This window comes from Lathyrus oleraceus, chromosome 5 (assembly GCF_024323335.1).
Source record: "Lathyrus oleraceus cultivar Zhongwan6 chromosome 5, CAAS_Psat_ZW6_1.0, whole genome shotgun sequence".
In the NCBI taxonomy this organism is placed as follows: domain Eukaryota; kingdom Viridiplantae; phylum Streptophyta; class Magnoliopsida; order Fabales; family Fabaceae; genus Lathyrus; species Lathyrus oleraceus.
In genome coordinates, this window is record NC_066583.1 from 149,491,689 (window position 1) to 149,563,777 (window position 72,089).

Consider the following 72,089-nt stretch of genomic DNA (forward strand, 5'->3'; position numbering starts at 1 on the left):
ATCATGAAATCGAGGTTTATGTTGATGATATGATTGCCAAATCTCAGACAGAAGAAGAACATTTGGTGAATTTGCAGAAACTGTTTGAGCGTTTGAGGAAATTCAAGCTGAGGCTTAATCCGAACAAGTGTACTTTTGGGGTGAGATCTGGAAAACTACTGGGTTTTGTTGTTAGCGGAAAAAGGATTGAGGTGGATCCGGCCAAAGTGAAAGCGATATAGGAAATGCCTGAGCCAAGAACAGAGAAACAAGTTCGTGGTTTCTTAGGGAGGTTGAACTACATTGCAAGGTTCATCTCTCACCTAACAGCCACGTGTGAGCCAATATTCAAATTATTAAGAAAAGATCAGGCTATCAGGTGGAATGATGATTGTCAAAGGGCATTCGAGAAGATAAAAGAGTATTTGAAGAATCCTCCTATCCTTGTGCCTCCGGTCCCAGGGAGACCGCTGATTATGTATTTGACAATACTGGACAATTCCATGGGTTGTGTTCTCGGTCAACACGACGAGGCAGGGAGACCGCTGATTATGTATTTGATAGCCTTGATTTTGGTTGTTCACATAACTCACTTCTTCCAATGGAGGACAATAACCGGTTAGATGATCTCATTGACATAGTTCACAACATGCTACTTGATGTCTATCTTGAGATACTTGAATTTCCTTCAATTGTGGTGGAAGTTTGGACAGTTGTTGAGTGAGCAACTCCACTTGTTGAGAAAGTAACTTGTTTTGGGCAAGAATAACATCATTGGTATTTAATTCAAGAACTCCCGGTTTCCTTTGTGAAGGACTACGATCATGTTGACTTGGACGATCATTGAGTGCCATCCGGTTAATAATGACTTTCGCCTCTTCTACATTCTTTGACATAAGAGAGCCACCCGCAGTAGCATCCAAAAGTGTTATGTGAGTCGATTGGAGCCCATTTAGAAAAATGTGGATTTGAGTGAGTTCATCAAAACCATGGCCTTTGCATTTTCTCAACATTGACTTGAATCTTTCCCAAGCCTCATTTAGAGACTCGTTGCTCCCTTGAGTGAATACCGCAATAGCCATTTTGGCTTCCATGAATCGGGATTGAGGAAAATATCTTTCCAGAAATTTTTCTTCTAACAAATTCCAATTCGTCATCACTCTTGGTGCTTGGTCAAGATACCACTCTTTTGCCTTTCCCACTAAGGAGTGTGGGAACATTCTCTTGAATAATGCTTCTTCACCCGCTTCCTCTATTCCCGTAGAACCCGCAATCTCATACAATTTGATGAGATGGGTATACGGATCTTCATGGTCCATTCCGGTGAATGGATTTGCATAGAGGAGTTGGAGGATTTGCATAAAGGATACAATGTATCGTTTTCAAAAGATTGTTGCAAAATTATACATAATGATGATAAGAAGAGTATGTTTAATGGCCTGCGTGTGAACAATGTCTATATGCTTGACTTAAATGAAGTATCGTTAACAAGTGACAAATGCCTTGTAACAATGAGTGAAGATTCATGGTTATGGCATAGGCGTTTAGCACATGTTAACTTTGACTTACTAAACAAAGTAGTCTCAAAAGATCTAGTCCTAGGTCTCCCCAAAATTAAGTTCACCAAGGATCACCTTTGTGATGCTTGTCAAAAGGGGAAGCAAACGAGGATCTCATTTAAATCCAAAAATATCGTTTCAACAACGAGACCTCTCGAGCTTCTTCATATGGATTTATTTGGGCCATCTAGGATTAAAAGTCTAGGAGGAAACTATTACGGTTTCGTAATAGTGGACGACTTTTCTCGATTTTGTTGGACTATTTTCTTAGTAAGCAAGAGCGATACGTTCGCCGCCTTTGAAAGATTTGCTAAGCTTTCCCAAAATAAACTAAATATAAACATTGTTGCAATTAGAAGCGATCATGGGGGTGAGTTCGAAAATCACTTATTTGAAGAATATTGCGGTAACCATGGTATTGATCATAACTTCTCCGCTCCACGTACTCCTCAACAAAATGGGGTTGTGGAGCGTAAAAATCGAATTTTGGAAGAATTGGGAAGAACAATGATCAACGAAAGTGGCTTACCGAAATATTTTTGGGCCGACGCCATTAGTACGGCTTGTTATGTTCTGAATAGGGTACTCATTCACCCCATTCTAAACAAAACACCGTATGAACTTTTAAAAGGGCGAAAGCCAAATGTTTCTCACTTACATGTTTTTGGTTGCAAATGTTTTGTATTGAACAATGGAAAGGAAAACTTGGGAAAATTCGATTCCAAGGCTGACGAAGGTATCTTCCTCGGATACTCTCAATCTAGCAAAGTATATAGAATATATAACAAACGATTACTTGCTGTAGAAGAGTCTGTACATGTCACGCTTGATGAATCCAATCCGAGAAACGTTGGAAAGGGTAGTGTTTTTCATGGTGCAGGTACATCTACCAAAGACATACTCAAAGGTGGCGAGCCGGGGATTGATCAACCCGACATAGTCAAATTTGAGGAGGACAAAGATGTACACCATAAGGAAACCGAGGTAGTTCATCCGTCTTCAAACGATGATCTCCCTCAAGCTTGTAAGTCTTCCAAAGACCATCAAATCGACAACATTCTCGGAGATATCTCAAAGGGTGTAACAACTCGATCTAAGCTAAGTAATTTCTGTTATCACTTCGCGTTCGTTTCGCAAATGGAACCTAAAAACCCTAAAGAAGCCCTACTCGATGAACACTGGTTTTTGTCAATGCAGGAGGAACTTAATCAGTTCACCAGAAATGAGGTTTGGGACCTTGTCCCTCCTCCGCGAGATCATCGAGTAATCGGCACCCGATGGGTGTTTAGGAACAAGCTGGACGAAAACAGGGTAATAACCCGTAATAAGGCGCGTTTAGTCGCGCAAGGGTATAACCAAGAGGAAGGCATCGACTATGAGGAAACTTATGCGCCGGTTGCCCGACTCGAGGCTATACGCCTTCTCCTTGCTTTCGCTTGTGCGAAAGACTTTAAGCTATTCCAAATGGATGTTAAAAGTGCGTTCCTTAACGGTCACATAAATGAAGACGTTTATGTCGCACAACCTCCGAGTTTCGAATCCCATGAGTATCCTGATCATGTTTATAAACTGAAAAGGGCTTTGTATGGCCTCAAACAAGCTCCTAGAGCTTGGTATGAGAGACTAAGCAAATTCTTACTCGATCAAGGTTACTCAAGAGGAAAGGTTGACACAACCCTCTTCATTAAACGTCAAGGAAAGCATTTGATATTAGTGCAAATTTATGTAGATGATATTATATTTAGGTCTACTAACATGAATCTTGTGAGAGAATTTTCAGACCTTATGCAGGGCGAATTCGAGATGAGTATGATGGGGGAGCTCACATACTTTCTCGGTTTGCAAATTAAACAACTCAAAGAAGGGACTTTCATGAGCCAAACAAAGTACTGTTTGGACCTTATCAAGAGATTTGACATGGCAAAAGCTAAGGCCATAGACACCCTCATGCCTACTTGTACAAACTTGAACAAAGATGAAGACGGTAAGGAAGTAGATGTAAAACGGTATAGAGGTATGATTGGATCACTCCTTTATCTTACTGCATCTCGTCCCGATATTATGTTTAGCGTATGCATGTGCGCAAGATATCAATCATGTCCCAAGGAATCCCATCTAAAAGTTGTCAAACGAATACTTCGATACCTATCCGGTACTCCGAAGTATGGACTATGGTATTCCAAAGGTAATGATTGTTCATTGGAAGGTTTCTCCGATTCCGACTTTGCCGGTTGTAAATCGGATAGGAAAAGCACCAGTGGCACTTGTCACTTATTTTCAAACTCTTTGATCAGTTGGCATAGCAAGAAACAGGTTTCAGTTGCTTTGTCAACCGCCGAAGCGGAATACGTTGCCGCCGGTAGTTGTTGTGCTCAAATCCTATGGATTAAGCAACAACTATTGGACTTTAACCTCGAACTTGAACGTATTCCCATTTTCTGTGACAATACAAGTGCCATTAACCTTACCAAGAATCCTGTGCTGCATTCTCGCACCAAACATATCGAAATTCGACACCACTTTCTTCGGGATCATGTAGAGAAAGGTGACACTGTATTTGAACATGTTAATACTGAAAATCAACTAGCGGACATTTTCACAAAGTCGCTAGCCACTGAACCTTTCTTTCATATTCGCCGAGAACTTGGTATTCTCGATATTTCGGAACGGGCACCATAATCTGCTGTTTTACCTTATTCCATATAAGACTATAATCTTGTACTTCTAACAAGTCAATGTTGTTGCAAGCACAAGCTTACTGTTCACCAAGTCACTCCGGCATCGAGGTGATATTGTTCCTCTCTCTCTCTCTGCAAAGTCTCATGGTTAAAATAGTTATACCTCATAATGATAGTGTGTATATATATATATATATATATATATATATATATATATATATATATATATATATATATATATATATGCATGATGTATTTCTTTGGTTGTTTATTGTTGTATGGCATGTTAATTATGCATCAAACTTGTCATCGCATGTGCAAAACAGTGAAAAACTGAAATTCTGACTGTATGAGTCGACCACAGCAGGGCTATGGTCGACGCACGCTTAATATTTTCTGTATTTTCTCAAAAATCAAACAGTATGCGTCGACGCATGCAGAGGTATGGTCGACGCATCGCTCAAAAAATTTGTTTTTCTGCAGAAAAATTTGAACCGTTTCATGCATCTACATTCAAAAACCATCATTAAGTGTGCATTTACATTCCATCACCTTTCAAACTACCCACTACCTTGTAACCTGCATCTACCTAGTGTCTATTGTCCCTTGATCCTTCATCTTCCCAAAACCCTAACTTCTCCTCTACAAATAGGGAAAAACCTTTGTCTAGCAAAATCACTCTCAAAAACCCTCACAAACCTTCTCTCTATACCTACACACACTAAGTTTCAAACCTGCTCAAATGGCTTCCACATCACGCAGACCTACCAGCAAGAGATCCCGAGAATCATCCGCCGCATCTCTACCCATCTCCGCTGTGTCGTTAGTTCCACCAGCTCGTGTCGAATCCTTCAACAAAGATATCGGGAAAAGAGGAGTTGTACAACAACATGCTTTCTACAAACTTACCGCCGAACGCATGCACCTCGTAGAAATCATGTCTCTGCTACAGCATCAAGGCATTGTCAAATTCTTGGAGTGCAATGCTAAATACAGCGAAGACTTAGTCCGGGTGTTCTACGCCGGCATTCATGATAAGTTTCGCGGGCACAAGTTTCATTCCAGAATCGGCACGACAAAGGTATCTCTTAAGACAAATGTCTGGAACCAGTATTTTGATATGTCATTGGATGATGCTGAAAATCCTCTAGCTGAGGTAACTGACTCTCACCAAATAGAAGGTTACGAGTTTAAGAGTGCATTGAATGACATGCTGAAACGACCATACCCTGATCAGTTTGTGAACAGTGACGCGTTCCCACGAACTGTCACTGCCGGCAAGCTGAAAGCCGGAGAACGGATTCTTCAGTGGATTGTCTCACGCATCCTGCGACCAAAGAAGGGCGGTCTCTCCAGAGTTGAACAGGCTGAGGTTCATCTCATTTACATTCTGAAAAATAAGAAGAAAATCAACTGGCCCTACTACATTGCCAGTAGGATGTTCAGTCTACGTGATTCCGGACGAGGAACGGCTCTTGCCTACGGATCCTTCATTCAAGAAATCCTTATTGCAGCCGATGTCAATCATCCGTCCTTCTCGTACACTCCCATCTCATCTGACAAAGAGTTCAGCCCAAAAACTCTGTCTATGATGGGATATTTTTGGTGCAATGAGCGAAGAACGTATAAGTTTGTTCGAAGAGGAAATGTTCCTGCGCCTGTTGCAACAGATGATGACAGTGATGAAAGCGAAGAAGAAGAAGATGAAGAGGAAAATGAAGAAGAGGAAGCCAGGCACGCTTTTGATCACAATGGTGGAGATGATAGTCCTCCACCCGTTGACACTCACGACTACTCCGACTCCGCTTGGGCTCAGCAGTCGCATTCAACTGAAGAAGATGTTCCACGCTGGGGTGGCTGGGGTGACTGGCAACACACGGGCTGGTCAACTCAACGTCAATTCTACCGGCCGTATCACCAGGATGATGAAGAATCTCCTCCGTCCCCTCCACAGCAAGCAGACTCTTCAGAACTGTTGGATATGATGCACAATATACAGATCGATCAACAGTCCTTCATGCAAACTCAAGATGAGCGTTATGCTCATATTAACGAGCAACTTCAAGCCCAAAATGAGCGTCTCGACACCTTCTCTACAAGCATGAATGACTGGTATGCAGACTTTTCGGCATCATTTGAACGTCAGGAACGGTCGATCGACGAGAGTCTCAAGCATCTGAACGGTGTTACCGAATACCTATCATCTCTGGCTGACCCCTACAAAAACCCGGGCATTTGTTACCATCCAGGACACCGCCATTAGGACATAGACATTCACATGCACTTTGTAGTTTGATTGTTATTTTGGATGTATTCAGTTCTCTGTTTTACTTGTTTATCTTCATGTGTTGTTCTTAATTAATGACTATTGCTCAGAAATGATATTGGTGTGATATTATTATTTGTTTGTGTTATTTCCTGTGAAATTTCCTTGTTATGTTGTATAATCATTTTGTGTCTCTTTTTGATGTTGTCAAAGGGGGAGAAAAGTGTACAAAGCAGGCATGTCCACAACTAACAGTCTCTTTCTGCAGATAGCCTTAGGTTACAAAAGAAAGGGCGAGTGTGCAAAATGTTTCAATACCGCATGCTGTTTGTCTCGTTGGCTTATACAGGTTGTCATCATCAAAAAGGGGGAGTATGTAAAGGCAAAGAATCAGACAACATATGATCGCAAGTTTCGATGATGACAAATGACCACCATGCACGTCTACAAACAAATGCAACACATTACCTATCATATCCTTTCCTATGCTTATCTAAATCTGTTATAATTCTTAAAAACATATGTGGACAAAGTGTGATCATGACGAAATGCATGAAAATCACAAAACACAAATTTTTGCAGATTTGAAGACTTTGAGTCGACCATAAGGGTCGGCGCATAGCTCACGGGTCAACGCATAACTCAGACAAATTGGAGATTGGTCAGTGCATGCGTGCTTGAGTCGACCATAAGGGTCGGCGCATAGCTCACGAGTCAGCGCATAAAACCCTTGTGTCGACCACAGGTCGGCGCATGGCATAGTGATGCTATCCATGGGCCAGCGCATGAAACCTTTGAGTCGACCATAGGGGTCGGCGCATTTCCCACGGGTCAGCGCACGCCGACCTATGGTCGACCGCTCGTGCGTAAACTCAGTTTTCTGAGTACTTTCCACTGTTTGAAAAACTGTTATTTTTGGTTGGTTTGCTAGTTACTATAAATAGAAGTCAAAACACTTTTATCAACTAACATTTGCATATTTGAATTCAAGTGTTCAAGGAAACAAGAAAGAGTGAAAAAGGTGTCCAAGATTCATCATCTTCATCTTCAACATTTCACAACACATCAACTACACACAACCATTTTTGGTGTGCTTCGTGATCGGTTAAAGGCGATAAGGTTCGAAGCCGAGATTGGAGAATCCGGTTCGGGTTGAAGCTTGTGGCAGGTTCTTTCTTGAATAAAACCGTTAGGGTTTTGTCCTCCAATACCGGTTTGTGTTTGGGGGTTTTTGGATGAATTGCTTCATCAATATTCAGCTGAGCGAAGGTGATTGAGAAGAGGAAGTCTTCATCAGTCTAGTAGCGGATTCGGTGATATTGAAGTGAAGGATTCGGGTTCGATTCGTTGTGTTTGAGATCATCCGGGCCGAGGGTTTGAAGAACGGAAGATTCTTCAACAAAGGGGCTGGAATCGGAGGTATAGCAACAACGATCGAAGGTCTTGATTCATCTTGAATCAAGGAGCAAGGATAGGAAGCATCATTCAACACATTGGGAGTTCTGTTGTTTACTTGCTTTGCAATCCTTGTATAAACGGTTAAATTTCACAGGTGATATCTAATTAAATCATCTCAATTCTAAGTTTAGAATTGAGGGCAGACGTACCCCGAAGCGAGGACGGCGGGGGAACTGCCTCATCAAATCTCTGTCTTCTTTAATTTTCTGCATAATCGTTTTTCAGCTTAAAAATTAAGTGATTTTAGTTTAAGCTATTTTTTCAAACGTTGATATAAGTTGAGTAAGAAATTAAAACTGCTGTTTGAATCCAAAGTACAATAGTATATTGTACTAGATAAATTTGAATTACTTACTCAACACAAATATCACTTGGAGTGTTTATGCACACCAAGTGTTTGAGAAATTGCCTAAACCAAAGTTGTCTTAAGTTTGTAACTAGTTTGATTTGGTATTTTGGATCATTGGAACTAGGATTCCTAGTAAGTGAAACATATCATTGATTGTGCAATTAGTGTAGTGATTTGTATTTCACTTTATCTCTAATCCATTAGCTTAACGCATATCCGGTTTTCCAATAACGGTCCGTTTTAGACTAAAATTTTTCTCGGCCGCTTCCGCACTTAAAACAATTTTTCAAAACCAATTTTTAATTGGTAGCGCCGACTCAAGTTTTTAATTGGGATCTATTCAACCCCCCCCCCCCTTCTAGATCCGTGCCATAGTCTAACAGTATCCTCTCAATATCATTTATCTCTAAATGATATTGTGATCATCACTATATTAATGGTTAAATGATTTCTCTACCTAACTATCAATATAGCAATCTTTAATGTTTGATACAAAAGAAGAGTAGTGTATAAATCTATTTCTACAACTCATTCACTACTTGAAAGTATATTTTAAGTCAAGACTTGAATAATCTTTCTCAACAACTATTCAAATCTAAATATTCAACTTATGGCAAAAATATCATTCAATACATCAATAACCTTTTATCATATATAAGAGTCAAATGAAATACATAAACAAATAGGAATAGCTACTACCTCCAATCTTGACAAAATGGGGCTTAGCTCCTCATCATTATTTTGGACAGCAAAATGCAATGGCTCAATAAACTCTGTTTTTCTCTTACAATATGTGTCTCTATGAATCCATGTTTCTATGTTTTCCATTCTGTTTTCTTAAAGAGTTTAACCTTTCCTAAAATGTTCATTTTCATCTAAAACTGAAAAGCACTCTAAAATAGATACAAAACTGTCACAATACAGCTGGCTTGAAAACAGAACACTTGGCCCAAACAAACTGCTTGCTGGTTTCGCAAGGTTCGTGGTGCCATCCATGGTCGCGGCGCGAACTGAAGCCAATTCAGCTTCCTTGCCTTGCAAGCTTCATGTAATAATTCTCCCAAGTGTTGGTCTTCCAAATTATGCCTCCAAATTGCCATTGAAACTTCTTCCAAATTATGCTTATGCACTCCGATGCTCTCTTGTCCAAAAACTCTACAAAACTAACAAATATGTGAAATATCTACTCAAAATATAATCACTTAAACTTAATTGCATTTATACAAAATTGTGAGGATAAAAGTGTGTAATTAGATCAAAAAATGGTAAAAGGGACCAATAAAATTATATGGAAAGTAGTACTAATTGGTCCCTAACAATTACTCAGAAAGAATGTGTCCAGAAGGTTCTGATTCTGATCAATGCAGATGCAACATTAAGAAGTCAGAAACTCCGATAAAAGAATACTGAATCCAGACTCTGAATCTAAAGAAGTCTAGAGCATTGAGAAGCTTTGATATGGTTAGACATGTTTATCCTCTGAAGGCAAACTCTGATCTATCAAGACTCTGACGTAGAACCAGCTCAGAATGCATAACCGAAAAGAAATCTGTATTTGGAAAGAAACTATTTCAAGAAGGAAATAATGAGGCTCTCAAAATTGTTTTAGAAAGAAACAATGATAGTAATGACATTAATCACTCTTCAATGACCAAGATCCTGTCATCACTCCAATGGTCCTTCTCAATGACTATATAAAGGAAAGAATACCTGACAAGAAGACACACCTGAGACACACAAGAAAACGAAAACTCTCAATTTCATTCTTATCTTTCACGAGTTGTTGCTCTTACGTGAAAAGCTATTGTTCTTACAATTCTGTAATTCTTTCTTGTTTGTTAGAAGCACTTTACATTACAATTTATACTCTTGCTTGAACTACTTCCTCAAGTGACTCTGTATAGTCTGAATACTTGAGAGGGCTGAGAGATTATTCTCTTAGACGTTTGGTTGTGTAAGCTTTCAAGATTAGTGGATTAAGTCCTTTTTGAAGGCGAACTCACCTTGACCGGGTGGACTGAAGTAGCTTTGAATTTCAAGCGAACTAGTATAAAATTCTGTTTCATCTCCTGTTTATTCTATGTGTGTCTGATTTTTGAAAAAGTTTTTATTTCTAAAACAATTCAAACCCCCTTTATTGTTTTTCTCAACCTTCACTCGTGATTCTCCTCATGTTACTCCATATTCTTCTTCCTGTAGGAGACAAGATTCATCACTTCCTCCATCTTCCCACATGCGCCAGGTTTCCCCTATTCAGGCGCATGAGGTACCATATTCACCAGCGTCACCTCCTACTCTAGATGCTTTTGAGTCTGTGCCATCTCTTACTACTGATGTTGTTGATCTAGTGTCACCTCCGGAGGATGATGCTGCTATGAATGTTGAGCCAAAGGCATTTGGAAGAGGCCTGTAGATTTGTCATTACTGCCTCTGTATCCAGACCATATTGCTAGGCATATCTGGGAAGGAGAGGTAGCATTAGTTTGATTCATTCTCTTTTATTTACGTTAATTTTAATTGACAAATTTCTAACATTTATTTTTATTTTTTTCAGGAGCGTGGTCCATAGAAGTTTATTAACTACTGGCTGAAGATTAATGGCTTGCCTCATCCGAATGAGGATTGGTTTTAGGGGTTTTTGTCCTTATCTGGCCTAAAGAACTTGTACATGATCGGTTATACTACGGTCAACCACGAGATACTTAATGCATTCGTGGAAAGATCACACTCGGAGTCCTCGTCATTTCATCTCCCGCTTGGTGATATGTATATCACACTCGATGATGACTTGTATTTTCTACATCTTATAATCAGGGGGAAGATTACCAAAGACAAGGAACTCGAGATAATGGTAGACTATTTGGGGGCTGACCCAAGGAAGGAGAAAGAGGAGTTAGATAGGACTAGAGGGCTCATTCTAGATTTGAATACCTGAAAAAGGTATATACAAATGAGCTATAAAGAGCACATCAAGCCACAAGTGATGACGAGTAAGTGGGGCTCCGCATAACGCATGTTATGAGAGCATACCTGCTATATTTGGTTGGCACTGTGATTTTTATGGACAATAGTGCCACTTATATATATGTCGTATACCTACGGTACTTCTAGGATTTCGAGTGGATCCATTAGTACAATTACGGGGCCGCTTGTTTGGTCTACCTGTACTTGAAGTTGAGAGAGGGTTATATGTGGAAGACGAAGAAGGTCATAGGCAGCGTCACACTACTGACGATAATAATTATTGGTATTTAATGTTTCTTTGTCATTTTTATTTCATCTTTGCAAAGCCATTACTGATAATTCGTGTGATAAAAACTTTTTACTTTAGACTTGGATCCTCTAGCACTTCCCGCACATCTTCGGTTGGGCGAGTGTTGAGACTTACACTGGGGATATTCCACATGATACTAATTTTTCCCCGCTCAAAGGGAACAAGACGACTGAGCCTTTCAGAGTGTATCTTGACCATTTGGTTTTCGAGGACATATACTTCAACAACTATGTCGATCACTGTGAGACGCGGCCATTTGACGAGATAGTGTTATACTCTGGATGTTTGGCCCGCAGATCGCGTCTCACAGCTTCTCATCTTCCCGAGCGTGTCATGAGGTAGTTTGGATAAACTCATACCATTCCCACACACCCTATTGTCTCTGCTACTCCTGCTTTGGCATGTAGACAGATAAATAACATGTTTGATGATTATGAGAGTTATCTGGTACCGGAGGAGGCACGAAGTATCACAGCCGTGAACGACTAGAGCTACGTCAAAGGGTATATAAGATGGTTCTTCAGGGTGTCACATCCGTACATGGTGCATGCTTCTCCAGGAGACCCACCTAGGCCAGCTCATCAAGAGATGCTAGAGAAGGAGCAAGTACAGTTAGATCATGTTGAGGATGTTTTTCCTAAATGCAGTTGCATTATGGAGATTACACAAGCAAGCATTGACAAAGGTATCTTCCCTGATAGGTCTGATGTGAGGTAGGTCCTAGATTCCATCATGACGGAGGCACAAGGGGTATTGACGTACCAGAGACAACGTCCGAGGACGGGAGAATTGATGGCCGAGGAGGAAGAGTTGGAAAAGGAGGCAAATGTGATGTAGTCAGACATATACAATAATGCATTAGTATATAGTACTAGCAGTAGTACTATGAATTGTATTTTATTTTGACATCATGCTACTTTATCGTTGTTCTCAACTTTTTTGTGGCATTTATTGGTCTTTTATTTATATATGACATTTTTGAACCATCTGGACTTATGTACGTCATTTTTTGCATATCGCTTGTATGGTTTAAATCTTAATATGAGCAAACATAAACAAAACATAGCATAAAATAATTATGTTCTGATAAGTTACAGAGATGTATCTCCGTAAAATATTCCGGAGATGCATCTACAGGATATTTTAAATTGTAAAATGGCTTCTGAGTGTGATCCATGGTATACATTTTAAATTGTTACGGAGATGCATCTCCAGAATATTTTAACGTTTAATCAGAATTTGGTGCGTCCAGAGATGCATCTCCGGAATCTTTTGTACAATTACGTGTTTTTGCGTGGTGGCTAAGAAACATATATGATGTATTAAGAAATTCCCTTATTTTACTTCCATTATCTTTTTTAATGTTTTTTCTTTTGTTGGACTTCAAACCCATTATTTTTTTACTATCATACTACCCTTTATATTCTTGCACCTTCATTTTCATGTTTATATTAATTTGTGAATATTTATTTTTATTTCTATTTTTCGTCAATAGATATTAGTAAATATTTTATTTAATTAATTAAAAAATAATAAAATCTAGCAAAAAACTTAATACCTCTTTTTAGTTAATTGAACCAATTAATCAAGTTTCAATCTTATTTTTTTCAAAAAAAAATACTTATCAATATCAAGTTAATTTTCAAAACATTTCACCAACCCTTTATCAATTTCACAACCACTTCACTATCAAATCAAAAATCTTTTCAAATTATTTCATACAATGTAAATCAAACATTTGATCGACATCAAGTTCTTTTTTGTTTAATCAAGAATGCTTCGAACGCCTTTTTACAATACAACCGAATGAAAAAGGATTAGTTAGACATAATTATCCATCCTAGTCCCCGAGTATTTGAATGATGGTCGTAATTAGTCCATCGTTCGAATACTCGACTTCCGTTCATTATGCAGAGGATGAAAAAGGATTAATTGGACGCAATAAACCATCATAGTCCCTGAGTATTTGGATGATGACCGTAATTAGCCTACCGTTCAAATACTTGTCTTCCTTTAAGAAGTTGTGACTTAACTCGCCTCGCAAATTTCATAAATAACTTGGTCTAAAAATGATTAGTTGGACGTAATTATCCATCCTAGTCCTTGAGTATTTGGATGAAAATCGCAATTAGTCTACCGTTTGAATACTCGTCATTCACCCAAAAACAAATTCAACCAATCAAATCAACTTTTTCCTCCTTATCGCGACCGAAAACCTTTTCATAAATGAATGATGTTTTGTCCATTTCTACGCGAAGCACGAACTAACACTTCAATCCTCCAATGTGCGAGTAGCAAGCAACGTTGTCCGCTCGAATGCGATTAAAACACGATATGTGAGATCCATATCCTACTTTATCCATTCTAACGTGATGGACTCACAATGTTCCCTACTTTCATGACTGGGTAGCAAGCAATGTTTTTCCGCTCGAATGTGACATAAACATCATTCGCTAAAATCGACCAACACACAAATATTTGTTACCCATAACTATGTAGTTTTGAATTCCCCATCGCACCAGAGGAAGCGTAGGATGGAGATACAATGTCTCATCAAACACTATAATAAAAAAAAATCCAAAAATTTCTTTTTCTTACGAGAACTACGTATCTTTGAATCTCTCATTACACCTAAGAATACGTAGGAACAAGACCCGCAATCTTGTCAAGCATCATAATAAAAAACTTATATTTAATCCTTTTTTCCTTTTAAACTTTTAATAACTAAAAGAAAATAAATAAACAAAAGTTAACACTCATATTCGCAAAACTGACTAAATGATTCTCGTTGAATATAACGGATGTGTGGGATGCTAATACTTTCCTCTCACATAACCGAATTCCGAACTCGAATTTGGCTGCGATGATCATATTTTTATTCTTTAAAAGTTTTATTAACATTTACCCTTTCCTTTTGAAATAAATAAACTTCGATGGCGACTCTGTTGTTATTTCGGAGATTTCGTTACGTTCAGATATTTTTCGCGCCACGACAATATGAGCAGGAACTTTGTCTTGATTCTCGACATTTACTTATTATTAGGAGTGACAAACGGCATGTCCGTTCCGTTTAGTCTCGCTCCTATAAAAATCCAGAAAAAAAATGAGATAAGACAGAACATAACGTTGAGTGTATGGGTCAAACCTTAGCCATATTATTAATAGGAGTTCACCCTAAGAATGACCCCTGATTATTTCAGTTATGTTGAATTCTTTTTCTTTCTTTTTATGAGGCGTTTATATTTTTCTATTGAATAATTTTATGAATGTTGGATTGCTGGTATGCTGCTACGTGATTTTGTTATTTTTAATTTTAAAATTTAATTTGTTATGAATCTGAAATAAATGTTGGGTTGCTGATAAGCTGCTTAGTGTTTTTTTTCTCTTGTAATTTTTAATTAGAACGTAGTGTATTAGATTTTTTTTGTATTAGATTGCGTAATTTTGGTCAATTTTTTTCCTCTTCTAACTATTTTGTCTCCACAAATATACTTTTTTCCAAAATTCGAAATGTAGCCCCCGCAGTAAATACCAACCATTCCCAACCATCACACCTTATTTGTGCCAATTTAGAGTTACTCACGTCGTGCATTTTCTTATTCAAACCAAGCTTTTTATAGGTTGTATGTTCTGAGGCTTATGAACGTAACCCAATTGTTAGCAAGAGCAAAACGAGATTATCTTTTTTGAACAGAAACAAAACGTGATTATCAATTAATATTCTTTCAATTATTGTGTTAAATACACTTTGTCTTGTATAATCTTCTCCATAAATTATGCTTGAAGAATCTTTCGAAACCAACCCGAGCCATTCCATAGATGGTGTCCCTTCAGAACCTGATCCTAAATACTTCGACGACGATGGCCGTCCTAAAAGAACAGGCACAAATTAATTCATTTAGTTGTATGGTTTAATGTTCATTGTTTTTCTCATTGTTTTCCATGATACTCGAATAAGTTTTTGTGTCAATTTCATGAGTTCATTCATTATTATGCCAACTTTGGTGTCAATTTCTTGTCTTCATAGAATGGATTACATATGAAAATTTATTAAAGATGAATACAGAAAGCTCTCATATAATATGAATTTTTTATATATATGAAACAGGAACCATTTGGACAACAAGCTCTCATATAATAACAGCTGTGATAGGATCAGGAGTACTATCTTTAGCATGGGCCGTAGCACAATTAGGTTGGATTGCTGGTCCTGTCACGATGATCCTTTTCAGCCTCGTCACTTTGCATACTTCATCAATGCTGGCTGAATGTTATCGTTATGGCGATCCCATTTTTGGAAAGAGAAGCTATACATTTGTCGATGCAGTGCGCAACATTCTTGGTAACATATATAGACACATACGAAATCTTCATTTGATTTAAATTTGAATGACTTCTTAAGAATCTTATCCATGATAGTTTTTGAATTCTTATCCTCCCTTTTTATAAACGGATGATGTTTTATCCATTTCGACGCGAAGCATGAACTAACACTTCAATTCTCCCATGTGCGAGTAGCAAGCAACATTGTCTGCTCGAATGCGATTAAAACACTATATGTGAGAATCCATATCCTATTTTATCCATTCTAACATGATGGACTCACAATATTCCCTACTTCCATGACATGACTGGATAGCAAGCAATGTTTTTCCGCTCGAATGCGACCTAAACATCATTAGCTAAAATCGACCAATACGCAAACATTTGTTATCCATGACTATATAGTTTTGAATTCCTCGTTGCACCAGAGGATACGTAGGAGGGAAATTCAATGTCTCGTCAAACACTATAATAAAAATAATAAAAAATTCTCCTTTTTTTGTCAGAACTACGTACCTTTGAATCTCTCATTGCGCTTAAATATACGTAGGAGCAAGACTCGCACTCTTGTCAAACACCCCAATAAAAAATTTATTTTTAGTCCATTTTGTTTTCTTTCAAACTTTTAATAACTAAAACAAAACAAATAAACAAAAGTTAACATTCATATTTGCAAAACGGATTAAATGATTCTTGTTGAATATAACAGATGCTTGGGGTGCTAATATTTTTCCCTCACATAACCGATTCCTGAACTCCGATTTGATTGTGATGAACATATTTTTGATCTTTAAAGATTCTATTAACATTTTTCCTTTCCTTTTGAAATAAATAAACTTCAACGACGACTCTGTTGTTATTTCGGACATTTCACCCGGGTATTTTTCGCGCTGCGACAATATGAGCAAGAACTTTGTCTTGATTCTCGACACTTACTTATTGTTATGAGTGGCAAACGGTATGTCCGTTCCATTTAGTCTCGCTCCTATAAAAATCCGGAGAAAAAAAGGGATAGGTTGGAACATAATACATATAGTTGAGTGTACGGGTCAAAGGGTCAAACTTTAGTCATATTATTAATAGGAGTTCACCCTAAGAGTGACCCCTCATTATTTCAGTTATGTTGAATTTTTTTTCTTTCTTTTTATGAAGTGTTTATTTTTTTCTAATGAATAATTTTTTGAATGTTGGGCTGTTATCCGCTATCCCGCTATAATGAATAATCTTAAGAATGTTGGGTTTCTTATCTTATTCATTTGAGTACATTCTTGTGTTGTCATCCGCTATCCCGTTTTTAAGGTCGGCCGCTCCGCTATCCTGAATTACACATTTGAAATTCAATTCATACTACTTGTATTAATAATTATGGTTACATTCCATAACGAAATTATTAATTGAAACGTATTTTGCAGGCGGGTTACAGTACAAAGTTTGTGGAATAATTCAGTACTTATATCTGTATGGCAGTGCAATAGGATACTCAATTGCAGCTCCCATTAGCATGATGTGAGTTAAATCATATCATATATAACAGTTTTCAATCCACGTCTCTGCAATGTTCTTGCAGTTACAATTGAGCTGGAATAACAGAACTATGTCTTACTTGTTTTATTGATAGGATAATCTAACTTGATTATAGTTGATGGATTTTTTTAAATTTAAAATTGGTTTTTTGGGTGACAGGGAAATAACAAGATCTAGGTGTCTCCATAAATCAGGAGGAAAAGATCCATGTCGCATTTCAACGAATCCATACATGATCGGATTTGGAATTTTAGAAATTTTCGTTTCTCAAATTCCAGAGTTTCATGAAACATGGTGGCTCTCAGTAATAGCAGCAGTTATGTCTTTCATATATTCCATAATCGGCGTCTTTCTAGTAACTGCTCAAGTTGCAGGTCACATTCCTATCATTTTAATAAAAAAACTGTAATTTTACAAAGACTAGATAGAAACTTATTTGTTAAACCTTCATACTTTAATAAAAGCATGGTTTTCTATAAAAGAAAATCAATGACTTAGGTTCTTTTGTTTAACTGATTGTTATACAGCAAACGGTACCGTCAAGGGTACTCTCACGGGAGGTGGCGCTGAAATTGTGTCAACAACAAAAAAAGTAATGGGAATTTTCCAAGCTATTGGTAACATAGCATTTGCTTATTCATACTCTCAAATTCTCATTGAAATTCAGGTATGTACAAATGCCTTTCTCTGTATTGTCATCTAAACATTAAGAAAAAACAGCATCATTTGGTGACAAGAGTAATATACACAGGACACCATAAAAAATCCACCATCTGAAGTAAAAACAATGAAGGCGGCGACAGTTTTAAGTGTTTCCGTGACTACATCATTTTATATGCTTTGTGGTTGCATGGGCTATGCTGCATTTGGAGAACAAGCACCAGGGAACTTGCTCACTGGATTTACTTCGTACAATCCATCTTGGGTCATCGATGCAGCAAATGCCACCGTTGTAATTCACCTTGTTGGAGCATACCAAGTATATGTTCAACCAGTCTTTGCCTTCATAGAGAAAGGGGCAGCAAAAAGATGGCCCCAAACAAAAGTGGAATACAAAATTTTTAGTGGTTACAATCTAAATCTATTTAGAATAGTTTGGAGGACAATATTTGTGATTGTAACTACTTTTGTTGCAATGTTGATTCCTTTCTTCAATGATGTTCTGGGATTTCTTGGAGCAGTGGGGTTTTGGCCTTTAACAGTTTTTTATCCAGTGGAGATGTATATTGTGCAGAAGCAGATCCCAAAATGGAGTTCTAAATGGATTTGGTTGGAAATCGTAAGTCTTGTATGCCTTATCGCATCAGTTCTGGCTGCTCTTGGCTCAATCGCCAGTATTGTGAATAACCTAACGACTTACAAGCCATTCAACTCAGAATATTGAACCTCAAGCAACATCTACTGCCTCCTCGGCTTGCAGATTGGAAAAGCTGCTGTATGCAGTGGTAGTGGTGGTTTGTATATAGAGGAATGCAGTGTCAATATTATATTTTTCTTAGAATAAGCAGCTGTAGGCAGTGGGTGTGGTTTGTGCATAATTGTACAGTATTGTATATTAGAGTAATGCAATGCAATACTGTATTTTTCTTTGAATCTTCAAACTTACATGTAACTAAATGAATGTATACTTCTCCCGAACTAACAGTCATAGACTCATAGGTAAACTAGCTGGACATAGCTAAACTTAGTCCTAACACCAGATAAACTAGCAGCTGAGCATAGTGCAATGAAATCTAGTAGTGACGACAAACAATTTTAGGTTCATTTGTTTTTTTGTTTATTAAACTTAAAATTATGATTTCGACAAAAGCTTTTCTCTAATTACTGTTGTTTAAGCCATAATTTTGGGAATCTAAATTAGAAACCGGACATGCTATCACCAAATTCAGAAGCTTGTACAAATAAGGTGCATGGGACTTAAGCTCAATTACACTAGAACTTCCCACATTGTAATGTCAATTCACAAGAGGGGGTAATATACATTTAGCTTTAACTATACCACAAATAATACAATTAAGGAAAAATAAAAAGATCGCTTGTGAGCTTTTCACTTGACATAAATAATGAATTAAATTGACAAATGCCTGCAAAAAGATATTTTACCACAAAATATACAACATTCTTAAGCATCCGTATAAATCCAACACCCCCACCCAAGTGTAACCTTTGGGTATCCTTGCGCCAAACAAGGAAATCAATTTTTCACCATTGATGCAACATCAAAACAATTAGGTAATGATGGAGGTAGCTGAAATAGGGCTGTTGTCCCCCCAAATGGAATCGGTTGTGCATAGTGCAAAGTGCAAAATACCTTGAAGTTGTAAAGTTGTTCAGAGATTAAAAAAGCTCCTCTGAGTTGAACTTATTCCATGCCTCCTGTTATTAATTATCAAGCTTTAAGGCAAGAATGAAGGCAGTGTAGTATTCTGAACATATTAAAATAATTCATAGTGTCCCATGCAAGCCAGTCAACCTTTTTAATTCAATTTTAAAAAAATCTGACACCACTGATTCGAATTCTACTTCAAAAAATGGAGTCCTATTTGTTGATAAAGTAATTCATAGTGTCCACTCACATTACTTAGTGAACAAGCAACATGTTAGTTAGTGGTTTAAAATTTTGTTATGCATAGAGTTAAGTTTTGGAAGTTGGTTACTTAAAAATTGGGATTGATTGGCTTGTAAGTAATCTCAATATATATGAGTGACTATTTGACTTTGTGACATTAATCATATATACTCTCTCCTTCTTCCTCCAAAACTTTCAATTCCAACTTTATTTTGTTCAATTTGTATTTCTTCTTTTCAATTCAAAGTGTGAGAAACAATCTTGAACATTGAAACCTTGTGTGTATGCAATACTCAAGTGAAGAGTGTAGTTGAAGGTTGTTGAATCAATTGAGTGAAGATTGATCTTGTTCAAGCAAGATTTTGTTCCAACATCTAGTATCTAGAGCATTGGCTGCGATTCTTATGAAATATCGAGCAATATTTTCTCATTCGAGTGGGCATTTTCCAACAAATCTTCCCATTTTGAATGACAAGAACTATGACAATTGGTGTAAGCAGATGAAGGTTGTCTTCTGCTATCAAGATGTGTAGGATCTTGTGAAGAACGGAGTGACACCAATTGATGATAATGTCAAGGATGAATAAAAGACTACACATAAAGAATTGAAGAAGGATTATAAAGCTCTCTTTATAATCCACCAATGTGTTGATCCGGACAATTTTGAAAAAGTTGGTGATGAGAAGGTGAAAGAAGTGGAGTTACAAACTTACAAAAGAATGTATGAGTTACTTCAGATGAAAGAAAATGAACGTGTAGTTGATTTTTTCGCTAGGGTAACAAGACTGGTGAATCTTATCAAGATGTGTGGAGAAGTGATGACATCGAGGTCGATAGTTGCAAAGATCTTTAGATCTTTGCTTCCAAAATTCGATCATGTTGTAGTAGTCATAAAATAATCAAAGAACCTGTCAAGCATGACAAAATAAGAGCTACAAGGGACACTTGAATCTCATGAGCAAAGGATGATTGAAAGATATGCAAGCAAGACAAAGAATGATGTGGCTTTGCAGACACAATCAACAAAAGATAGAAAAAGTAAGGGAAGATGAAATGATAACAAAGATAGAGTAGGCTACAACAATTCAAATGGAAGAAGTCACCAACAAGAAGGAGGCTCATTGAATCAAGGGCAATCCACAAATCAAAGCAAACACATAGGTGGTGTTGTAGACAAAGGAAGAGGAGGTGGAAGAAAGTCTGATAAAATTCATGTCCAGTGTTACAATTTCCAGAAGTATGGTCACTACGAAAATGAGTGTCCTGCAAGCAAGAAGAACGACCAAGAAAGTGATGCAAGGCTTGCAAAACAAGATGAAAAATATGTCTTGTTGATGGTGACAACTAAGGAGGAAGAAAAGCATAAAGATCAATGGTACTTGAATTCAGGGTGCTCATCGCACATGACAAGAAGGAAAGACTGGTTTGCCAACATCAGTTCTTCCTTGAAGAACAAAGTGAAGTTTACAAATGACAACACTTTAATTACCGAAGGCATTAGTGATGTTCTGATCATGAGAAGGGATGCAAACAATTAGTGATTTCATATGTGTTGTACATTCCAGGCATGAAAAGCAATTTGTTCAGCATAGGCCAATTGATTGAGAAGAACTATAAAGTGATGATAGAAGACAAGATGATGAGAGTACATGACTCAAGTGGTAGATTGATCTTGAAGACACTTATGTCTCATAATAGAACCTTCAAGATTTAACTTGATGTGATGGAACACAGATGCCTAGCAACTATAGCCAGCAGAGATGAATGGTTATGGCACTACAGACTTGGTCACCTCAACTTCAAAGACATCAGCCACCTGAAGAAGAGGAACATGGTTTCAGGTTTACCAGAAATACAAATTCCAAATGAAGTATGTGAGGAATATGTTCAGGCCAAGCAACATAAGAAAAACTTCAGCAAAGATGCAAGAAGCAACTCTAAAGCCACTTTTGAAGTCATATATTCAGATGTGTGTGGATCTATCCAAGTAAACTCAATTGGAGTTAACAGGTATTTTGTTACATTCATAGAAGACTATAGTAGAAAATTGTGGACATACTTGATCAAGAAGAAGAGTGATGTGATTGAGGTGTTTATTAAATTCAATGCCATGGTGGATAGGCAAACTGGTCACAAGATCAAGACTTTAAGGTCTGATGGTGGTGGAGAATGAGAATATGTGTCAAATGATTTTGATGCACTATGTGAACGAAAAGGGATAGTTCATGAGGTAGTGCCACCATATACTCCTCAACAAAATGGAAATGTTGAAAGGAAGAACAAGACTATCATGAATATGGTGAGGAGTATGTTGAAGGGCAAGCATCTATCAAATGAGTTATGGGGTGAGGTTATGTCCACTACAACATACATCTTGAATAGATGTCCAACCAAGAGGCTAGAAGGAATCACACTAGAAAAATGTTGGTCTGATGTCAAGCCTAAGCCACTTGAAGGTGTTTGGGTCTATATGTGTCTGATCAATTGAGAAGAAAGCTTGATGATAAGTCAAGCCAGATGGTCCTGGGATTGGAATGATAATGTCAAGAATGATTCAATGAGAATCTTCTGTGATTAACCAAATAGTGAAGCTGACAAGGAAATTCAATCAGAAGGCAGCAGGGTTCAAACAGGCACAAACATACCTTAAAGGACAAGAAACATGCCACCAAGGTTGCAAGACTGTGACATCATATAAGATGATATGGTCAATAATGACGGTGAGCTGGTACATCATATTTACTATGCAGACACTGAGCCTGTAATCTAACTGAAGCATTGAAGGACTCAAAGTGGATGAATGTCATGATGGAGAAGCTGAAATCCATAGAGGTTTACAAAACTTGGTCACTAGTTGAATTGCCACAAGGAAAAAAGACAATTGATGTGAAGTGGATGTACAAAGTGAAGCTGAATCCAAAGGAGAAGTGATCAGACACAAAGCAATACGTGTGGCCAAAGGATTTCTTCAAAGAGAAGGAACTGACTTTGATGAAATCTTTGCACCAATTTCCAGGATTGAAACAATTAAGTTGGTTGTTGGTTTAGCAAATATGAACAACTGGTCAATCTGTCAAACGGATGTGAAATGTGCATTTGGAATGCCCTTTAAATGAAGAGGTTTATGTGTCACAACCAATTGGTTTTGAAAAGGAAGGCCGAGAAGACAAGGCGTACAAACTGGATAAAGCATTGTATGGCTCAAACAAGCTTCAAGAGCTTGAAATAAGAAGATACATGATTTTCTAAGAGAAAGGGAGTTTGTGAAGTGTACAACTGAGCATGGTGTTGTATGTTAGAAGAAGCAAATGTAACTTGTTAATACTTTGTCTCTATGTAGATGATCTGTGAATAACAGGCAGTTGCAAAAAGGAGATTGTAGATTTCAAAGGTGACTTAAGCAAGGAGTTTGAGATGTCTAATCTGGGCAACATTTCATACTTTATTGGAATTGAACTCTACAAGAGTTGTTGAGGTTTGATGATGCACCAAAGGAGATATACAACTGAGATACTCAAGAGTTTTAGATGGAGAATTGCAATGTTGCTTCAACACCAACTGAACCAAGACTGCAATTGACAAAGGATCCAAATGAAGATGATGTTATGCAACACATTATAGAAAACTTATTGGATCATTGAGATACCTTTGTCACATAAGACCTGATCTAGCATACAATGTAGGCATGGTGAGTAGATTCATGCAGAGGCCAAAGTTGTCACATCTAGCAGCCACCAAGAGGATACTAAGATATCTCAAAAGAACACTAGATTATGGAAAATATTATGTCCTGCCACAGATGAAGGAAGGGAATGCATACTTGTGGGATATACTTATTCAAGTTGGTGTGGTGATGCCGAGGATAGAAAATCTACAGTTGGTTATGTGTTCATGTTAGATGGTGCACCAGTTGCTTGAAGCTCAAGAAAAGAACCAGTTGTAGCATTATCATCATGTGAAGCAGAATACATAATTGTTTCTCTTTGTGCCAGACAAGCAGCATGGATGGTAAACTTAACTGATGAGATTGAAGACAAGAATCATGGAGCAATGACTATGAGAATTGATAACATGTATGCTTTCAACTTGACTAAGAACCCGATAGCACGTGGAAGGAGCAAACACGTTGAAATGAGATTTCACTATCTTAGAGAACAAATAACAAGTGGGAAGCTATATTTGGAGCACTGCTGAAGTGAGAATCAGATAGCTGATATCATGACCAAAGTTGTGTAAGTGGATTGTTCAAAAGGTTGAGAAGCAAGATGAATGTGGAGAGTCTAGACACATGAATTAGGTGGTGTGTTGAAAATGTAATGCATAGTGTCCACTCATGTTACTTAGTGAGCAAGCAACATGTTAGTTAGTGGTTTAAAATTCTGTTATGCATAGAGTTAAGTTTTGGAAGTTGGTTAGATAAAAATTGGGATTGATCGGCTTGTATGCAGTCTCAATATATATGAGACTATTTGACTTTGTCACAATAATCAATATATACTCTCCCCTTCTTCCTCCAAAACTTTCAATTCCAACCTTATTCTTTTCAATCTTTATTTCTTCTTTTCAATTCAAAGTGTGAGGAACAATCTTGAACATTTAAACCTTGTGTATGTATTAAGAGTGTATTTGAAGGTTATTGAATCAATCGAGTGAAGATTGATCTTATTCACGCAAGATTTTGTTCCAACACTATTGTCATGTAGAAAGCAATATATAAAAAGGGCTCACATACCTTTAGTAGATCAAAAACCTTCTCTGCAATATACTTCTGTTGAAGAGTGGCACCCTTCTGCTGCACTTTATCAGGATGAATGCACAGTGTAGCTTTCCGATAAGCCTTTTTAACAGTAGCGGCTGTAATAAGATCAGTCAAAGAAACTGCTTGCCAACCACATTCAGGCCATAAGACCTGATCATTATTCATGAAGGAGATGGGTTAAAGAGGTGATTAAATGAGGTAAACCAGAGAATATTAAAAATTCCAGCATGCCTTATATTAAAATTTGGCCTGGGCAATTTTTTCATAGAAAATATAATAAGAGACAGCACAAGGAAACAAACCCTGGGCATTATAATTTATATCAAGTACTTGGTACATACATATTGTAGGGTGGAGAGTAAAGCACGCAAGTTCCCCTCTTTTCCCACAGCCCAGCGTCTAACTTCAAAATCCAGTGTTTCCGCAAACCTCTGAAATCAATGAGTAGATCAAATTAGATAGTAGAAATGAAACACTTGACATTAAAAACCGTGCAAATTAACAGAGAGCTTAGAAGTAACATTCAACTAATCACATCTATCCAACATAAAGATATCCCTTTATTAAACATATAATAGCAACAGAGGGAATAATATGCTCCTTTTTAAGAAAAAACCTAAGGTCTACAAGCTCGGGGTTAATGCTAATGCAACTTATAAATAAGAGACGCAAAACACAATTCAATAGGAAATCAGGAAGTTGGACAATTACCTAACGTATGTGCATGTCATGGGAAAACGAATGAAAGAGATAGTGATGGGTTGTTATATGAATATGTGAGTGACAATGAATTTATGAATAGAATAGTGAAAGAATGCTGTAATTGAATTATTGCGGATGAACAATTACATAGAAATAGTAATGAAGAAAATAACAAACTGATAGAGAATATCTATCCGCCCCTAAGCACACAGTGCTTCCCTCACCAAGATGGTGATCCTTAACCCTAATAGAATAATTAGATCCCTACTTCCCTCCCTTCCTTTCCTATTTTATAGACACAAACTTAGTTGATTATTCTCTTCCCTATTTTATCGTAACAAACTCCTATAATTATTATAATCAACTCCCATAATTATAGTAACAAACTCCTATAATTATTGCCTCTATTCTTTTACTCCTTGACCCCTTCTTCTAGTATAGACCCTAGGTCCATAGTTAAGGCCCACCTCGTCATCCATATCTCTATCAACACCTCCCTCCTTAAAATCAGCCTTGTCCTCAAGGCTAAATTCAGGAAATTGTCCCCTCAGATAAGCATCATCTTCCCAAGTCACATCATCCAAAGACTTATTCTTCCATTGAATGAGACTCTGTGGAACAGTCACACCTGCCTGTACTGTCAGCCTTGTACCCAACACCTTGTTAGGATAGATGTCATCAGTACCAACAACCTCCAGTTCTTTAGGAAGTTCTCCTTGCTTCTTCCTGTAACTTCTTTCTCCGTTTTCGTCTTCCTCATTCAATTCATTCTCTACATCTTTAGCAATTCGCATTATCTGCATCCGTGTCACAGGATTCAGAGTGCGAACACGCCTTCTAATTTGAGGTTTCAATCCACTCATGAAATAACCTAAATATTGCTCCTCCGGCAATCTCCCCACTTGTGATGACAGTAACTCAAACGCCTCAACATATTCTTCCACGTTGCCAGTTTGACGCAAGGTGGATAACTCCTCAAATGGATTTTCTAATCGACGACCACCGTAACGCGCGATCAACGATTTCTTCAATTTCTCCCAGGACAGATCGTCCTCTGTTTCCATGAGTAAGTTGAACCAATGGATTGTTGCACCCTCCATGCTCAGTCGAGCCAATTTCACCCGCCTCGCATCCGATGTATTCTGAACATCGAAGTAAATTTCAGCTCGTGTGATCCACGCCACCGGATCACCCCCTTCGAACAAAGGAAGTTTCACCTTCTTACCAGCAAGACGTGATTCGCTCTTTGACAAATCACCCACAGATGGCTCTGCTTCCAGTATTCTCTTACCAGTCTGTTTGCTTAATTAAGTTAATAGCACACTCTGTTGTTGCATCTGCAGAGGCAGCCCCTGCAGAGTCGTTGTTACATTCTCCATCTATTTCTCCAAAGCTTCAACCCGGTCTCCCATCTTAGGTTGCCTTGGCATCTACAATCTCTGTTGGTAGGGTTTTTCGATCCGGTAGGTCGGACCAATTGATGGATTCTTATATGAATATGTGAGTGACAATGAATTTATGAATAGAATAGTGAAAAAATGTTGTAATTGAATTATTGCGGATGAACAATTACATAGAAATAGCAATGAAGAAAATAACAAACTGATAGAGAATATCTATTCGCCCCTAAGCACACAGTGCTTCCCTCACCAAGATGGTGATCCTTAACCCTAATAGAATAATTAGATCCCTACTTCCCTCCCTTCCTTTCCTATTTTATAGACACAAACTTAGTTGATTATTCTCTTCCCTATTTTATCGTAACAAACTCCTATAATTATTATAATCAACTCCCATAATTATAGTAACAAACTCCTATAATTATTGTCTCTATTCTTTTACTCCTTGACCCCTTCTTCTAGTATAGACCCTAGGTCCATAGTTAAGGCCCACTTCGTCATCCATATCTCTATCTATACATTTTGTACACACAATGGGCACAGAGCAGGTGTATGACCAGAAACCACACAGTCACAAATAAAAAGGAAAGCAGCAAAATATACTACTTACATGTCTCTCAGCCTGCTCTCTTTGAGTCTGTAGGTCCCGTTGATTCTTCTCAGCCAATGCTATTGTCTAGTATAAAATGACAATGGTTACAAGTAAGATAGACAAACAATTTGAAAAGATTACTAAATAATGCACACACTTCCGGTTAGCATCTTACAGAAAAGAGCTGGAAAATTGAAAGAAAGAAATAAGAAGAAAGAACATTTTTTCTGAGTTATTGAATGGATAGATTCGGAGAGAAGTCCCTTCTCCAAGGTTTCTCCTTTCACTTTCACAATATCAAATGTACATAACTATTTTCACTATCCTTTTCAAACTCCCCTTTATTTTCTCTATCCTTTTCTAACTCCCCTTTATTTTTTTACCCTAACACTTCCATGTGAACTCAATGTCAATTTAGTTCAAAAATTGTAAATTGTTTGCCTTCGTGTACAATTAACAACAATTAAGAAGACAAACTAATGTACAAAATTCAGAAAAACATACCGCGCGCTCCTGAGCCCTTTGAAGGCGTTCCAACCTGGCTTTTCGTCTTTCTTCACTTTCCCCTTCAACTTCCTGAAATCCTCCAGCTGATGAAGAAGCTTCAAACCATAAAAGAAAAGCGATAGAAAGAGCCCAGTAAGCATTGAGACAAGAAAATTCAAACAACTTTCACATCAATAACAATATATTGCCACACAATCCTACCGTCGAAAATTGAGGAAAGATCATGGACAATATTATTTGATGTCGATGCCTTCTTTATGTTTGACGACGTGCTTGTAGATTTTCGACTTACATCTGGCTGAAACTGGGCATCAAAATTTGAATCCTGAAAGTAAAGAGATCCAAAAAATATTTAAGAATGCAAAAAGTATGACTCTATGGGGCATGCCAGCCGACCATTTTTCATTTAAAAGATGAAATAATTTTAGAACATGTGAATTTTATACATTCCCTTTTTATTTAAGATTCGTTTAAAATAAAAATGGAAGGAATAAAATAACAACTGGCTAAATATATGTTCCTGCATTCAGCATATAAATGACGGGGGAAGAGACCAAGCATCAAAGCCAAGAACTAGCTACTTAAGTATAAATAATGTTTAACAAGACTTGGTACTCACAGAAGAGCTAGATCTAGGAGGTCTTGGAGCACTGTTGGCCCGTCCGCTCATGCTGAAGAACGATTCAAGATCGTTTTCCTTTTTTTGCTGGTACATTCTTGCAGCAGCTGCAGCTCTTTCTCGGGCCTCTGCGGCCGCCCTTTCTACAGCAGCACGTTCTACTTTAACTCGCGTTTCAGCTTCAGTCCTTCCAGCTGCAGCTCTTTCTCGTGCTTCTCTCCCCTTTGCCCCTGCAGCAACCTTTTCTGCCCTTTCCTTTGCTTCAGCAGCAGCCCTTTCACGGGCTTCAGCTTGTACTCTCTGAACTGCGGCCCTTTCAGCACGCACTCTAGCTTCTGCATTAGCTTTCTCAACAGCAGCCTTCTCAGCTCTATGACGAGCTTCAACAGCTGCTCTTTCACGTGCTTCTCTAGTAGCTCTTTCCACAGCGTGTCTTTCTTTTTCTCTTTCTCTCTCAAGTCGCCGTTGTTCTCTTTCTTTCTCCTCCATTTCCCTCTCAATTCTTCTTTGATTCATTTCCTCCATCTCCTTTTGCTTCTGCACATGGTCTAACCTGCCTCTCCCCTCTGGCACAGCTCTGTCACCTTTCTCCGAATGTATGGATTCTTTGCTTCGAGCAGGTTTTGTATTCTCTCTTCCCCTAACTTCCTTTGCATGTCTAAATTTAGATTCAGCTCTCTCCATAGCCTCCTTCATAGCTGTAGCAGCTGAGTTCATCCCTAATTTTTCATGTTCATCATCATCACCGTGACTCCTGCCCATGGCAAAATCTTTAACTTCATCAAACTGCGATGCAGAAGATAACTTGGCTGTAGCAGGAGCATATTTAGGATCCTGAGAAAATCGAGTGGAAATTGGGAAAGAAGAAAATTCGTTGTCTTTCCTGACATTGGCAAAAGCTGGTGTACCGGTTTCTGACTTAGGGATATGAACTGGTCGAGGAGGAGGCGGTCTTAAAGGTGGTGGAGCAGCAGTTGGTTGTGTGGAAAGAGGAATCTCTGATACCGTTAGCCATATATCATCTTCTGAGACCAACTTTTCTTCATATTTTGGAGACATGTCTACCCGAGAATCGACCTGTCTAAAACCATCATTAGCATAAAAAGGGGAAGTAGACCTTGGGCCAACTACTGGTTTATTAGAATCAGATGAATATGTAGGCATGTATGGAGTTTGATGAAACTCCTGATCATGTTCAACAGGAATCTTGTTATGTGTCCGTCTATCAGGACTCCTGACAGACAATTTTTCAAATGATTCTTTTTCTCTGGTCCAACTTGAACTTGTGTTTGACCTCGCCATCGGGGAACTGGTACCATTCCTGTAGGTCCTCTCTGATGAAAATGCTGGTACTGAATTTCCAAGTCCATCAAAGGGATCAGTATTATCATATACTCCACCATTAGAATTTGATGAGCTATCAGTTTTTGTGCTTCTAGAACTAGTAAATTTACTAATTTCTTCTAATGGATCCGTAAAGTGGCCTGAGGATGAACCAGTTGGAGCAGAAGCTGATTCAAATATTTTGAAAGTATCTTCTCTTGTATTGGAGGTTGTTTTAGATGCACTGAAAGTAGATTCTGATGATGAACCAGTATCAGGAGTCGGCCTGTTACAAAATGATATGTAAAAAAAGATATTACAATACATCAACAGATCAACTAATAGATGAAAAATAAAGGATTGGATAATCCCTTTTCAATTATTCTCTATTCTCATTCTCTTCATGTTTGTTTTATGAAATGCGATGTTTAGGAACAACAAAGCCAAAAGACTTTCAATTCATGTCTCCTAATAGACAAATCATTGCAGAACAACAATAACTTTCTTTCTCCATAGATCTGTTTTATAAGCTACCAGATGAAATACAGAATCCATTTCTCAAATAAAGAATGCACAGCAAATAAAAAGTATTAAGGACATCCCAAAAGTTGCTTCTACTGAAATAAGAAATCTTGAGCAATAAACAAAACCTTGAGCATAATCATTTCAGGTATAAGGTATTGTCAAAATCTGGAAGTTATAATCATTTCAGGTATAAGGTATTGTGATTGGAATCACTCAGGATATTTTGTATTAAAAATGCTCCTGTTTGGCCCCAGGGTGTCCAACAATGATGAACCAATTCAAAAATGTCAGTGCAAAAATTGAATCACCGAAAAAACACAGCTCATTGGTGCCTCTCTACCCCTACCAAACTCCTCCAAGACTTATTGTAGTTGTCTACTTTAATGAATAAAATCAGCAAGCATAACTACCAGTTATCTTTCAAATGATGTATGCCTCCTTAGATATAAACTGCATAGATTACCATAAAAGCTGATATGATACAAATAACCACATATCGTAATTTTAAAATGCATAAGATATCTCATATTCTTGAAAGATCTACTAAATAACACGCAATCTTCATAGCCAAACATACAATTTTCACAAAAATAAACAAATGCATAATAAGCAAAGAAGCGTCCTCTTTCCCTCCAAACCAATTCTTAATGCTCGGCAAATACATTATAGTTACTTTTGAGATCCAAACACAGATGAATTTCAGAAGGTTAAAAAAAACTTTCAGACGATAACCTACTGATGACATTGCTGGCCTGTGATTCTTTGTTTAACTACAAGGATAACCCGCAGATAGACAGTGAGTGCATGGTCCCAAAATTTCAGGAAGACTATAACCAATGATATGTCTCTACCATACAAGTTTTAAACACAATTATCGGGCTATTATTATTTTATAATGCGTTGATTCGCCAATATAGCCTATCACTAACCAATATGTCACCAAAAGCTTTTAAACTCTTCATTGGAACATTCAGTTATATAATCATGTGCTTAGCTTCTCCATTTCGCACTCATTCCCATAGTTCCAATCAAACAGTTTGACTACACAACATTCACTAGCCCGTTTGCTACTGTTACTTCAATTGCAAGCAAAACAACGAAAACAAATAAACTATCCTCGAAACCGCATTGCACTTCATCGTGTGTAGAGTTAAATAAAAAACAAGGTATGATAAGAAGATACGCACAGTCGCCACACCTTTGACGGGAGGAGGGCTTACTGTTCCCAAATCCAGAGATCAGATCATCAAAATCATCCACGCCTTTCTCATTCTTCACGGCTTTCTTCGAATGACCGAATCCACCGAGAAGATCGTCAAACGCGGTGGTCCTTCCGTCGTGGCGTGAGACACTGTCATCATCGTAAACAGGTTTATCGTAGACAGGTGAGTTGATGGAATGGGAAGCGAAACCGGAGCTGGAGCTGCCGGAGATGGAATTGTCATTGAAGAGATCGGAGAAGAGAGCAGAATCTTGATTGTGAGAGCGAGAGGATCGGGAAGTTGAATCGAAGTTGAGGGAAGAAGTTTTGGTGAAATGTAAAGATCCTTTGGATGACATTGCCGCCGATTGTTGTTTCAACTTAAAATCAGTACCTAATAAACCATTGAAATCGTTCATAGTGAGATCTGGTGAACGGTTGTTTCCTCCTTGTACGGTGGATCGCCGGTGAGACGATACACACAAGGAGGGAGGGAGTGATTTTATTCAATTTCACTTCTTCACCTTATTTTTCGCTTACTTTTATTCCCTTTTACAGTTTTTTTTTGGCCTCTTTGTTCTTCTTCGGTTGATTAGGCCATGATGCTTCCTTTTTTCACTTGTTCATTCTTCCTTTTTCTGTTGATTAGGCCATGATGCTTCCTTTTTTCACTTGTTCATTCTTCCTTTTTCTGTGCTTAGTTAATCTAAGTTCCTCAGTTTCTTCATATTTTTTTCCATTGAAATGTAGGAAGAAAAAGATATTGCGCGTTTTTAAACTTTACTTGCTGGCGTTTTTCTTTATAAATAACTACTTTACCGACATGGATTATAAAAAAATTATTTTTTATCGAGGTTTTAAGGATATATCTTTTCTTAAAAATTATTAGTTTTTTATAAAATTTAATTGATATACATTGACCGAGTAAAAAATTTTTACACGATCAGTTAATAACAATCACTAATTTATTTAAAAAAATTTATTTTTATTTTAAACATTTAAAAAGTAATATATACGGATGATTGTGATATATTGACAATGTAAATTTTTTTATACTGACAATGCATAATAATTAATCTATTTTTTATAATACGTGAATACGTATCGAAAATTTTGAAAATATATAAATAAAAATTTAATTAAATAAAAAATACTGAAAATTTCATTATTAATATCGATAGTTTTGTTTCTATTATGCGAAAATATTAAAAGTTTCATAATTTTCTGTATCTATCATATTGTAGTAACATGCATAATTTTTTTCCATAAATAATGAAAATTTTGGTATAACTGGGGTGTTAATTTTCTTTTAAATTTTTTTGCATTAATTTGTTAAGAAAATAATCAGAAGAAAAATTATCCGATAAAATATATAGAGAAAACTTCAAAATGTACTACATATATAAATACAAAACAAACTACAATAATTTTCTAACTTCGTCTTCCTAGTGTCTATGTGTCCTGCAAATGCATAGAAGCAACTACAAGAGGAAAAAACTGATGCTTTGAGCAATGGACAAGGAGACAAATACGACTGCGTATCTATAAGCAATGGGGTGACTCATATTATGAATTATGATCCATTTATCCACACCCTGCACGCCTAAGATAAATACTCACAACACACGCATAACCTTATCTATTGTGTCATAGAACAATTTGGAATACAGTTTAGGATGTTGACGTACTTGAGTCTTTAAGTGCGTCCAGACCAAAGACCATGACTCTTTGTCCTATCCAAGTAGAGCAGCAATAGCACGAAAACCACAATTTTCAACGTTGTCCACATCGACATTTCTTGAAGATTTTATGAACATTTGACTTACAGTAGACATAGTTTCCCTTTGACTTGTAGTTAGTTTTGTGCATGATCTTTGGTAGTCTGACTACCCTACGACTCCACAGTATACTCCCATTGTGAAGGATGTAACACCATAATCCTCGACTCAACATTTAAATAAAATAGTTTGAATAAAATCAAGGGTTAAATATACGGCCTCCTCTGCAATGTAGGCGAGTTTCGCTTTATCCCCATTTAATATATTTTTTTTGGATCCCCTGTAAAATATTTTTTTGTCCCCTCCCCCTAAGCGTATAAATTGAACACTGAATCTGGGGGATAAACTAAAAAAAATACAGGGGGATAACTTTTGCGCTTATGGGGCAAAAGACACATAATTTTAACATTTCAAGGGGGGTCAAAAAAAATTTATAGGGGATAAACCGAATTTCACTAACATTGCAGGGGTATCATATATTTAACCTTAAAATCAAATATTAGAGTAAACGTAAAACTTCAAAGAAAACTAAAAAGTCCTGCAAATACGCAGCAGAATTAAACAAATTCCAACATAAAGTCTCAACAACAACTCCAACAAAACAAAACCAAATATCACACAATAAAAGGGGGCATCCCATCCCCAATACTACATATCAGAGTGACTCCTCTAAGATCCAATCTAAATGGAGCATAGACATCATCCCTTACTCAGCAGCTACTCTTATACCTGATTGTTTGTACTCCCGATGACCACATACGTCATAACAACAAACATGAGTGAGAATACATCTAACAATTATTATTGGTGCATAACAACAAGATAAGATAGTAATCACGAATATAACAGTATTCTCAATCACAATCAAACAGATCATGATGTAGATGCAATGCAATGTGACCATCTTCATCTCATATGCACGTGTTACCAAAATCACTGGGATCAAAGGTATGTTACTGATATTCCATGTCTCTGGTTCCTCTCTGAACCATGTTCCTCTCTTGACGTGAGACCATCATAGTCTCTCTCTGAACCAGGCTATCACTGGACCGAAGTCCTACCTATCTCCGAAATACATGAATGCATGATCACAAACAACACAACATGCAACATTGATATCATCTCAAAATCATAACAAACACAAGTCACAATCATTCACATAAGGTTCCACTCTCGAACCTATAATTCTCCATACTCGGTCATCACTATAATCTCTCTCTAGATTACTAACTCAAAACGTCATTCAAGGTCATCACAATAATCTTTCTATGGATTACTATACTCAAAATCTATTTTCAAAAACAAATTAATTGTTTATCGAACAAGATAAGTCTATATTATTATCAAATATTTTCAACTCATCAAATTACTCAAAACAACTCAAAAAGTCTCAGAGACTCGTAGTTTCTCAAAAACTCTCAAATACTCAAAATTTCTCAAAACTCTCAAAAACTCACAATTTCTCGAAATTGTCCAAAATTCATGATTTTTTTCAAAATGTCTCAAAAAGGTTTAAAAAATTCACGAGTGATATCAACTAGGAAATGACAAGCAATTTCCTCAATTTACTCAAAAGTGACTCTAAGGTCACCAAAATGACTCTAACGCCACAAGATACTCAAAAAAACACCACCAAAATATTCTTGAACTCAAAAGCTCCAGAAAATGTCTAAAACATGGAAAACGCCATAAATGTCTAAAATATCAAAAAAGTCGAAAATGCCAAAAATCAGGAAACGTCGCAAGAAAATGTCTCAAAAACTCATCAATAGAGTAACCCACTATTATTACTTATGTTAGACCATCAATAGGGTAATAACCCTTAGCACTGAGGCATACCAACACAACTCTAAAACATATCAGAGTTACTCAAAGGCAACTCTAAAACCTATCAAACTATCAATTACACTCTCACAACTCTAAACAACTCAAGGCTTCTTAATTTACAACTCTAAACTCATCAAACAGTCCGAAAATCGTGTTTCTACTAGTCACACATCATATTCAAATAATTATTTAAAATATCAAACAGAGTCGGAATCAAGCAAATAAATATGTTCCGGAAATCTTAGAGAAGCTATTTTAAGAATATGATTTTTATTTCAGGACTTAATACACCAATCGAATCAGTTTAATCAATCAACAAGAACGGGTTCTCGCATCGGGCATAATGTTTTGTCTGACTTCAAAATGACACAAAAACTTGTATACTCGTGAAAAATTATGAAAATTTCAGTTAAAAATATCATTGAACCCTCTTCCTAATGCAACTAACGGAATTCTAAAAGGTCTTACGAAACTCAAGTTATGCTTGAAACATGAAGATCAACACAAGACTGAAATTGACAACGACTATGGTATAAAAACAAGCGTGTTGCTACCGTTATAGCGCTTCTAGGATCGATATCTCTACTTCAAAAGAAAGATTATTGTGTTAGCTTTCCAATGTAATTGGCGCATCTCAAACCGACTTACGAAACTCAAGTTATGTCTTAAATAAGATAGTCAACCCCCTTATATGGTTACCTGTGATTTTCTGTGTTTTTCTCCCTATTGAACATATTTTCGATCTTTCTATACGTCTGATTTAAAAAGATACATTCTTTTACTGTTTGAGATTTTCGCCAAAAAATGGATTTCTTCATAAAACAGTTTAAAAAATAAGTTCTGTAATTTTAGAGAAATTTCAAAAAAAAATGGTCCACTCGGAAAAAGACAATTTGGAAACACAATTCATATCCAGAAATCACCAATCAGGGGAATCCAATGGCCCTAACGGAGTGGTTCTAAACCCTGGGACAAGTTCCAACATAATAGCAAGCAAATCAATAGAAAAACCAAATAATCATGTAATCATATCATATCATAAGGTTATTACCTCCAACAATGAGGTATAGAGCTCTTAGGGGGTTTATCCCAAATCCCCCAATTTGGTCTAGGGGGTTTATCCCAAATCCCCCAATTTGGTCTACGATCAAACATAGAACAACAACAACACAACATAATTCAATATGCAAGAAAACAGCATAGCTCATAATTCATAAAAAATAAAAATTAGGGAAACTCATAACAATCCCTAAGGACGCTGATAGGAGGGTAAGAAACCATATCTATCTTGGAAGCCTGAATCCATCTAACTGTAAACAATCTCCCATCTTACCTCGAATTTGCCGTAAAACTGAACTCCCTGAAAATCCATTTGATTCCTTGCTCCCAAATTCTTCACAATTCCAAAAACCTTATGCCTCTTTCACGTCTTGACAAAATTGAATTCTAACATAATTTTGTCACAACTTTTAGTATTTATATAGACTCATTTTTCAAAAATATGTTTTTTACCCAAATAAATCTATTTCTCTCTCCTTCTACCTTCTACTTTCTATTAATCACAAAATTATTCATTCTTTTATTAATTCTTTAAATAATTATTTAAATTAAATAAATATTTAAAGAGATTAATTGAAATACACTGTTAGGATAAAAGAGTTTTACACCATCACATAGGCGTTGGATATTAAAAGAAGTTTGACTTTTATTTTAAAAATCTAAAAAGTAATACAAACGGGTGATGGTGATGAACCGACTGTGTAAAACTTTTTACACTGACAATGTATAGTAATTAATCGCATATTTAAATTAGATGAATAGTCAATTAAATAATTATAATTCTCTGCTTTCTATTATTTTATTTTACTACAGAAAACTTAAGTAATAAATAAAATAATATTTATGTGCTCTCACAGTTCTTAACCTAGTAATTTACTAAATTACCCCAACTCCAAAAAAAACACAATTCTCGTATAACTACTAAATCACGCATACAATTAAATAAATTACTTAAATAATAGGGGCATTACAGTTTTCCCCCACTTAAAAGAATTTTTGTGTTCGAAAATTACTCATCGTCATGCCGGAGGCCGTTTCTGGCGGCAGAGGCACCTCCATAACCACGATTAAACACATCATCTAAACCATTTTTCTCTTCTGAATCCAAAAATCTCCATAACGAAAACTAATTCTTCCTTAAACACTCAAATCAAAACAAACAATGCAAGAACCCTAGGAGCTAAAGCATGAAATTAAATCACGAATTCTCGGAATCAAAGCCCCCGGGGTTATGCCTTTGATTCCCCTAACCTTATACTACATATCGGTAACTTCTACATGGAGAAACAATGAAGAAGAAGAAGATGAAGACTTACCGAAGAAGACGCAGAGCACCGGAATTAGGTATGCAATCTTCTTCCTCTTGAAATTCCTTCCTCTTATTCGTTCTTCTCTTCTACTTTTCTCAATTCTTCTGAAAATTCTGAGTTGTGAGATTGAACCGTGGTTGAGAGAGAGAGAGAGAGAGAGAGAGTCAAGCTCTACTCTGTTGAAGCTTCAAGGTGAAGCTTCAATGAGTATGTTGAAGGAGCTGTAGGTTAGGGTGAAGAAGAAGGTTCTCAGAGAATGAAACTTGAAAATCCGAGAGTGGTGAAAAATGAATCATGAATCCGTGTGATTGAAGTGTGATTGGGACTTATAGAGTTTTGGTTCTCAAATTCGGTTATAAATGCAAATGCAAATTCAACTAAAATTCACATTGAGTTAGTTAGAAATTAGAAAATCTATTAGAGTGAAATTGGAATGAAATGAAATGTTGTTAATTTTGTTAGTAAATGCAAATGTTAGTTAGTTAGGGAAATCGAAATTCTAATGTTAGTTAGTTAGGGAAATCGAAATTTTGTTAGTAAATGCAAATGTTAAAACGATTTGTTAGTTATAAGGTGAGTTGGTTCTACTAGAAAACATAACAGTGAAATTAGTTGAAATTGGGTTGAAGGGTGAAAAACTTGATGGTTTTGTTTAATTGATATAAGGAGAATCATCTCTCTGTTATGAATTTGCACATTGAAATTGTTATAACTCTGTTATGTGATGTTTGTTAAGCACTGAGTTTTAGAATTTTGTTGCAGGTGGATTATGTTGATTGTTACTTGATCAAAGGCCATGTGGAATATGATTGTTATGCTTGGAATGGATTTGTGATTGTGTATGGAATTCAAACTGTGTATTTAAATGGTTTTAATTTTGAAGTTGACATTGTTTGAAGTTGGAATGTAGGGTTATGTATGGTTATGGAATTTTGAATATATGGCTTATGTATGCAATTTGAATTAATGGTTGAATGCAAAGGATTGAAAATTATTTATGGGATTTTGAATCGTGTAATGAATCAACGTTTATGTATGGAAAATATATTGTTTCTTAAGGCTTCTTGTAGGTTTAAGTGGTGGTCTGCTACAAGGTCCATTTGGTGGTTTGTCCTGGTCATGGACATGGTCATGGACCAAGTTACTTGGTCATGAAGAAATCCAAGGAAAACATGAATTTTGGTGATGAATCAAGGCAAGATGGATGTAAATAGGTCTTAGGGGGTCAAGGTAGGGTTAGTTGACTTTGGTCAATTGGTTGACCAAAAAGTCAAATGTTCACCAAAAATCTACTGTAACAAATTTTGGCCAAATTTGTGATTTTTGCATGTACATTGACATTTTTGTAATGAAATGAACAAAATATGAATAGAAATGACATTTGAATTGAATTTAAATGAAATTGAATGATATTTAATGGTTTGAATTGTATGGATGAAAATGACTATGGACTTAGTGAAATGAATAGAACTCCAATGATATAAGAATCTACCAAAAATGAATTAAAAAATTGATTGAATGATTCAAAGATTAATGGACCATCTATCGTGACCTAGATGACCAATGAATCAAAGACAATATGCAGTGAAATATGAAGTAAGCATGTCTCTAGGCCAATCACAAGGCACCATGGACTAGGACTTAGATACGTCAAACCTCAAGTCAAATAATAACCAAAAACCTCAAACCAAGTGAGTAAAAAATCATCAATGTCATGAGCCAAACTAGGATTTTCAACTCTCTCAAAGCAAACCATAAGATTCACAAACCTCGAGGTCAAAAATTAGGGTTTATCATGGACTGAACTCTAAGGTTCAAGCTCCAAGGCCTCGAGCATCTAGAAACTCGGGTTTTACACTTTTGATCATCATAATGGGCTCTCCACAATGACTGCAGTATCATAATCCCCAGGGTTTGATCCTCAAGCAAACCCTAACTCCTTGTTAAGTATAATCAACCTCAAACCTTTGAATCTATGATGATGATAGTACACTAGATGATATGGGTGTTCATGAATGCAGATGAACCTTAAACTAAAAGGTTAGATGAAAGGGGATGACAATTTTTGGGATAGGATACTTATCACATAGTCATCTTTTAGTCTAATCCACAAGTTGATTGATCCTCTTCATGTTACTTTTGCCCTTAAAAATATGGGTAAGCCTAAGTACTTCTTAGGCATTTAAGCCAAGCATTTGTCCACTGGTCGTATGCTTTGACCAAATATATTTGCGACCTCCTTGCTCGAGCCAAGATGAGCAATGAAAATGGTGTCTACTCCAATGATGAGCAATTGAATTCTAAGCAAGGATGGTTATCCTCTTCTCTCAGATCCTCATCTGTATAGGTCCATGGTTGGGGTCATCCAATATGTGACTCTCACAAAATATGACATTGATTTTAGTGTTAACAAAGCATGTCAATTCATGACCTCTCCTTTGAATTCTCGTTGGTCTGTTGTAAAGAGAATTGTGTGATACCTCAGTGGCACCAAAACACATGGCTTGCTCCTTTCTCCATCTCCAATTAGCATGCAAATTCTTTCCAAGGACTTATAGTGACTCGGATTGGACAAGTGATCCAGACTATCTATCACATGTCTACTTCTTGCTCTTGCATCTTCTGTAGATCCAACCTTGTGTCATGGAGTTCTAAAAAACAACCACTTATATGTATATGATGAACATATGAATATATGTGATAATTGGCCCCTGAGTCAATAATTCAAAAATTGTATAAAGAACAAGATATGACTCCTAAAGTGGAAGGCTCAAATGGTGAACAACCATCATGAGTAATAGAAGCATCATTAACTTTAACTTGCTTAGAACCTAAACCATTATGAGATACCATCACGAGTAATAGAAACATCATTGACTTTAACTTAGAACCTGAACCACTATGAGATACTAAGGCTATTAAGTTTGTTTGTTGGAACAAGAAAACAATGCGGTCATACTTTTTTTTAGTAATTCCATCATTTTGACTTATTAAAACCACCTTAGTGTTATCAATTAGAGCTCAAACATCATAAACGTCACTTAAAGAGGCATTTACTTATGAACTAGGTTTATTGAAATTTGAATGTTCATGCTTGATAGCAAAAATCAATTGTGTGACAATGAATATTGCAATGTGTGGAAAACATGTTATTCTTGTTATTTGAACCTCTACCACAGCCTTAGATCTTCTTGAATCAAAGGAATTGATAAGTCTGGTAGGTTCTTCAATGGAAATATTAGAATTATTATGACTTTCTTCCTGAACAACCAAAAAATATGCCTTATTAATATAAAGAGGGTGTTTCATCATAAGAATTTGAGTCTTTAGAATAGAAAATTGTTCATTCATATATGAGAACTCAATTCTTCCCCTAGAATCTTCATTTCAATGAAATAATCTAAAACACTTCTAGGATTTTGTTTGAGGTTGTTGATTTGAGATTGAAGGGTTGAAATGTGAACCCTGAAAGCTTTAGAAAATTTCTGAAAGAACTCTTCCCATACAGCAATAGCATTACCATGAAAGATTATAGTTTGTGCAATAGGTTCAAAAACATAATTGATAAGACAATAATGAATAAGATGATTGCACATTTTTCAATTAGCTCGATTCAAATCCAAATTGTCAGGAATAGGCAGTCATCAATGAACACAAGCTTGTTCTTCAAACCAGAAGCTCGACGCATTGATCTACTCCATGCATCATAATAGGAATCGTTGGAGCTTGGGAGTAACAATAAGATAGTTGAGACCTATAATAGGGTTAACATAAAAATGGAATTGTTGTCCAATTTCATTAATGAATAGTATTCGAGACTACAATATAAAGGAAAAGATAGTCACACTCTTAGCTTACTGTGAGGATACAGCCATATAACTTTATTCGGAAACTAACAAGTAAATCCTATTTAAAAACACTACTAACAAGATGAAAGATGAACTAATCTAGAGAATCAATTTCTTCTTCATGATGTAATAATATTGAATGTCATGCAATTTTGGCAGTTTTATGTTTTTGGAAATCAGTGCAGAATGCATAGTAGCTAAAGGAACTGTAGGTAAGTATTTTTTTTTTCATGTTAAAATCTCAACTTTATGGAGATATATAATTTGATGCACTAACCATATAAACTAACTCGCTGATCAATTCTGAGTCCAAGATCTTACCAATACTCAACTATTCAAGCAGTGTCCCTTCAGCAACATGCCGCAACTCCTAACAAGTTCGATTTGGATTTGCTGCAGTTGTAAGTTTGAAGCATTCTCTCAATCAACACATTAGTAGCCGTTGGATCGAGATTGGACAGTCCATATTTCAAGCTTGGTATTTAAGAATTCTTAAAATTAAAAACAAAACTACTTGCTTTCAACTCCTCCTGATCTCAATCCAACAATTATTGATGTACTCAGTCTGAATTTGCCATGGATCCAAATCCTAATCCCAACTGGTTGGTTTGTATATCTAGATTTTTTGTAGCTACTGTATCCATTAGATCATATTTTCTCCCCTTTCTTTCCTAGAATAAGCATCATCATCATAAATACATCTTGAAACAAAATTTTATACCAGGACATTGTAAATGTATTCTTGTTGATTAATAATATATATAGAAGAGTCATATCATATGCAATATTTTTCATAATAATGGATATATATTACTTTACAATAATCATGTTAATAGCCAAAATGATAGAGAAGTTGAAGCTGATCCCCATGGACTGCTGAGGCAGAGACTTTGATTGGATGCATCGTTCTCGTCAAAAGGAGACCTTTACTCGTTAGTAAATCAAACTCTGATCCGTTTGACATCACTCTCTGGGACACTAAGATCGAGCCTATCTACAGATTGCAGTGACGCCTGCCAAATCATACAAGTCAGCGTGACTCAACAATATGTCTTTATAATCTTAGCATAAAATGTGCATCTCTCATACCAAGTCAAATGACCGACTATACATATAGTTCTCACAAGTTGTTATCCCTTTCTTTCTATTTTACTTAAACTATGTGCAAAGTTGTTCCTACTAACATATGTTAAACTGATATAAAACTTTCATATTATTTCAATCGTATATTACAAGGAGGGAATAGGTTATATTTATATACACTGAAAATCTATTTCTAATTATAACTAAATCAAAATAATTATAGCCAAATCATGGTAATTAACAATTAATAACTATATTCCTATTATAGTTCCTAAAATCTTGTTGACAGCTAACGCCAACACTCCCCCTCAAGTTGGTGCATAGAGATCTCGAATGCCCAACTTGTCAAGTGCGTTGTAGAAGTCTATGCTACATACAGCTTTTGTGAGTATATCTGCTAATTGATCTTCAGATTTAACAAACGGGAATTGAATTATCTTGGTCTCCAAATTTTGCTTAATGAAGTGTCGATCTATTTCAACATGTTTTGTCCGATCATGTTGAACCGGATTATGAGCAATTTCAATTGCAGACTTGTTGTCACAAAAAAGGTTCATCGCATTGTTCGGAGCAAAGCCAATTTCAATTAACAATCTTCGAAGCCAAAGAAGCTCACAAAGACCTTTAGCCATCCCTCGAAACTCTGCTTCAGCACTTGATAATGCTACAACCTTTTGTTTCTTACTTTTCCATGTAACCAAATTTCCTCCAACAAAGGTAAAATAGTCTGAGGTGGATTTTCTGTTGGTGATATCTCCTGCCCAATCAGCGTCTGTATAACCTTCAACTTGTACATGATTATTCTTTGTGAACATCAAGCCTTTTCCAGGCGAGGACTTCAAGTACCGCATGATTCGAATTACCGCGTCCATGTGATCTTTACTCGGGTTGTGCATAAATTGACTTACTACACTTACCGCATACGCTATATCAGGTCGTGTATGAGATAAGTAAGTAAGTTTGCCAACCAATCTTTGGTACCTTCCTTTGTTTGTTGGCACTTGGTCTGGATATTCTCCAAGTTGGTGGTTCTGGACAATTGGAGTATCTACAGGTTTACAGTCTAGTAGCCCAACTTCTGATAAAAGATCTAGGATATATTTTCGTTGAGATAAAAGGATGCCTTTCTTCGACCTAGCAACTTCAATACCTAGAAAATATTTGAGCCCACCTAGATTTTTCATCTCAAATTCGGTTGCAAGTTGTTTTTGAAATTTTGCTATTTCCTCAGAGTTATCTCCTGTAATAATCATATCATCTATATACACAATCAAAGTTGTGACCTTACCTTGACGATGTTTCAGAAACAACGTATGATCTGCGTTGCTTTGTTGGAAGCCATATTTTTTCATTGCCAGGTTCAATCTCCCAAGCCACGTTCTAGGAGATTGCTTCAAGCCGTACAAACTGCGTTGCAATTTACAAACCACCTTAGTCTCATAATTTGTCATGTATCCCGGAGGGATATCCATATATATTACTTCTTTCAAGTGCCCATGGAGAAATGCATTTTTCACGTCTAACTGATGCAATGGCCAATCCAGATTTACTGCAAGAGATAAAAGAACTCTGACAGTGCTCAACTTGGCAACAGGTGAAAAAGTTTCTTGATAGTCTACGCCATATGTTTTGTAAAGCCTTTAGCCACTAATCTTGCTTTGTACCTTTCAATAGACCCATCAGCTTTGTACTTGATAGAGAAAACCCACTTACACCCTACTGGTTTCTTTCCTTTTGGTAAAGGGACAAGAGTCCATGTCGCATTCTTGTTCAATGCCTCCATTTCTTCATTCATAGCTTGAACCCATCTAGGGTCTTCAATGGCCTCTTCAACGTTGCTAGGTACACTGTATGAAGACAACTCATTTGCAAATTTCTTAAGGGGTTCAGACAAGTCCTTCATAGAGACATAATTAGCAATTGGATACCTTGATCTATGATCCTCTTCTTCAGGAGAGTAACGCTTCGGTGGTTTTCCCCGATTATGCCTGTGAGGTAATTCATAGCTAACAGAGATATCACCATTATTATTATTATTATTATTATTATGAGATATAGGAGAGTTTACCTCAATGATATTCTCAGGAGATGGATCGTTGAGTACTGGAGAGGGGGGGAATTCTGATACTTCAACTTCAGGACTCATATGGTCTGTTTGAGTTTGACAAGAATCACCAAAGACTTCAGTTGAAGGTATATCAATATCTTTGAACCAGACAAATGTCGACCAATTCGACTCTTCTTCTGGTGTCTCCCCCTGAAGAGAAGAATTGGGTGATACAGATGAGTAGAAATGGTCAAATTCCAAGAATGTAACATCCATAGTTACATAAATGCGTCGAGTAATAGGGTCATAGCAACGATACCCTTTCTGGTGTACACCATATCCCAAAAACAGGCAGCGAATGGCACGTGGATCAAGCTTTGTACGCTGGTTTTTATGTAGGTGAACAAACGCAACACACCCAAAGACTCGAGGTGGCAGCATTTGTATTGTAGACAGCGGTACAAATGTGGACAAGGTCTGCAGCGGAGTTTTAAATTCAAGGACCTTCGATGGCATCCGATTGATGAGATATACTGTTGTAGTAACAGCGTCAGTCCAATGGTGGTGAGGCACATGTGCTCCATGTAAAAGAGCACGGGCAATTTCAAGAATATGGCGATTTTTTCGTTCTGCAACACCATTTTGTTATGGGGTTTGTGGACACGTGGTTTCGTGAATAAGTCCGTGTTTTTTGAAATACTCATGGAATTGATGATTTACAAACTCCCCACCATTATCAGAGCGAAGGATCTTAATTTTCTTTGAATATTGAGTTTGAATCATTTTATGGAATTGTTGAAATATGTGTATCACTTCATTTTTTTGTTTCAACAAATAAATCCAAGTCATTCGAGTGCAATCATCAACAAATATCACAAACCACCGATAACCAGAGATAGAAGATTTTGGGGATGGACCCCATACATCAGAATGGATTAAAGCAAACGGAACATTACTTTTATTCATACTTGATGGAAACGTAACTCAATGACTCTTGGCTAAAATACAAGCTTCACATTTGAAGTTCAACAAAGATGTATCTGAAAATAAGCTTGGGAACACATGTTTCAGGTAGCCAAACGAAGGATGGCCTAATCGGCGATGCCAAAGTAAGACTTGCTCCATTTTATTGTTTCTTGGATAATGCATGTGATGCGCTCGGCCTACACTAAAATCCTCCATATAGTAAAGTCCCCCTCTCTTAGTATCACGCCCAATGATCTCCTACGTGAGAATATCCTGAAGGAAACAAAAAAATGGATAAATCAGCACAACACAGTTCAAGTCTTTTGTAACTTGACTCACAGACAACAACTTATGAGATAGAGAGGGAACAAGTAGTGTATTTGAAAGCGAAAGGGCTGGTGATAACATCACAGTTCCAGCCCCTGTTACCGCCGATAAACCACCATTTGCGTTGGCAATACTTGAGCGCAGAGGGGTTGAACGTTCAGAAAAATCAGCAGCATCGAACGCCATATGATCGGTAGCTCCGGAATCAAGTATCCATGCATTAGAGTCATCATCATGATTAGAGCAAATCAGAACATTACCTTCAGTGGTGTGGGAACTTGATTTTGGAATGAGGGAAAGATGGGGTTCGACAGTAGCTACTGCAGCTTTTCCCGGGTTGCTATCAGTCGTATCGCGACGCTTTCGAGTCTGAAAATCTGTCCACCAGTCTGGATATCCATGAAGCTTAAAACAGGTCTCGCTAGTATGTTTGTTACCTCCACAATGAGAGCACTTAGTGCCATTAGATGGTTCTTTATGTTTGGATTGAGAAAGTATCTTACTGCTATGTAATTTGAGACCCTTAGATGCGAGAACTACTCCAGATAATTCATTGGAGTTGTCTGTCATCACTGCCTGACGAAGAGCTTCCCTCCTAACATGTTCATATGCTTGCTCCACTGTTGGAAACGGTTTCATTTGTAAAACATCGCTTCTGATATTATCTAAGCGGTCATCAAGTCCATCCAAAAACACATACACTCGTTCTTCTTGGATAAGTGTATTGTAGTGTTGGATATCAACTTGACATGTCATCGGATTTGGACGACGAAAATCTATCTCACGCCAAAGTCCTTGGAGATCGTTATAATATTTTTCAAGAGAACCACCGGCTTGTTTAAGACGTGTCACCCGTCGCCGAAGGTCATACACCTGGGAGGTGTCACTGCCATCAAAGTACGTGGTCGCAATTGCATCCCACACCAGCTTGGCAGTGGAGAAGCGAATAAAGTTGCTGATTAGAGAAGAGTCCATTGAGTTGATTATCCATCCCTTAACAATCGCGTTGTCAGTCCGCCAACGTCGAAACGTAGGATCTGTTTGAGGGGGTTGCGGGAGATCTCCATTGATATACCCTAGTTTGTCTTTGCCCGAGATATACATCTCGACCACCTGGGACCAAAGGGGATAGTTGTCGCCATCTAACTTGATGCCAATCGGTGCCACCGTATGGTCAGAGCCAATTTGTGACGGGGCTGACGCACGATTCAGAACTTCCGTCATTTTCGTCGTCAATTCAGCAAGAATGGAAGACGAGGTAACCTCATCGGAGTTTGAATCCGAGTCGGCCATGGAAGAAGGATGGAAAGTGTTACCGTAGGTCAGGATTAAGACCCGGCGGCTGATATCATGTTAAACTGATATAAAACTTTCATATTATTTCAATCGTATATTACAAGAAGGGAATAGATTATATTTATATACACAGAAAACCTATTTCTAATTATAACTAAACCAGAATAATTATAGCCAAATCATGGTAATTAACAATTAATAACTATATTTCTATTATAGTTCCTAAAATCTTGTTGACAGCTAACGCCAACAACATATTTTCAATCACTCTTACATTAACTCTGGTATTAAGAAATAGTGTATGCTAAAACGAGATACTTACAGCTTCATCTGGTACAACTGCATATCTCTCAGCTAAGGAGGCAAAGATTTTTCCTATTTAGTGAGAAAAAAACAGTTAGCATAATGCAAAATTGTTAGACAAAATAAAAAGGAAATTGAAATATATGAATCTAAATTACACTATCAAATAGTACTAATATCAGTCACGGCCAGAAAACGTAAATAAGATGGAAAATATTATTGATGAGAACAACAAAGCACCTGATAATTGATCTGTGTTTGAGGATTCTATGTGCTGCCCACAAGATCCATCAACACTCAAAGCCTCGATAATCTTTGGACTATTCCTACAAATCCAAAAACGACTAAAATATAATCTTTGGGCAGTATAACTTTTTCTACTAAAATATATAGTCATGGTTGCCACAAAAATCAATTTCGTTACAAGGGCAAAATAAGGAGCACGGAGTTATCTTCCTGTGTCCATAATTGAACAAATATTATTTGACATAAAAGAATAGGGTAAGATGGTGCAACAAATTTTATGATATTAATCTTTATTGCAATAGCTAACTACATTATGAAAGCTAGTTTTTACTTTCCAAACTCCAACAACAACCAAGCTTTCTCACATTAGGTAGGATCGGCTACAACCATTAAGAGTCTAACTACTCACCTCATGAGCAAAAGTACTACCTAGTACCTCAACCATAAGAACTTTAACTAACAGATTAACAACAGTTGTCCTTACCAAAACGATATCAAATTCTTCCCAATTAAACAAGAGCTAGTTTAAACTCAACAAAGCAATTAATCTATTTCAATTAAAAGGTGTTGTTTGAAGCAGTTAGTTAGAATAACCATAAACCACCAGGAGTGAGCTGGTTCATGAAATTGGGCAGTTTGAAACTCATGGGGTTCAAATCTCTGTGCTGTCTTGACCCAAAATAAAGTTAACGCCACTAAAAATTAACTGTTTCACTTTTGAAACGTATCTTTACAACCAAAATAAAAGGATGTCTCCAAAGTGAATTCAGCAAAAATATGAAGAAAAAGTAACAAATCAATGAAGTAAAAGCCTTTTAGTCCAAAATATTTCTTCAGTTTTATATGCAATTACCAGTCAACGGTATCGCCAATCCCAAGTTGCCCATTTGTGCCTCTTCCCCAAGAATATACATTGTCTTTTTCAGTAACAGCAATTGTGTGTCTCCACCCACATGACATTTGAACTACTTTCTGTCAAGCCAAACAAAAATTTGCACAAATATAAATCAAACACTTGGCAGTTTTGGCTTTTAAAGAGAAATTAACAAATTTCCAAATGAAAAAAATAAAGAGACGAAGAGTATCAGAGTTTCAGCTTTCAGGTACCTGATCATGGGGAAACTTCACTTGCACAGGAGAACAGCGATCAACATTGTCACCAACTCCAACTTGTCCAAACTAAAATCAAAGGAAAAATAAGTGAAGTGGCAATTTTCAATGCGTGTGATTGTTTAGACATAGATTAAAGTCTCAAGTCATCTTTTTAACTAAGTAGTATATATTTTAGCTCTCTGCATACACTATGTGCAGTCTATTATCAGTCACCAAATGTGATTAATCCTCTGTTTTGTCCGTAATTCAACAAATACTTGTAACAACACAAACGTTCACATTATAGTTGGAAAAAAAAATACTGCCAACCTTATTCCAGCCCCATCCATAAAGAATTCCACCAGTTGTGAGTGCCATAGTATGCCTCCAACCACCTGCCACCTGAAAGAATTTAAGCAAAGTTCAGTAACAAAATAAACACAACTACATTTGACCACTTTATCTATCTAACACCAAATACATTACACCAAGTTCGCAGGTTTTAGATAGAACAAAAGAAAATTGAGTCAATTTTTGCTAGTCTTTTACAACCAGCAGAAATCATATCCAATTTAAAAGGTGGAAAAAAATCAAATCAGCGCAGCACTAGCAGTGGCACATAACATATATGGTTGAAAATAACACCTACTGAACAAACAGAGCGAAGGGAAATCCCAATGCATCCAAATAATATCAGAAATTGCAAGTTAGGTGCCAAGTCTGGTTAAAATTAAAGGACCACCTGACAAATTAGCTTATCACTCAAGGCTTGAAGCTTGTGAGGCACAAGATGATCCTCACAATCTCCATGTCCTAGTTGGCCATATTTGCTCCATCCATATGTGTATAGTTCACCAGACGATGAAACAGATATTGTATGCCGCCAGCCACAAGCAACCATGACCATCGTGTCACACTGCAACTTTTAACAAGCAAAACTTAGACAAGGAAAGAGTAAAATAATTTTTTTCCATTCATTTGTATACATGCACATCAACTATTCGTGCATCTTAACATTTTCTAGACAAAATGACAATTGAGAAAAAAGTTAATTTCGCAAATGTTGCTTCTTCTACTAAATCAAACAATACATGTCAAATCTTTAAAGTTCTAATTGACATATCACATTCTAGGCTCTAACCAAAAAAGTCAAAATGATACCGGTCTATGAACATTAACATACATCATTAGAAGAAACTTTCTCTGGAATACTGCGATCATTTCTATCTCCCAGTCCCAAGTTTCCGTATCGGCCCCAACCCCATCCGTACAGCTCTCCATTTTCAGTGATGGCTACACTATGTTCAGCCCCAGCAGCAACCATTTTGATAGGTATTCCCTACAACATAAACATTTACATTAGGTCAGTAGTTAATGAAATAATTTGTTTGATGCATTATATTTTTAAATGTTCTATGCAATGTCACTAGTAGTTTCTTGAGAAGATTGAAATATTGGTTTTCCTTTTAGTTCTTAGCCGCTTCTTTCAAATGTTAAAGTGGAGAACACTTCCATAAAACTGTTAACATTTACAAATGCTTCCTGAAGACTAAGTACTGACAGATCAGTTAGTCATGTTCTCTTATCAGATCTAATTGTATCCAAGCCCTGTTTCTAGAACTTTCAACTGTCTAACTATCTAAGAGTTTCTGTAAAAAAAAAGCATCTAAAAATTTTGATTGTCTCATTCTATCTAGTTGATCTAATTGTTATAAGTGTTTTGTCTCACTCCTGTTGCCTTTCATTTTTTTCCTCAGTCTCTTTCTTAAAATTTCTTTAAAATGAGAAGCAATTAGACATATGGTAAAAGTAACTTGTTGTTGGGTATTGATTGATGGTTGATTACTAGCACATTGAGTTATATTTATTGTAGATAACCTTAACGAATGTCTCTGAAAATAGTACCTGAAATGTTTGAATCTTTCGTGGCACAAGCGAGTCATCCGTAGTGCCTAGTCCAAGCTGACCATTTTGATTCCGCCCCCAACTACAATGAGTAGAGATCAAAAGAAAAAAGAAACACAAAGATCAGATGAAATGAGAATGAACTTACTAATTTCATGATGATGCAGATGACTTGTGTCTAGCACTTACAAACAACCGGCAGAAGACAGGCTTTATCCTCACACAACAATTTCAATATGCATTAAGACTCTTATAAATGGAATATTCAATTATTGATTAGATGCATGCATGTGTGCATGGAAGCAAATATAATCCATCAAGGGTGTATCAGTAATCTAAGTAATGAAAATATGACTAGTGTTTGCCATCGCAAATATCAAAGCAACCTCTTTCAGTTCCAATATCAGATTCTCTTCAACCTTTCGTTCCGTAAGTAGAGAAGAAAAGGAAAGGAAATTAAAAAGATTGGGCCTATAGCATGCAGTACAAAATGGTTCTATGCACTTGCTCTGTCACTTTCTATATATGCACTCAATGAAAAATAAATAAACTTCACCGGTGCAGAAATAGTAAACATTAATTGATAGTAAATAGTTAAAGCCGAGACAGATAAAAACTAAGTCAAGAACTACAAACCTCTGAACCTCGCCTTCCATGGTAACTGCCAAACAGTGGCTATCCCCGCAAACAAGTTGCTTTATCCTTAGTCCTTGCAATGCTCTAATAGGTTGGGGAATGAACAAGTCACTAGAATTACCATGACCCAACCGTCCAAAGTCACCCCTGGAAAAATCAGAACAAGATCTACTTAAAATTTAAGAATATTGATCTTAACACAATTTTTAATGTGAACAATGACATCATTAAAAACTACAATCCCAGAATAGGAACTCATTCAGTGAAACGAGTTTTCATACAATCTAATAAATCTCCATTCTCATTCTTCCATCCAAATTAAATTTCACTTCATTTTGCACAAATTGTGGAATACAAAAGGACGGTTAAAGTGCAATAATCATGTTCACAAAATCAGAAATCAGAGGACCGCTTAGAGAAAGTGTTAACCCTAGCATTAAGAGAATTACGCGCGAGTGCAAATATATATCTTAAAAAAGAAAAATATATAACTTATTTTAAGGACTAAACCCTCTCTCTCTCTCTCTCTCAAAAGATTAACTATATAGTAGTTACTCCGAATTAACAAGGCAAATACCTAACACACACTTCATCTAATAAAGTGATATTTTTAGAGAAATCAAGCATAACAAAAACACTAAGTTAATAAAGCTGAATCTAATACAGCAATATTACATTAAAGAATCAATAAACAATTCTAAATTTGTGAGTAAAGAATCAAATTTCAGTTACAAATATGCTACATAATAGTGACAGAAAAGGATGCATTTTCATTTTGCCATTAAAGTGAAGTTTAAAGAAACACAATAGAAGAGATAGAATATGCATACCATCCCCAACTATATACTTCAACACGTGAGTCTGAATAAGCAATAGTATGATCAGCTCCACAAACAACAGAGACAATTTGTTGAGCATCCAATGCACTGAGTTGAGTGGGCAAAAGTCTATCAACAGTATCACCATGACCTAATTGTCCATCTTCTCCCCTACCCCAGGAGCAAACAACATTTCCAGCTGTAAAAAGGATCAAAACCAATCCATAACCACACAACTCAAAAACTAACAAAATCAATCCATTCCATTCAAAATGACAGAATTTCAGAATCAAAACAAATAAATCAAAAGGACATGTTCGTAATCTAATATAAAAAAAATAAAAATAAAAAGTAAAGCTTACAGAGAAGAGCAACAGAGTGGCTAGCACCGGCGGATATAAGAAGAACACGGCGAGGCGGAGGTGGTGGAGAAGCGGCGGTGGCGGCTTCAACCTCAACCTCCTGCATGATTGTCCTTTTTTAGTAAAGAAATGAACAGTGAACACTTGGAAAACACTTGGGAGAGATAGAGAATTATGATGCAGGAGAAAGGGGGGAGAGAGAGAGAGAGAGAGAGTAATAATGGAAGAGAAGACAAAAGAAGAGTGCTTTGGATGTGGACAGGTGGAAGGAAGAGAATGCTGTGTGTGAGCTTTGCTTAGGTTAGGGACGAGACGAGGAAGAGTTTTGAAATTTGTGTACCAATGAGAAAAGAGAGATAATAATTCAGAAACAATGGCATTGAATGCGGGTGGGGGACCCATGCCAAACATTACCAACCATTTTTTCGCTTCTTCTTCATCTCCTCTAACCAATTCCTCACCACCACTGTACACATCTTTCCTTTTCACTATTCTTTTCTTTGACATGAAGGGAAATCTTTCGCTTTTCCTTTTCAAATGCATGATTGTTTGTCACTCACTATTAGTTATTACTACTCACATGTCGGCATTCAAAATAATGCCTAGATTATTCACATAAATAAATTAGTTGGTTAAATGGGTGCTAATACTTAAAAAAAAATTAGAGCAAGATAAATATAGAAATAAATTTTTAGAAATTGGGTATTGAATTTATTAAAAAGTTATAATTAATCATTTTATTTATTTTTTCAATACAAATTTTTTATTTGTGAGTTTTTTAACATATGCTCTTAGGACACAAGTTAACATTATCCAAAAAATTACTAATCATTTTTCTTCTTTTTTTGGAAATAGATTAGATTAGGTTAGATTTTAGAAGATCCGAGTCTCTCACATGATAAATTTGTAAGATTTGAGTATGAGTTATGGTCTATTATAAAGAATTCTTTATGTCACCTCTCAAATTCTATCCGACATTGCTCGTACTTTTATATTATCCAAACTGTCCCGATTGAAAATTGAATAAAAATTCTAGAAAAAAATTCAGATAGTTATAACAAATTTTTTGGTACAATTCAAAAATTTTTGATAATATATTTTAAATTTATGGAATATTGAATATTTTAAAATTTTCATTTTATTTCATTAATTTTTGGTAATTCTAAATTTAGATGTGGCTATTGAATATTTTAATTATTTTAAATTTCTGATATATTGAATATTTCAAAATTTTTGATTTATTTCATTAATTTTTGAAGATTCGAAATTTACATGTGGCTATCGGAAACTTCAACATAAATAAAATTTTCAATAAGGTTAATTTTTTTTATTGTTTGGACGTTCTGGATTTTGCCAATAATTTTGGATGGTTGTGATTGCACCGATAATTTTGTGTGGTCTTTAGTAGATGCAAAGTTGTATAAATAAGGGGTCATGTGTTTGATAAAAACATCTCAAAAAATATATTTTCCATAATTTTTTATTAAGGCAGAAGTGTACTTTAACGAAGTTTTACCTCCCATAGAGTTTCGGCTTCTGCATGACACCACATCTCTCGTCAATTTGAAATCCAAGTTGAATGAATTATTATTTGATACTGAAATTAGGAAGGTGAGAAAGATCGAGTTTCGTGAATATTAGATTGATACTGATGGGAGGGTGAAATACAACTTTATTGAGTTAAAGGCCGACGAAGATGTGAAGGAAATGTGGAAATCGTTTGGCCGCAGGATAACAAAGGGGTCGATCAAGTTAGATGTTAGACTTTCAAAATTTGTTGACGACATAATAGAGATGTTGAAACGTCCATATTCTTCTAATAGTGTTTAGGTTTTTCTTATTTATTATTATTTTCTTAAGTTATGTTTAAGTTAACATTGATGTTGTGTTTTTATTTCAGTTAATGTTGATGTTTAAATTATGTTTAAATTATGTCATCAAAAATATTATACAATAAAAAATTATGAAATCTAAAATAATATAGAAATAATACATATAATTCATAATAACTAAATAGGCCCCACAGATTATGTCAACTAATTGTCATTTGTTATATAAATCATATATATGGCAAATATTTATGAAAAATTAGTTAGAATTAATCTTTTTAACACCATCAATATAAAAATAATAGCAACTATAATATACTAAATTTATCTTTAATAGTTATATTTTTGAAACATAATCACTAAAAAGTTGTTGGAGTTTAAAAAAGTATAGACATAATTTATAGTTTTTTAATGCAAGAATTAAAATATTTTTAAAATAAAATAAGAGCTATTACTAAGAATAAATTTTTCAAATTTTACTTTTGTCACTTTGTTTTATAAGAAATGGGTTACTAAAGAATTATTAAAGACTAAATTTTATAAATGAAAAAAAAAACATATTTGTTACAAAGACTATTAACTAGACATATTTTTGGATTTATAGTTTTATATTTTATAAATTTATATGACAACAAATATGTGTTTGTAACAGTCTTTTTATCACATATTTATAGTTTATTTTATTAATTTATAATTTATTTTTTATGCGCTATTTCAAATAACATTTTAGTTTATAATTTATAGTTTATCATTTTTCTTCCATTTTTATCGTTTTTATTTTAATTAAAACTCAATTTTACTATTTATAATTTAAGTATCTTAAATAAATATTTTATTATTAATTAAAAAATATTATTTTATGTCATTTTATATCAGCTAGTTGAATTGATAATTTTATCAAACACTACAATTAATTTATCAGTTACTCTCTCAGTTTCATAAAAAGTGTCACATTCACATTTTTTTCTTTATTTCAAAATAATTGTCCTTTTATAATACATTTATTATTATTTTTTCACTACTATATCCATATTTATTAACTTTTATTTTATTCAACTATTATAGTAACTATAATTAACAAGCGTATTCTAATAAATGATATTAGTTTTATCAATAAAATTAATGCATCTAATCATTTTCTTAAGAACCGTGCATTGCTTAAATAAGACACTTCTTATAAGACAGATGGAGTGTCAATCATCAACAATCAACTATATGATAAAAGTTACTAGTCATCAACCATCAGCCATAAGCTATAAGTTATCAGCTAAAAGTTATCAAACATAGTCTAATTAATCAGCAAAATATAGTATTGTTTTTGTTATGCGCGATAACAACACGATGATCGAAAAAGATGGTCTGAATATTCGATTGTGGTGGATCATTGGTTCTAATGCGGTGGATGGAGCTAACTTGCAAGGTTGAAACTCCAATGCTCAAGTTAATGTACGAAGTGAATAGGAAAATTTCAAAATGGAAGTGAAGGTACCTTAAAATGGCGCATTTTGTCCTCGTTTATAGAGGGATTTGTTTGCAACTAATATGTGAAGGTAAGGCCAGAGATACGACTAACCTTATGATAACTTTAATGAACATGATTGTTTCCTCCAAGGGAGTCACAGGTAAAACCTCGGTCTATTATTGGCAAGCTTTGTTTTTCCTTGATATTGGGCCCTACTCTCATTTGGGCCTTGGTGACCTGCCCATAATAGTTGCACATAAGCCTTTGTCCTTTGTTGCAGAAAGGGGGAAGGAATTTATGAGAGCTAGTGTTTCATGCCGAGGAGAGGGATAATGAATGACATATGCCCCTTATTTTGATCAATTGTTTACATAATTGCCCTAAAGAGCTATAATGTCACCTCAATGGTCGTAAAAAAATCTCAATTGTTGGCAATAAAGTGTGATTGTGAGGCTTTGATTTACTTGGGAAAGTTCAATGGATTTCCGAAAAGGTAATAAACCATGGCTAGCCTTATTTTTTCACCTTTTCGGAGAAGATAATGGTTCTAAATTCGTTGATGGCTACCCGTCGTCGGCCCCCTGAACCGATTTTCGATTTTTCCAAAAAAGTTCTAATTTTTGAATTTTCTGATTTTTCTTTTCCATGAAAAATGTCTCTTTTTTGAAGAAAAAAATGTTTCACGGGATCTGAGAAGTTTTTGTAAAATTTGGTCAAGTTCTGGGAAAATAGGGAAAACGCATGGTTCTGCAAACAAAAAAATGGGAAACCAAATGGCTCAAAAAGTGTCGCTTGAATTTTCGGGACAAAATTCCAACTCTAAAATGTAATCACAACAGTATATACACAGGTTCATAACAGTAACATCATAATCAACAACAAGGATTGTAAACTTACAAACAGCAATACTTTAACACTTTAGAGACCGTAGGTGATCGGAAAAATAGCAAGTGTACTATTTTTACCGATGTAGTAATAAGGAGTTTTATTTCCAAGTATCGATCTCAGGGATTGCGTAGGAAATACTTATTTTAATTTGATTCTATCAGAACAAAAAGATAATAGTTTGGTTGTTTTGGAATTTATAATAGTAAACACAAAAATAGTAAAAATAATTGATTAAGATAAAAGATGCTAGGGTGAGTGGTTGATTTAACCAGTTATGAATTTAGTCAAGATTTCCTTATTACATATGAAACATTCAATCACCTAACCTCAGAATATTCTTACTTAAGTCCTTAAGGAAGAAACTATTAAACTACCAATTCTTACTCAAATGTCCATTCAATTAATCATTGGTTTTAATCATACACAATATCAAGGTTTACGGTGATTTACAGAAGTTACTAGTCCTAGATGATGCATTCGTAAACCCAATTGTGTGAAAACCCTAACAATCACAATCCTGTTCTTGCAAGTCATAGATCAATTTGTATTTGTCCGATACAAAAGCATAATAACATCACAAAATTGAATTGAAATAAGTAACATGGTAATCAAGAAATCATTTGTTCAAATTCATAACATGCGATAACATCAGGACCACCCCCCTAGCATCAGGGGGTTTAGCCTCTCATAGTACTTAAAGAACTCATAATGTAAAGATTAGACATTACAAAGAATTAGGAGATTTCGATCTTCAATGGTTGATGCCCTTGAATCTCGGTGTCTTCAAATCCTTCGTATTCGCTATCTTCTCCAATGCAATGTTTTCTTTCGTCTGTCAAAAAGTGCCTTCTTATTTCTCTTCCAAACCTTCTTATATCTTCAGATGAATCTCTTCCAAGAAAAAGGTCCAAACTACCCTTAATGAGCAGAATCGGTTCACACAGCAAAAAGTAGGGTTTCCAAGCTGCGTCCAATCAACACGGCCGTGTGTCACCACACGGGTGGCCGTGTTGTTCTCCATAATTAATTATTTTAAACACAAGCTACAGAGGCAACAACACGGGCCGTGTTCCTCCACACGGGCGCCCGTGTTGATGCACTGTTTTAAACAACACGGTCGTGTGTCACCACACGGGTGCCCGTGTTGATCTCTGTTTTTCTTCTCCCATTTTGCTCTGCCTGATCAACAACACGGGCAGTGTTGTGGCACACGGGTGCCCGTGTTGACCTGCTGTTTCTTCATATTTTTGCCTTTCTGAGTATCCATAGCTTCACCATTATTGCTTTTAAACCTGTGCAATGGCCTGTAACAATGACACTACCAAACGAAGCATAAACGAGATCTTTTTGACATAAACTTGTAATCGAATGCAATGCGATACCAAACCAACAAAACATGATAAATGACTCTGAAGCAACTAAAAACAAACATAAATCTTACCAAAGTGATGAAAATACGTCGGATTAACGGTGGGAATTCAATGGAAATGGTGATCAATCACAACCCCAGACTTGTCTCATTGCTTGTCCTCAAGTGATGTATTGAGTCCAAACAAAGGTCACCCCCGAATTCATTTTCCACAATGCAACCTAGTCTTTCACCATTTGTGTTCTTCCTTTCTAATCGAGTTTCAGGTCTCTCCAATTCAGGCAGTTTACCACATTTCCACATCAGAAACCTCTTCACCTGCAAACTTTTCACACACTTACAATATCTCTCAGGGTTAGGTGTGTACACTCACAACACAGTATGCAATACCAACTCTTAACTTTGAATACATTCTAATGTCACTACCATAGCAGATTCCACACACTTTTTGAGGTCTTTTTGGATAGTAACGGGGCTTGGGTACGGTGGGATAAATAAAAAAAATTGGATAACAAAGGGTTTTGAACTCGGTAGTCATGTTGTGTGATTTTTCTTTCTCTTTCTCGTGCATCACGTATACTCTGGGGGTTAATTTCACTCTTTTGACTCTTTTTCTACTCAAATTTTCCGAGCATTTTATTCGTGTTAGAGTCTTAAGTCTCGGCAAGTGCATTTTTCTCTTTTGTTTTTCTTTTCTTTTTTTTTCTCTTTTTTTCTTTTAAAGAAAATACATACTATTTTTCTTTTTGTATGATCTCTTATTATGCACTTGCCTTCTCTTTCAAGATTTCCACCCCAAACTTAGTTTTATTGCACATCTTGCAATTCACACAATCATACCGAGTTATGAAACAAAAGGAAATGAATGATTAAAAATTAACAGGGGGTTTATGATGAATAACGCTTAAAAGTTAACATGGGGTTTACGATGAATAAAATGGTGTAACACCTCAAAATTTGCCCTCCTCTTCTTGGGACTAGCTTAGCATATTGCATTTCATTTTTTAGGACATTAGGCATTTTCATATTGCATATCCGGTGAGAACAAGCAAGTCATCCTCTAAAAGTCTTTCTCAGAAGATAGAGAGGTTAAGAGGTTCAAGCCTGAGGATCTCATGCATTGATCACTAGCCATCTGAGGGTTTGTGTTTCAATTAGGGTTTCTTGGTCCCTCAAGGAGTTTGAGCATTATCCTATTGGCAAGGGTACATCATCATCATCATGGTTATGTCATCCTCAAGGGGCTCATTGTTCATGCTCAGATTCTTTGGGATTAGGGTTTTGACCTCTGGTCAACCCTAATCAGTTGCATTCTACCAGTCAGGGTTCCTCAAGGAGATGGGGTTTATTTGCTTGGATGAGGATCATATGATTATTATGTGAAGCTTACAAGAGCTAGGGGTTCATTTTGGAGCAAATTCCTCAAGTGGTTAAGGCTCGGGCTGATCAGAGCACTTCTAAGTCATTTGTCAACCAGAAAGTCAACAAAAAGTCAACTGAGGGCTGGGAGGTGGAGAAATGAGTTTCAACATCTCATTCATGTTCAAAAGAGGCTTATTAATCATGTCAAATGTATATCTTGAAGAATTTGAGGTCAGATCAAAAGTTTCCAAAAGTGGAAAGTGACCTGTAATTGAAAGTTTCCAAAAATGGAAAGTTTTTGGTTCAAATTCAACTTGATCTTACATCATCAAAAAAGCTTCAAATGAAATTTTGTCCAACATGAAAGTTGAAGATCTCTCTCTCCCATTTCCAAAAAGTCCAAGATCATGAGCATCTGATGAATGGTTGAGGAGATATGACCAAATCATGGCAAAGTGTGCTTGAAACTTCAAATGGCCATATCTTTTGAACCAAGACTCCAAAATGAGTGGCTCTTTTTGCAAAATTCTTCTCATGACATAAACTTTCCAAAACATTCATCACATTGCATGAAAATTCATCATATGATCATATGCATATTCATGTCCATTTTGGAGGGAAAATCATGAATTCTAAATTGGTGCATCATATGGACTTTTTAACCATTCCAACATGTTCATAGCATGGTTTTAAGTGAAAGTGCATGGCCATTATTACTGTTCACGTAGGCTTGCATGCATGGGGTGAAAAAACCAAATTTTGCATAACACCTTTTTTCTCATTAAAAAATAATTAGTCAAGCCTAAGCATGATTAGGAAATGGATTAACATGTCATATAAATAGTTAATTATAACAAAATTTTCACAATTTCACAATTCTAGATCTAGATCCAAAATTTCCCTCCAAAATTTCTATTCTTCCAAATTCAAAAATTCTTCAAAGAACACAAAAATTCTTCAAAAAGCACTTGATTTTTATTGCATATTTGTGTTCTTGGATCATGATTCAGTATAGATCAAGCCATTGATTGTGAAATTTGGTGAAGATTTGAGCACTTGAAGATCATGAACATGATGATGGAGATTCAAATTTAATCAAGATCTAGTTCATCTCAAGCTTTAATTTCAACTTCAGAGGTCATTACAAGGTTAATAGAAGGGATTTGGATGCTTTTGGACACTTGAATCCACCACTGCCATTGTTGAAGCTTCAAGAAGGTGCAATTTTCGAACCTTTTAATTCTGCAATTTATGTACATATTCTTGTAGATCTTACTTTGCTGGTCGTTTTGATATAAATTTTGTGGAATTTGGATGAAAATTGAGTGAGATATGATGATTTCAAGTTTAGATCTAGAAACTTCTTTGCTTCGATTCAGAAAATCCATGGAGATTTAGGCTTAGATAATATGATATTTGAATTCTATATTGAAAGAGCTTTCCAACGATATATAATTTGTAAAATTCTGGACGTTTCTGGAAATTCCGGAAAATTGCGCATGAATGTTCATCATCTTCATCTTCATCTTCATGAAGAAGATGAAGATCTTCATCATAATCTGGATTTTCGCTAGCCTTGCTGTAACGCGCGCCCAGGCTTGTTAGATCCGCGTACCTCACTTCGATTCCTGCTTCAGGCGTTTTTGGAATTTATTTTTCACTTTTGCCATGCTATGCCATTTTTATTTCACATTTTTTCATTAACTTCATAAAATCATATAAAATTGAAAAATGATCCAATTCACTCCCAATTTTTTGCAAAATGATCCTTGTTTTGTCTAGTTTTTTATGATCATGAATTTGCAAGTTGTGCCTAGATGGAAATTTATTTTCTCTAGGTTTATTGAACACATGTGCATTTGTGACCTTGCCTTACTCTTTCCTTTGTGAAATGCTTGATTTTAATCCAATGAACTTCAAATTTTACATGCTGATTCTAGACACATTAATTGATGTTTTGGTTTTGGTTTGGTATTTTTCTCATTCACCATTTCTGTTTTATGTTTGTGTTAACATGGTGTGACAATTTGTGTCACACATTTGATTGTCCAACTTGTGCAATTTAATTTCCATGCCAAATGAACTTGGATGCTTCTGATTTTTTGTATGATGATCATGTTAGATGTTTTGAATACTCATGAATTTTTCCAGAATTATTTGAATCATTTCTGTTTTGATTTGAAATTTTCATTCATGATGTCCATATATGAGCCTTGAAATTGCCTTTGACTTCTTTTGATCATGAAATGCATTTGATGATTGATTTTGATATGAGCCTTTTTAGGACATGTTAATATATGTTTGAAGTTACATTGTGTTGAATTTCAGATCCTGTTTTGAATTTTTTCTTCACCTTTGACCCTAGGCTTTGACCTAGTGGTTTGTTGCTTACATGTGAGCTTTGAATTTCAGGTTTAAGCATCCCAGTTCCATGATTGATGATGCTTCATCATTTGGATGTTGATATTTGCTTTTGATTGCTAACACTTACTGTTTTGTAGGTTGATGATAACTCATTTGAGTTTGCCTTATGGCTTATGTTTTGTACATTGGGATTGTCTGTTGGTTATTAACTGTTGTCTGTTTGTCTGAATTGTGTACTGATTGGTTTAGCTGTTTCCACAGGTACCTAAGTTGCTTTAAGTTCATTTGAACTTTGATTTGCTTGCTTGTGGTTGGCATACCACTGAGGTATAATTCCTTGATCTTCATGTAGTCTGGAAGACCTGTCACGTTACTTTGGCAGGCACCTGTCTGAAGCCCTCCTTAAGAGGCAATGCTTGTGTTTGTTTAATTTTGTGCCAAGCAGGTAAAGGCCTATTAAGAGGCAATTGGCAGATAAAAGGGATGTGCAATCCATCCCCTGCTATTCAGTTGTGTCATTCACTTTGCTCACACCATGTGTGGATGCATCGTGAATAAAAACCCAAAATCCTGTTGTGTCAGTCATTTGTGGAGAAGAGTTCCTACATTCTGAACTCCCACACTTTCTATTTGATCCAAGCTCTCCCAGGCCAGGGATAAGAGCTGTGAGGTCTTACCCTCACTTCCCAGCTCATCTGCTTCACCCTAACTCTCAATGTTAGGGTTAAGAGCTAAAAACACCCCATTCCAATTGGCTTGTTTCTGCAGCCCAGCCTTGTATGAGCCCAATTGTTTGCATATAGTGTGTGTGCTTGCTTTATTGTGCTTGTATTTGTTTGATTGTGTTGTTTAGGATAGCTTGCTTCCTGTGCAAGTTAGGATAGAAACCTCAACCTAGGACCATTGTGGATTACATGATAACTATTAGGCTCGAGTCAGTCTCCCTTCTAGTTTGTCATTTCCCAGTCCCTAGTTAGGATAAAAGTTCTTTCCCTGTTAAGGGGAACTACGTCGCCCTGATCCTCATACCAGATGAGGTACGTAGGCAGGAGATGAGATGATCTCTCTGGGCGCCCTTTTTCTTTTTCACCCCCTTTGTGTGTGTTGGAGTCTGACATAAGTCCAGCGATTGGCAGTTGGTTTCCTGTGTCTTGTTTGCTTGTTGGAGTCTGACGTAAGTCCAGCGATTGGCAGTTGGTTTCCTGTGTGTGTTTGTTGGTTCGGAGTCTGATGTAAGTCCAGCGATTGGCATTCGGTTTCCAGGTTTGCCTGTCTGTGTGGAGTCTGACGTAAGTCCAGCGATTGGCAGTCGGTTTCCTGTCTTTGTTTTGTTTGGCGTGCGTTAGTCGAGCTACGAGTGCTCTGATTCTTCTCCGATCAGAGAAGATACGTATGCATAGGATGCGACATCCCAGCGAGCACGTTTCCCCTGTCCTGAACTACGTCGACTCTGATGTCTGTGTCTGACAGACTACGTAGGCCCAGGATGCGACATCCTGCCGAGTTACCTTCTTCCGTCTTCTTTCTGTGTTTGTTTCCAGCGTGTGTGCAGTCAGTGAGCAGTCTTTAGCAACCTTTCTTCTATTCTTTTGAGCGTGGATCCCGTCGAGTACGACGGACGTGAGGGGGTGCTAATACCTTCCCCTTGTGTAACCGACTCCCGATCCTTGCATCTCCGGTCGTAAGACCATTTCCTTTCCAGGTTTACTTCGAGCGTTTCCTTTCCCTCTTTTGGGATAAATAACGCACGGTGGCGGCTCTGTTTGTTTTGCTTTTGCCCGCCGGTCTTTCGCGTTGCGACAGCTGGCGACTCTGCTGGGGAAATAGAAGTTGACCTCTTGCTGGTCCATCTTCCCTAAGCGAGTCATTCCTAGCGCTCTCTAGGATAGTTTAGGTTGGTTGTGCTGCTATATTTATTGCATTTATAATTATTATGTTGTATATATATTTGCATAAATGTTTGCATGCATCATGTTATCATCGTGCTGATTCTGTACAGGTTGGGTCCTATGATTTGGGGTGGGTATTCTGAGTGGGGCTAAAACCCAGGCCCGAGTATACACCTAGGATTAGTGTGGTCTCACGTTCCTTGTAACACCCTTCTAAAATACCCCAATAATTAATTAAAATAACAAAATATAAATCAGAGTAAATATGCAATCAAGGGTGTCACACTTGACACTTCACACCATTTTCCAAAATATCCTGTCATGCTCATTTATTTGATCAAAATAAAACATTTGCATAATACGCAGCGGATACAAACTAACAACATTCAACCATGTAATACATTACATGTAAAGTTGTCCAACAACCAAATGAAAACATAGTAAAACATCCCATCCCGATGTTACATCTACCAGAGCATGACCCACTAAGGACTACACTAGACTCCAAGGACTAGCTTCTACTCAATCACTGCTCGTTACCTGAAAACATAGTTGTAAGGGTGAGTTCCTCAATCGATATAATAAGCATTATAAAATATCATGTAATGCTAAGTAAATTAACACATCTCATCACCCTAATCAGATCACACATTCAGCAACAGCAACATCAACTCAATATCATAGTCATACTCAACATAAACACACAACACACGTATAATATTGGAATACATCCATTCATATTGTAGGTGTTTAATTGGCTGCATTGTATGGTAAAACACAAATGTCTTGACTGATGTCATGACATGTATATGTAACTACATTGTAGTTACTGCAGGACTAGCTAACACAGGATTATTGAATGCTGTGACATTCATACCTGTCAACAGATACTAAGGAACAGAAGCTCTGTTAGAACTTAGTATTCACTTGCAGTCTGGTTATCAAGGAAGAACCAGACCTGGCATAAGGCCTACTGATTGAATGTCAAACTGGATGTTGTGACATTCATCATTGACAGCAGCTACTGAAGATTGGGCAGAGTGGTGTTCTGCTATACTTCAGCATATTAGTTAGTTTGTTCTTCAAGAGAATTACAGAACTAACCTAAGGCCAACTGTGTAAATGTTAAGTTGGACACTTTGACATTTACTAATGTAAGCTGGTACTGTAGTATGGTCATATTGATCATGTACAGGTCAGCAGATTTGTACAGTCTGTTTTCTGGGAAAACAGACTCAGCATATGGACCTTGATGTCAAGCTGAATGTCGTGACATTCATGCCTGACAGCATATGCTAAATTGTAGGTTGTTCAGTTTTCTGTTACAGCTTTCTCAGGCTATTCTTTAGGAAGTCAACAGCTTAGAGAAAATCCAGGAAATCAACAACCAAGCTACATTCAATGAACCTAACAAATAGCCTATTTGTTAGCAACCTAAATATTGAATTTGAGGGAACGTATGTGACCTAAAATTCAGGAAAATACAGGTGCAAAAGCCCAGGTGCTGCAATATAAAAAGGAAGGCATTCCTCCATTCAGTTTCAGGGATTTTGAGGCGTGAAGATTTAGTGTGTCCATCTTACTTCACTGCTGTATTTTTGTGAGTCTAGAATTAGACGTATCTTGTAAGCCAAGTCATTATCAAATAGATGATTGCTTTGGCATAGGGTGTTCATTGAGTTGTAAGTGTTGTGTCACTCAAAGCTTTTAAGCGTGAGTGCTGTGTATCTTGGTTTAAGCTGTGAAGCATAACCAAGAGTTGTTTTTGAAGTGTGACTTCAAAGTGTTTTTAATATCACTGAGGTGATTGAGGGGGAGTGAGTAGGAACTCTGATCTTAGATTAAGATTGAAATTGCATTGGGTAGGGATTAAGTGATAAGTTGTAAACGGGTGAGTTTAGCTTTGAATTGATACTACTAATAGTGGATTTCCTCCCTGGCTTGGTAGCCCCCAGATGTAGGTCATGTTGGACTGAACTGGGTGAACAATTACTTGTGTTATTTACTGCACTTACAATTAAGTTCTGCATAATCCCTGTCTGTGCAGAATTGGATGTCATAACAACCAGTGTGACATCCAAAGTCTGATAACTAGAATTTCAATTGGCATCAGAGCAGGCACCCTGCCTGTGAAGTTCTGGGTGAGATCTAGGGAAGTTACTTTCTAGTACCATGGACAAGGATTTAGGACACTCAAACAGACCACCCATGTTGGATGGATCTAATTATGATGACTGGAAGCCTCGCATGATAGCCTTCTTAAGGTCTCTAGACAGCAAAGTCTGGAGAGCTGTCAACAAGGGATGGGAACATCCAACGAGGACTGATGAAGATGGAGTCAGTGTGCAGATTCCTGAAGAAGATTGGGACAAGGAACAAGAGGCATTAGCTCTTGGAAATTCCAAAGCCTTGAATGCACTGTTCAATGGAATCACTAAGAACATCTTCAGGATGGTGCACCATTGTGAACTAGCTAAGGAAGTTTGGGATACCCTCAAGGTAACTCATGAAGGTACTTCCAAGGTGAAGATGTCAAAACTTCAGATGTTGACAACCAAGTTTGAAAATCTGAGGATGAAAGAGGATGAGACTATTCATGACTTTCACATGAATATTCTTGAAATTGCAAACACCTCTGGTGGACTAGGTGAGAAAATGACTGAAGAGAAACTCGTAAGAAAGATTCTCAGGTCCTTGCCTAAGAGGTTTGCTATGAAGGTCACTGCCATAGAGGAGGCTCAGGACATCAGCAATATGAAGGTAGATGAGCTCATTGGTTCTCTCCAAACCTTTGAAATGGGCTTAGGTGAGTATGCTGAGAAGAAGAAAAGCATAGTCCTTATAGGAGAAGGATATACTGGAGGTGATGAAAGTATATCAGAAGCCTTAGCCATGCTTGGGAGACAGTTCAACAAGCTCATAAAGAAAGTTGATCAACAGGGTAAATCTAATGTTAAGAACATCCCGTCTGACATAAAGAAACGATCAACTCATAAAGAAAAGGCCAACCAAGGCAAGGGAATCCAGTGCCATGGATGTGAAGGATGTGGTCATAGTAAGGCTGACTGCCCTACCCTTCTCATGAGGCAAAGGAAAGGGTTATCTGTCACCTGGTCAGAAGAAGGCTCTGAGAGTGAATCTGAAGGAGAATCGGCCAAACAAGTCAATGCTCTGACTAGTGTTTGTGCCTCAGAGGATAACTCAAGTGGAGATGAACTCACATTGGATGAGCTTGCTGTTTCATATAAAGAATTATGTGTTAAAAGTGCAGAAGTTTGCATCCAAGGAGAAAAGCATAAGAAACTCATCAAAGAACTAGAAGCTGAGAAACTAGAGCAGCTGAAAGTCATAGAGGGTCTGAAGAGTGAGATTTCGTTGCTAATCTCTAAGCTAGACCAAATGACCAAATCCATCAAAATGTTGAATAAGGGATCTGACATCTTGGAAGAAATCCTGAAGACAGGACAGAAGTCTGGAAACACATCTGGTCTAGGCTTTGGGAAAAGATCCTCAACTGAACGCAAACGCCCAAAGGCTAAAGTTCAGAAGTCCAAAGGGATGTCTCATTCAAAGTCACAACATCGAGGAACCAGAATGAACAACCATCAGAAGAAGAAATTCAAGAGATGGAAATGTCATTACTGTGGTAGATTCGGTCACATAAAACCATTCTGCTACAGGCTGCATGGTTACCCAAACCAGACCCCTCAAGGTAGGCCCAAGAAAAAGGTGTCTACTCATAATGCTCCCATTAAGAAACCAACATGGGCGGCTAAGCAGACACCTCAGGTCAATCCTAAGCAGCTGGCATCTAAGATGCACTTCTCTCCTGAGAATCAACAGTGTGTTGCTAACCTTGCTCACACTTCTTCAAGAGGACATATCAAACAAGATTGGTACCTTGATAGTGGCTGCTCAAGGCATATGACTGGGATGAACTACCTAGTGGTGAATCTACATCCCTCTCACACCAAGTCTGTGACATTAGGTGATGGAACTAAAAGAGAAGTCATGGGTGTTGGGAAGCTGGACTGTCCAGAAGCTCCAAAATTGAGTGATGTATTGTTAGTAAAAGGACTAACTGTGAACCTCATAAGCATAAGTCAGCTGTGTGATCAAGGTTTTCATGTTCAGTTTACGAAGGAGCAGTGCATTGTGACAAATGGTGACAATCAGGAAGTTATGAGAGGAACCAGGTCCAAAGACAACTGCTATCTGTGGGAACCTGACCTCTCTAACTTTTCCACAACTTGCTCCTCAGCCAAGGAAGAACAGGAGGTGAAGCTGTGGCATAGAAGACTTGGCCATCTCCACTTACGTGGAATGAAGAAGATCATATCCAAGGAAGCAGTCAGAGGAATGCCAAAGCTTCTGATTGATGAAGGAAGAGTCTGTGGAGAATGCCAAGTGGGCAAGCAAACCAAGATGTCACACCCAAAGCTGGGACATTCCACAACCTCCAGAGTTCTGGAACTGCTGCACATGGACCTAATGGGACCTATGCAGGTGGAAAGTCTTTGAGGGAAGAAGTATGCCTACGTGGTGGTTGATGACCATTCCAGATACACGTGGATAAACTTCATCAGAGAGAAGTCAGATACATTTGATGTCTTCAAGGATCTGTGCATAAGACTTCAAAGAGAAAAGGACAGTTGTGTGGTCCGGATTAGAAGTGATCATGGCACTGAATTCAAGAATTCCAAGTTTGATGAGTTCTGCTCATCTGAAGGAATAAGCCATGAGTTCTCCTCCCCTATAACTCCTCAGCAGAATGGAATAGTTGAAAGAAAAAATAGAACTATTCAAGAATCTGCCAGAGCAATGATTCATGCAAAGAAGCTCCCTATGCACTTTTGGGCTGAAGCAATGAATACGGCGTGCTATGTTCACAACAGAGTCACCTTGAGAAAAGGAACCTCCTCCACTCTGTATGAAATATGGAAGGTAGAAAACCCACTGTGAAGTACTTTCATATTTTTGGAAGTAAATGCTACATTCTCACAGATCGTGAACAGAGAAGGAAGCTAGATCCCAAAAGTGATGAAGGCGTATTTCTGGGATACTCCACGAACAGCAGAGCCTATAGAGTGTTCAACTACAGGACCAATGTCCTGATGGAATCCATAAATGTCATTGTGGATGATAAAGAGGAAGGAACCGATGTCATGGAGGATGTTGAAACATTCCTTGATAGTCCAACTGACAGTCCAGTCAAGCCTGAAGAAGTACAGGAACCTCCTCCTGAATGTGAAGTAGAAGCACCTACCAAAGTGCCATCTATCAGAATTCAGAAAGACCACCCTAAGGATCTTATCATAGGGGATCCCACCAGTGGTGTAACTACCAGGTCAAGGGGAATAAACTCAAATTCCTGCTTTGTTTCCAAGGTTGAACCAAAGAATGTGAAAGAAGCCCTGACTGATGAATACTGGATCATTGCCATGCAAGAGGAACTCGAGCAGTTCACAAGGCATGAAGTATGGGAGCTGGTTCCAAGACCTGAAGGGTCCAACATCATTGGTACCAAGTGGATCTACAAAAACAAATCTGATGAGAAAGGAGTAATTACTAGAAATAAAGCAAGACTAGTAGCTCAAGGATACACTCAAGTTGAAGGAGTAGACTTTGATGAGACATTTGCTCCTGTGGCTAGACTTGAGTCCATTAGATTGCTGTTGGGGGTAGCATGCATCCTGAAGTTTAAGCTATTTCAAATGGATGAGAAGAGTGCATTCTTGAATGGCTACCTGAATGAAGAAGTCTATGTGGAACAACCCAAAGGGTTTTGTGATCCTAACCAACCTGAGCATGTATACAAGCTGAAGAAAGCCTTGTATGGGTTGAAGCAAGCACCCAGAGCTTGGTATGAAAGGTTAACCGAATTTCTGACCACAAATGGATACAGAAAGGGTGGCATAGATAAAACCTTGTTTGTGAAGGATGAGGAAGGCAAAATCATGATAGCTCAAATCTATGTGGATGATATAGTCTTTGGTGGAATGTCAGAACAAATGGTTAAAAAATTTGTTCACCAGATGCAATCTGAGTTTGAAATGAGTCTAGTGGGAGAACTGACCTATTTCCTTGGAATGCAAGTAAACCAAATGGAGGACTCCATGTTTCTCTCCCAAAGCAAGTATGCCAAGAACATAGTTAAGAAGTTTGGTATGGATCATGCCAGGCACAAGAGGACTCCAGCTCCTACTCATCTGAAGTTAACCAAAGATGATGGAGGACCCAGTGTTGATCAATGCCTGTACAGAAGCATGATAGGTAGTCTGCTGTATCTAACTGCAAGTAGACCTGACATTTCCTATGCAGTTGGAGTGTGTGCCAGATATCAAGCAGAGCCCAAGGTGAGTCACTTGAATCAAGTCAAAAGGATCCTCAAGTACATCAATGGGACATGTGACTATGGGATGCTGTACTCACATGGGTCTGAGCCTGTCCTATCTGGGTACTGTGATGCTGATTGGGCTGGAAGTGCTGATGACAGAAAAAGCACATCAGGTGGATGTTTCTTCTTAGGAGAAAACCTCATATCGTGGTTCAGCAAGAAGCAGAACTGTGTCTCTCTGTCCACTACAGAGGCTGAATACATAGCGGCTGGAAGCAGTTGCTCCCAACTGGTTTGGATGAAACAAATGCTCACTGAGCACAATGTCACTCAAAATGTCATGACATTGTTCTGTGATAATCTCAGTGCCATCAACATCTCCAAGAATCCCATCCAACACAGCAGGACCAAACATATTGACATTAGGCACCACTTCATCAGAGATCTGGTGGAAGACAAGGTGATCACTTTGGAACATGTAGCCACGGATCTTCAACTGGCTGACATATTTACAAAGGCTCTGGATGCTACTCAGTTTGAAAACTTAAGGAGCAAACTGGGAATATGTCTCTCTGAGACATTATAGCAACCACTGATGTTTGGGATAAATTGTTTAATATCTCTGCCTATTAAACGATTTGTACAAGACTATGATTGGTCAACATATCATAGCTATGCTGCGCGCAACAAGGGTGAATACAAGAGGGTAAGGGGACACCCTACAGAGAGAAGGCCTCTGTACCTGCAGGAGTTCAAGGATGCTGTTCATGCAGGAGTGGTTCTGGATGTCAGAAACAACATCATGGCATCTGATATGGTGGTACCTACTGTAAAGCAAAAGTGGGTGATCACTTGATCGAAGTTGTGAAGCAAGATCAAGTGGATGTGAACTTGGTTGAAACTATGAAGTAAAACCAAGTCTGGAACTCTGTCATTGTGCTCTGCCTATGTTGTTGACTTTGGCAACATTTGTGACAAAAAGGGGGAGTAATAACCACCAATACCCCTGACAAACAGAGTGGGTCTCTACAAACAGACTCTCATGACAGATCTGAAGATTCCCCCCCTGCAGCTGATGTTGAAGTTTAGGTGCAACTTCTAATATATATGGGCTGCTATGTGAAGTTTTTATTTAACTTCCATGTGTGTGAGTGTGCTGCCACTCTGAGTGTTTTAGCTAGTATTATTTCCTGCTAGGTGAGTGTTTCCGCTGCTATGAACTCTGTTATGGGGATCAAAGTGTTTTAGCCAAAAATTTGCCAAAGGGGGAGTTTGTAGGTGTTTAATTGGCTGCATTGTATGGTAAAACACAAATGTCTTGACTGATGTCATGACATGTATATGTAACTACATTGTAGTTACTGCAGGACTAGCTAACACAGGATTATTGAATGCTGTGACATTCATACCTGTCAACAGATACTAAGGAACAGAAGCTCTGTTAGAACTTAGTATTCACTTGCAGTCTGGTTATCAAGGAAGAACCAGACCTGGCATAAGGCCTACTGATTGAATGTCAAACTGGATGTTGTGACATTCATCATTGACAGCAGCTACTGAAGATTGGGCAGAGTGGTGTTCTGCTATACTTCAGCATATTAGTTAGTTTGTTCTTCAAGAGAATTACAGAACTAACCTAAGGCCAACTGTGTAAATGTTAAGTTGGACACTTTGACATTTACTAATGTAAGCTGGTACTGTAGTATGGTCATATTGATCATGTACAGGTCAGCAGATTTGTACAGTCTGTTTTCTGGGAAAACAGACTCAGCATATGGACCTTGATGTCAAGCTGAATGTCGTGACATTCATGCCTGACAGCATATGCTAAATTGTAGGTTGTTCAGTTTTCTGTTACAGCTTTCTTAGGCTATTCTTTAGGAAGTCAACAGCTTAGAGAAAATCCAGGAAATCAACAACCAAGCTACATTCAATGAACCTAACAAATAGCCTATTTGTTAGCAACCTAAATATTGAATTTGAGGGAACGTATGTGACCTAAAATTCAGGAAAATACAGGTGCAAAAGCCCAGGTGCTGCAATATAAAAAGGAAGGCATTCCTCCATTCAGTTTCAGGG

The 72,089-nt window shown here is 37.0% G+C and overlaps 3 protein-coding genes and 1 long non-coding RNA gene across 5 annotated transcripts; 2 read left to right on the forward strand and 2 right to left on the reverse strand.

Moving 5' to 3' along the window:
- The first annotated feature begins 15,717 nt into the window (after nucleotides 1-15,717).
- On the forward strand, nucleotides 15,718-19,052 carry LOC127079114 (amino acid permease 3). Its single transcript, XM_051019534.1, has 5 exons — nucleotides 15,718-15,905; nucleotides 17,299-17,392; nucleotides 17,570-17,784; nucleotides 17,938-18,077; nucleotides 18,162-19,052. Exons 1-5 carry the CDS (start codon nucleotides 15,782-15,784, stop codon nucleotides 18,792-18,794), a joined length of 1,206 nt encoding a protein of 401 aa, XP_050875491.1. The 5' UTR covers nucleotides 15,718-15,781; the 3' UTR covers nucleotides 18,795-19,052.
- Nucleotides 19,053-19,303: 251 nt separating this feature from the next.
- Nucleotides 19,304-32,387, reverse strand: LOC127079113 (auxilin-related protein 2). Its single transcript, XM_051019533.1, has 8 exons — nucleotides 31,605-32,387; nucleotides 28,559-30,167; nucleotides 28,141-28,264; nucleotides 27,937-28,034; nucleotides 27,451-27,516; nucleotides 25,080-25,169; nucleotides 24,712-24,888; nucleotides 19,304-19,786 (listed from the first exon to the last, which is right to left on the reverse strand). The coding sequence occupies exons 1-8, from the start codon at nucleotides 32,024-32,026 to the stop codon at nucleotides 19,748-19,750; spliced, it is 2,625 nt and encodes an 874-aa protein (XP_050875490.1). The 5' UTR covers nucleotides 32,027-32,387; the 3' UTR covers nucleotides 19,304-19,747.
- A 4,605-nt stretch (nucleotides 32,388-36,992) lies between these two features.
- Nucleotides 36,993-38,584, forward strand: LOC127079115 (uncharacterized). Its single transcript, XR_007787901.1, has 2 exons — nucleotides 36,993-37,615; nucleotides 38,344-38,584. It is a non-coding gene; the product is annotated as an uncharacterized LOC127079115 (long non-coding RNA).
- Nucleotides 38,585-42,157: 3,573 nt separating this feature from the next.
- LOC127079116 (ultraviolet-B receptor UVR8) lies at nucleotides 42,158-52,983 on the reverse strand. Of its 2 annotated transcripts, none has more exons than XM_051019536.1 (12): nucleotides 52,511-52,983; nucleotides 52,161-52,347; nucleotides 51,331-51,477; nucleotides 50,695-50,776; nucleotides 49,973-50,128; nucleotides 49,532-49,711; nucleotides 49,120-49,191; nucleotides 48,805-48,876; nucleotides 48,551-48,669; nucleotides 47,692-47,777; nucleotides 47,471-47,523; nucleotides 42,158-42,442 (listed from the first exon to the last, which is right to left on the reverse strand). In XM_051019536.1, the coding sequence occupies exons 1-12, from the start codon at nucleotides 52,614-52,616 to the stop codon at nucleotides 42,371-42,373; spliced, it is 1,332 nt and encodes a 443-aa protein (XP_050875493.1). In that variant the 5' UTR covers nucleotides 52,617-52,983; the 3' UTR covers nucleotides 42,158-42,370. The 2 variants fall into 2 exon arrangements, with proteins under 2 accessions (XP_050875493.1, XP_050875494.1); XM_051019537.1 differs by having other exon boundaries at nucleotides 49,532-49,705; nucleotides 52,511-52,979.
- Between the last annotated feature and the right edge of the window lie 19,106 nt (nucleotides 52,984-72,089).

Coding starts and splice junctions, on each gene's coding strand:
- LOC127079114 (XM_051019534.1), top strand. CDS start 15,782: ATGATCCTTTTCAGCCTCGTCACTTTGCATACTTCATCAATGCTGGCT. Junction 17,393..17,569: donor GCAGCTCCCATTAGCATGAT/GTGAGTTAAATC, acceptor TTTGGGTGACAG/GGAAATAACAAGATCTAGGT. Junction 18,078..18,161: donor AAATTCTCATTGAAATTCAG/GTATGTACAAAT, acceptor TAATATACACAG/GACACCATAAAAAATCCACC.
- LOC127079113 (XM_051019533.1), bottom strand. CDS start 32,026: ATGAACGATTTCAATGGTTTATTAGGTACTGATTTTAAGTTGAAACAA. Junction 30,168..31,604: donor AAGCCCTCCTCCCGTCAAAG/GTGTGGCGACTG, acceptor ATTTTGTAACAG/GCCGACTCCTGATACTGGTT. Junction 27,517..27,936: donor AAAGGGCTCAGGAGCGCGCG/GTATGTTTTTCT, acceptor ATTTTATACTAG/ACAATAGCATTGGCTGAGAA.
- LOC127079116 (XM_051019536.1), bottom strand. CDS start 52,616: ATGCAGGAGGTTGAGGTTGAAGCCGCCACCGCCGCTTCTCCACCACCT. Junction 50,129..50,694: donor GAAAGATTCAAACATTTCAG/GTACTATTTTCA, acceptor TTTATGTTGTAG/GGAATACCTATCAAAATGGT. Junction 49,192..49,531: donor GTGATAAGCTAATTTGTCAG/GTGGTCCTTTAA, acceptor AAATTCTTTCAG/GTGGCAGGTGGTTGGAGGCA.